At 37.3% G+C, this 66,407-nt stretch overlaps 2 protein-coding genes and 1 long non-coding RNA gene across 7 annotated transcripts in view; all 3 read left to right on the top strand.

The window, feature by feature from the left end:
- Positions 1 to 2,350, top strand: part of LOC103524793 — a 49,554-nt gene extending 47,204 nt beyond the window's left edge. Inside the window, exons 10-14 of the mRNA XM_017449744.2 lie at positions 239 to 346; positions 940 to 1,095; positions 1,282 to 1,375; positions 1,699 to 1,861; positions 2,347 to 2,350. Coding sequence (XP_017305233.2) covers positions 239 to 346; positions 940 to 1,095; positions 1,282 to 1,375; positions 1,699 to 1,861; positions 2,347 to 2,350 — 525 coding nt within the window. The remainder of the gene's footprint in view (positions 1 to 238; positions 347 to 939; positions 1,096 to 1,281; positions 1,376 to 1,698; positions 1,862 to 2,346) is intronic.
- A 1,532-nt stretch (positions 2,351 to 3,882) lies between these two features.
- LOC108254596 lies at positions 3,883 to 6,126 on the top strand. Its single transcript, XR_001809920.2, has 2 exons — positions 3,883 to 4,692; positions 5,809 to 6,126. It is a non-coding gene; the product is annotated as an uncharacterized LOC108254596 (long non-coding RNA).
- A 6,703-nt stretch (positions 6,127 to 12,829) lies between these two features.
- Positions 12,830 to 60,168, top strand: LOC103524790 (PDZ domain-containing protein GIPC3). 5 transcript variants are annotated; one of them, XM_026820084.1, is made up of 8 exons: positions 12,830 to 13,248; positions 13,699 to 13,774; positions 49,931 to 50,027; positions 56,160 to 56,293; positions 56,657 to 56,795; positions 57,427 to 57,536; positions 57,991 to 58,096; positions 59,553 to 60,168. In XM_026820084.1, exons 1-8 carry the CDS (start codon positions 13,076 to 13,078, stop codon positions 59,708 to 59,710), a joined length of 993 nt encoding a protein of 330 aa, XP_026675885.1. In that variant the 5' UTR covers positions 12,830 to 13,075; the 3' UTR covers positions 59,711 to 60,168. The 5 variants fall into 5 exon arrangements, with proteins under 5 accessions (XP_026675885.1, XP_026675884.1, XP_026675886.1 ...); XM_026820083.1 differs by lacking the exon at positions 12,830 to 13,248 and having other exon boundaries at positions 13,419 to 13,774; XM_026820085.1 differs by lacking the exon at positions 12,830 to 13,248 and having other exon boundaries at positions 13,419 to 13,774; positions 57,997 to 58,096.
- Positions 60,169 to 66,407: the final 6,239 nt, after the last annotated feature.

Here is a 66,407-nt window from a genome sequence, read left to right on the forward strand (position 1 = left end):
TTTGAAACTATGATATACTGTTATGTAGATCTGTTTTATTGAATACAATTCACATAAATTTCAACTGTACAAGACGTAGACAATTTAGACATTGTTCTGATAATATTATCGTTGATGACGGTCTTACAACGCTTAAATCGGTACTTCGGCGATTTTTTTGATTTCTAGATACGAAAGAATATTTTCCTAAACCGCCCTCATCATTAATTTCATCCTTTCTTTCTATTTTCTTCCGCAGGAAAAGAGAGGTCTAGTCATGGCAATCTTCAACTGGGGAATCTACGCCGGAATCGGTATTTCCTTCCCAATTGGCAGATACATCACGGAAGCCAACTTCTGGGATCTGGTAAGTCCTCATTCAAATGGATCGTTAATTCCTTTGGTTTTGAACATTCAAATCTGACGTGACACAAACCATTTGGTGTTCTTCTGATATTTATTTCTTATGTTAATCATTGGTACGAGTATTGGTACGGCCTTGTTAATTTTATTCATGCATGTAAATAAAATTATGATTTACTAAAATAAAATTATGACATTCAAACTGCTGTTTTCAACCTTCAAAAACGTTTACTTGATTCACTCCTCTGATTTATCGAACCTTCTCAATGACGGTTTTGAACATTCAAATATGACAAACCATTTGGTGTTCTTCTGATATTTATTTCTTGTGTTAATCATTGGTACGAGTATTGGTACGGCCTTGTTAATTTTATTCATGCATGTAAATAAAATTATGATTTATTAAAATAAAATTATGACATTCAAACTGCTGTTTTCAACCTTCAAAAACGTTTACTTGATTCACTCCTCTGATTTATCGAACCTTCTCAAATTCCGACTAAAAGACACGCTAACGCTATCTTTACACACACAAATGTGTGTGTTTAACAATACTATGAAAACTAACTCGTTGTAAACGGTGTTCCAATTCCTCAGGGATGGAGAGTGGCTTACTACGGCAGCGGTATCTTCGGACTCGTCATTGCTTTGTTCTGTGCCACCACCATCTTTGAACCCAAGAGAACCACCATTGGTGAAGAAGTCGAACAAGAGAAGGAAGCCCAGGTTGAAAAGGAAAAGCAAGTGAGCAACCCTGAACCCGCTGAGGAGAAGAAATCTCCATGGAAAGTGATGCTAGAACCACGTCTGGTTATGCTGTGTATTGCCGCCTCTATCCGTCACACCGGTAAGTAGAGGAGAAGATTTCCGAGATGGTTACGGAAGTTTGCGTGTAAGCCAATTTGTACACAATCCGTAGATTTTACATTAGTGAGCAACTCTGAACCCGCTGAGGAGAAGAAATCTCCATGGAAAGTGATGCTGGAACCACGTCTGGTTATGCTGTGTATTGCCGCCTCTATCCGTCACACCGGTAAGTAGAGGAGAAGATTTCCGAGATGGTTAAGGAAGTTCATTTAAATGGGGGTCTTTTCATTCCAGTATGTAGGACTATTGCACCACTATCCGTAGATTTTAGGGACGGAGTGTTCTCTTTGAGGCTTCTCTCTTACAGCTCTTTTTTGAGCATGTCTCCTTTTTTGTGACAAGAGTGAATACATAAGTATCAGTCACGGAGTTTTTATTTATAACGCTGGGTTATTTTGTAGGTATTTTAATCTAGGTAGGTAAAAGCTATAAACTCGGGTGTTCATAAAGAAAGCTCAAAATTTTCAAACACTCATTTTCCATTTGCAGGTGGATTGTGTTTCGCCTACAACGCCGATCTGTTCTACAGAGAGATCTTCCCAAACATTGATCTTGGATGGGGCCTGTTCTTCGTCACTTTCGTTATTGGATCCCTAGGAGTCGTTGTTGGAGGAATGGTATCAGACAAGATCGTAGCCAAGAAAACACAGAGGTAAGTGAATAATCCTCTGAGAAATCTGTCGGGTAATCCTGGTTAAACGTTAATCCTAGCCATCTTAATATTAAAAGATCTTTGCCAAAATATCAAGGTTTGATCATTCCAATATCCTCTAATATGTACATACGTAGTCTAATAAATACATTAGGTATAGGGAGTATTAGGGACCCTGGAAGGATAAATCGGAAGTTAGGAATATAAAACTGGTAAGTGGATAACCTTTTCCATTGCAAAGGTCATAGGGGGCTTTATTATATCTACTCGCATTTTTCACTGGGATTTCATTAAACTCCTCATTAATTCTGACTAAGCTAGAGACGCTAGAGCGCAGCCCAAACCATCATGACTTTAAAGCCGGAACTTGGCCTGACGCACTACCGCAGAGCTACGCCCCCACATACTCGTCAGTGCTGTCAGTTGTCGTCAGCTTATGGTAATATGTTTTCTAACTTGGTCTTATCCATGTTTTACTTTTCCAGATAATCGAATAAGCAGTCACGTGCATTACCTACTCATAGTAAATTCCATTCTGGTTCGAAGCCAAATTAATCATGTTTATTAAATATCCAATTAATTATGAATAACTACCACTAGGTGGTGGGTAAATTTATAGCTCCAGAATCAAAGCTATTTATACTATAAATTTTATAGTCTAATATTTTCCAAGTTCGTCCTGATAGAAGATAAGTAAGCCGGATTATAGAAGCAATTGATCACCTCTAATGAACAGCAGATTCAAAAGTCGAAAAACTGGGTCTGAAGGCTGGGGTTGGAACCCACGGTGTGGAATGTTGTTCCCAAGATAACCCTATAGGCAGTTGGCAAGTAACTTTTAAACAGTTATGTAGTAAGTACCTAGATCTTGTTTAAATTCAGAAGCTAATAAATGCAAATTGCAATACATATACAAGTTACAGCAACTTAGCCCCAGTCAAAACAGTAACAGCGAATAATACGTGAGAGCTGGATTGTACGGAGGACCGCTAAAAAATCATCCAATCTTCCTAAGAAAATTTTCCAAACACCTCAAGATTTTATCGTTACGAAGTATAGACAGCATTTACGTAACCAGTCACCAAGTAATACATGGAGAATTTTGACATTCCACTAGTTTCAACATGTGAAAATAGTGGAGACGACAAAACTCTCACATATTTCGTTAAACTTTTCCATTGAATTTTCAAACCTGTCTCATTTTGGACATTCAAAAAGCTTGGACTCTATTATGTCATACAAACCTACTTCAATGTTTAGGTAGTTATACCTGGTGGATTTAAAACTTGTTGGCTGTTATACCTTAATTATCGACCTATACTAACAAAGAAGGTGTTATGTAGATTCATTTTGAAATACAGAGTACTATAATCAAAATCTGACGACGAAAATATTATGTATCCTAAATATATACAGCCCCTTGTGTAACTGACTGACTGACTCACTCACTCACTCATACTAATTCTAACCCACTTCTAGATGGGCTGAGCACAGAGGTAAGTGAATAATCCTCTGAGAAATCTGTCGGGTAATCCTGGTTAACTGTTAATCCTAGGCATCTTAATATTAAAAGATCTTTGCCAAAATATCAAGGTTTGATCATTCCAATATCCTCTAATATGTACATACGTAGTCTAATAAATACATTAGGTATAGGGAGTATTACGGACCCTGGACGGATAAATCGGAAGTTGGGAATATAAAACTGGTAAGTGGATAACCTTTTCCATTGCAAAGGTCATAGGGGGCTTTATTATATCTACTCCCATTTTTCACTGGGATTTCATTAAACTCCTCATTAATTCTGACTAGGCTAGAGACGCTAGAGCGCAGCCCAAACCATCATGACTTTAAAGCCGGAACTTGGCCTGACGCACTACCGCATAGCTACGCCCCCACATACTCGTAGCTTGCCATCTTCAGTTTCCTTTGTAATCTACCTAGATCCATCTTATCTACCTGATCCTGAATGGAGATCCGTCTATTCTGTAACTCAAAATATCCCCTCTTGTTTTTCAGCCACACAAATCTGGGAACAGGCCGAGGGCAAAACCAACAGCATGGACTTTGCGGAAGCCATTGACGCGTCAGATCTCGAAGAGTTTGGATTCACTGATGACTTTATCATCGAACTGTGGGGGGTGATAACTGATGCTAGGTCGGGCAGGATTGGCTGAAGACGAAGGAGATACCGTTTGTACAAAGTTTAGACAAGGCGCTGTCGAGGCGTAGGCTGGACTTGGCTCGGCCTTGTGCCTAAATTGAACTTTCGCTAGGAGCAAAGAGGTTTGAGTTTCGCCGAGTAAAGGGGTTTTAACTGAGTTTCGCCTAGAACCCTTTCTGTTGCGAAGAACCCGATAGAAAATGAGTTAATTTCCTTGGCTGTCCAAACAATATAGGAAACTGCAAAAATTTCTAGTTTCTACTTTTCTAGTCTAGTTTAGCTAGAAATAAGTTTTTTGGGGAGCTCAATGGACGTACCAATCTCAATTTAGTAAGAGCTGGATAGTACATTTGAGTTTGTAGATAAATGTTCGAGCTCTTCCTCCACGAAGAGATCAAGAAATAGGTAAATTATACTGAACCGAGAAAGGTAAAAATAAGATAGGTATCTTATATAATATGTAGGTATAGCATTGCCATTGGTCCGAATAAGTACCTATGTACGTACCTACATTTTTAGTAAAGACAATGTTTTCTTGAGAGTCATAATTATTTTTTTATACGTTAACCCATGTTAAATAAATAAAGCAATGACCAGGATCACAACCTGAGATTGCCCTTAAGTTCATACTGATTTCTGATTAGCTGAAAATCCGTTTTCTTAACAGGTTTGATAGGAGCGTAACTGTTGAGGTCTTATCGTCCCGAAAACGAAGAGAGAAGGAAGACAGGTTTGGAAAATTCCAGCCATTCCGAGAACGAAACTTATCTGTTTAGGATAAAATCCGCCCCGGGCGGGAATCGATCCCGCGACCTAGCGCTTACAAGATAGACGTGCTACCCTCCGAGCTACATAACTAAACTGGCTAAAATCCAAAGCTTAAAATCAACCAATCGGATTAATCCAGTGAGTTCAACTTAAGTTAAAACTCAGATTGTAATCTTGGTCATAAATTAATCTTATCTATTTTCATAATATTGATAGAGGTTGCTCATTTCATTGGATAGGTCTTGTCTGGTATCACGTGTCATAATTCAATACTTACATTCTTACATATCGTCACAGAAAAACAAGTATAATTAGGTTTTTATAACGTTCCCTATAAATTGTGCAATTCTTGAGGTTCCTATAACAGCTGTATGTGTATACGGGGATATAATTATTTGGTCTGATATGAACGGTATCACGTGCTTCTAGAGTTTGTATCAAAAAATATCCGAGTTTTGATTACTAACACCTAGCTGATGTAAACGATCATTATGGTAGCTTTATTGCACGCACACACGAACAGTCTAATGGCCATGCTACGAAAGGTATAATGGACATGCTACGAACAGTCTAATGGACATGGTAAGAACCATCTAATGAACATGCTATGAAGCTATGAACTGGATTTATGAACCAACACCCTATACTTATGAACTTTCACTGTAAAATTGATGGAACTACCTAACGTGTCGATGAATTTCTTAGATACCTTCATGGTAGGAACTATACCTTCCTAACCGTGTTTTAGTAGTTGTAAGCGAGTATACCTACCTATAGAGGTACAAGATTCGGATAATGTTTGTAGACTTCTCTGGGTAAGAAGTGGCCGCCAATGGGGTTCTAGGTTTAGAGTTCAGGTGAGTGATGATCACGGTTCCTGGTTAGCCTCTATGTTTAAATGGGTGGTCCTACTATAATACATCCAATTGCATCGTTAGTTGTTAGACAACACCAAGTTAAGTGGTATAATAACTGTAACACGAAAAACAATCATCAAAGTACGAAGAGAATTCAGGTTTGATAGGAGCGTACATAACTAGGTATTGAGGTCTTATCGTCCCGAAAGCGAAGAGAGAAGGAAGACAGGTTTGAAAAATTCCAGCCATTCCGAGAACGAAACTTATCTGTTTAGGATAAAATCCGGCCCGGGCGGGAATCGATCCCGCGACCTAGCGCTTTCAAGGTAGACGTGCTACCCTCCGAGCTACCTAACTAAACTGGCTAAAGTCCAAAGTTTAAAATCAACCAATCGGATTAATCCAGTGAGTTCAACTTAAGTTAAAACTCAGATTGTGATCTTGGTCATAAATTAATCTTATCTATTTTCATAATATTGATAGAGGTTGCTCATTTCATTGGATAGGTCTTGTCTGGTATCACGTGACATAATTCAATACTTACATTCTTACATATCGTCACAGAAAAACAAGTATAATTAGGTTTTTACGTTCCCTATAAATTGTGCAATTCTTGAGGTTCCTATAACAGCTGTATGTAGGTATTGTGTATACGGGGATATAATTATTTGGTCTGATATGAACGTAAAATTAAGTTACTTTCCAGTCTTATCCGGGTTTAAAATTCAACACTCTCGGTATTATTATTTCGGTAAGTAATGTACCTGACGGGACTACTCTACAATGTATTATCTCCTTACACACGAACAGTCTAATGGCCATGCTACGAAAGGTATAATGGACATGCTACGAACAGTCTAATGGACATGGTAAGAACCATCTAATGAACATGCTATGAAGCTATGAACTGGATTTATGAACCAACACCCTATACTTATGAACTTTCACTGTAAAATTGATGGAACTACCTAACGTGTCGATGAATTTCTTAGATACCTTCATGGTAGGAACTACCTTCCTATAACCGTGTTTTAGTTGTAAGCGAGTATACCTACCTATAGAGGTACAAGATTCGGATAATGTTCGTAGACTTCTCTGGGTGAGAAGTGGCCGCCAATGGCAATGGCCGCCACCTTTGCTATCGATTTGGGCCGGATGTCCAATATTAACATGACTGCGGGTGAGTGAACGATAATCCGGAACGACTATTCTATGTAGTAAAGGGAGAGGGGAGACCCTTTTGAAGACTTACAGTGGATTTCACGAATATTTTTTCAGCCCCCAGAAGGCTCTGGATTTATGAACCAACACCCTATACTTATGAACTTTCACTGTAAAATTGATGGAACTACCTAACGTGTCGATGAATTTCTTAGATACCTTCATGGTAGGAACTACCTTCCTATAACCGTGTTTTAGTTGTAAGCGAGTATACCTACCTATAGAGGTACAAGATTCGGATAATGTTCGTAGACTTCTCTGGGTGAGAAGTGGCCGCCAATGGCAATGGCCGCCACCTTTGCTATCGATTTGGGCCGGTTGACCAATATTAACATGACTCCGGGTGAGTGAACGATAATCCGGAACGACTATTCTATGTAGTAAAGGGAGAGGGGAGACCCTTTGAAGACTTACAGTAGATTTCACGAATATTTTTTCAGCCCCCAGAAGGCTTGTTAAGATCCATTCGATTTGTACAGCCTTAACAGGGCTGTTAAGGTAACAGGCGTCTTAGGCTAAGAACACAGTGGAGCGGCGAGCATAGAGCATAGAGCAACGAGCATCAATGAACGAGCAAAGCGATGAAATCAAACACATTCATGTACAAGATATCCATAGCTAAGTCATGTTGAAATTTACAGGGTAGGTAGGTCTTTATTATTTTGAAGGAAAAAAGGAACACGTGCCAAGTATTCAGTTTATTTTACAAAGGTCCAAACAACATTCCAACATTTCCAACTCAAAAATAATAATAATAATAATAATAATAATAATAAATAAAACAATCCCAGAAGGCTTGTTAAGATCCATTCGATTTGTACAGCCTTAACAGGGCTGTTAAGGTAACAGGCTGTTAGGAGATAAAAAGAAGATTGGTGAAACTCACCCTTACTGTCTGAGTCTGAGATATTCCGTTTTACCATTTTCTGAGACGTGCTTGAAGATATAATAGTCTAAGTAGTCTAAGTTGGATCATCAGAAAAACAGAAGGATAAGATGAGAATGTAGACTTGGGGTTTTCTAAGGGGGAAAACTTCGGAAGACGTCAATACAAATTATCTACTATTGAGTTGACAGGACGTGGAAGGTAATCTATATACCTACCATTATACCTATGATGTTCTAAATTTGACCTGGTCACGAGATGGGTAATGGTTTCTGGCTAAATGCATTACTGAAACTGTCAACTAGATAGTTAGATACCTATAGGTAGATAAGTAATATTGAACCTGGATCCAAGGTCTTGGTGTCACCTAGGATATTAAAGATATTTCAAGGTCTTGGAAAGCCTTACGGCAGAAAGCCACCAGGATGGCCAGAAAAGCCTTCCGGCAGAAATTTACCATGAGTCAAGAAGTAAGTGTATATTTCGAAGACGCCAAAATAATTGAGAAGAAAACATCAGACTAATAAGATACGAAGATGAAGAGTCAAGAAGTAAGTGTATATTTCGAAGACGCCAAAATAATTGAGAAGAAAACATCAGACTAATAAGATACGAAGATGAAGTCTAAACTCCTTCAATTAAATAAATATTCAAATATCTTTCGAGACAAAAAAAGTCAAGAAGTAAGTGTATATTTCGAAGACGCCAAAATAATTGAGAAGAAAACATCAGACTAATAAGATACGAAGATGAAGGTGAAGACGAAAATAATGAAGATGAGATGAGAATGGTAATTAGAATAATACAACGAAGGAGGAACATACGAGTAATATTGTTGTTATTGAAGCATAGATTAACAATGCTGAAGAAAGTATGGGGGTAAGACATGGGGGTCGTGACAGATAAATACCACGCTTGCTAGATAATACAGCAGATAACGTAGCCGAAAAGGTTAAGGATGCGCGAGGCCAAATTCAATTTCTAAATCCAAACTTCTTCGATTCCCTAAGCCCACAGATCCTTAATTTCCTAAACCTGCAGATCCTCAATTTTCCACAACTCCTCGATTTCAGACAGGGACCTTCAAATCTTGCAATATGGAATTTTACTATGGAGGAAATTGCCTTCATACATTCCGCACGCATTAATTGCGGATTCGCCCTAGGCTGCAGTATGAAAATAATGGCACGTATCATTATGTCAACCTCCAAGATGTAAGTACCGAAAATAGGTATAAGTACCTAACTACCAACATCTAATACCTACGGCCCTGCAGATTTATTTTTATTTGAACCTATTATTGCTATTCCTAGATACCTCTAATAGGTATTTTCTGTGGTCAGTATCAGTTGATACTTTTCATGTCATCAGCACACAAATAGACATAAATATTTAATAACCTATTAATCTGTATCAAAACAGTAATCGTTTTCACGATGGCATCAGCCAAATCATAGCAAGAGATAATATTTGTTTCACCCTATAATAGGTATTTTCTGTGGTCAGTATCAGTTGATACTTTTCATGTCATCAGCACACAAATAGACATAAACATTTAATAACCTATTAATCTGTATCAAAACAGTAATCGTTTTCACGATGGCATCAGCCAAATCTTAGCAAGAGATAATATTTGTTTCATAGAGAAATGTATGTACCTCTACTACTACTACTACCTAGGTATTGTGGATTAAGACATTTATTTTATCGTTTATCCTCCGATGAAAAGATGCAGTTAGATTTCACGTTGACTATAACTAGGTATTGTGGATTAAGACATTTATTTTATCGTTTATCCTCCGATGAAAAGATGCAGTTAGATTTCACGTTGACTATAAAATCTGGTGTGTGTTAATTTATAAATACCCGTAATATTTGATTTATTGTAAATCTAACTTGGTCACTGTCGATCAGTGGTGAAAAAAGTAAATGTGGGATGGTAATATTGAACTCTTGCCAATGAGGTTTTCAAGTAGAAACTATCAAACAAGATATTCAGCATCAGCCTCTAGGTAAAAATTTAGGTTTGTACCTAGGTATTGGACGTTTATTCCATTTAAAAAGTATTTCTTTGCATGAAATGTCAACCCCATCATCCGCCACTTGAAAGGCATTCTTTAGTGATTTGGTCGAAGTTATCTATAATAACTACTTCAGTAAGTCACTGTACATAGATCAAACAAGATATTAAGCATCAGCCTCTAGGTAAAAATTTAGGTTTGTACCTAGGTATTAGACGTTTATTCCATTTAAAAAGTATTTCTTTGCATGAAATGTCGACCCCATCATCCGCCACTTGAAAGGCATTCTTTAGTGATTTGGTCGAAGTTATCTATAATAACTACTTCAGTAAGTCACTGTACATAGCAGCAACTCTGTCCCAAATCGAACCCAAGATAGTCCTGACGATGACTTACCAATAATAAATTACTTCATGAGTATTTATATATGTATATGTACCTAGAAAATGAAGGCGAAATCACAGGTCACAGGGGAAGGACATTATCAAGTATTTTATAGCATAGAATACAGCATAGAACATAGTACTATTCTACATAGCTAGCTATGTATATGTAGTTACTAGGATGATGGTTCAGGAGTAACTGAGCGTTCTGTGACGTAGACGCAACATATTCGATTGTGCTGACTAACGCCAATGATAAATTTATTAGTAACTAAATAGGGAATCCAAAAACCGGTAAACTGAACCCATCCTTAGTCGCCACAAGTGTATACAATTACCTATGCCTACAGTTTAGACAAGTAATAAGTAACACCTAAATAGGGAAACCAAAAACCGGTAAACTGAACCCATCCTTAGTCGCCACAAGTGTATACAATTACCTATGCCTACAGTTTAGACAAGTAATAAGTAACAATAATGTTTATAAAATAATAGCAGTAGAAGAAGAAGAAGAAGAAGAAGTAGAAGAAGAAGAAGACATAAGGAATTTTTTGAAAGGAGGTCGTGATTTTGACATCTCCACTGATTTTCAGTACGGAACAATGAAGGAGTTTTGAAGAAGAAGTAGTAGAAGAAGAAGAAGACGACATAAGGAATTTTTTGAAAGGAGGTCGTGATTTTGACATCTCCACTGATTTTCAGTACGGAACAATGAAGGAGTTTTGACATCTCCCAAATAATAGCAGTAGAAGAAGAAGAAAGAGAAGAAGACATAAGGAATTTTTTGAAAGGAGGTCGTGATTTTGACATCTCCACTGATTTTCAGTACGGAACAATGAAGGAGTTTTGACATCTCCACTATTTCTGAATGCTAAACAATCTGTCGCAAAAAAGTAGTTCCATGTAGAAATTGTTCCAAATTTTTTGGTTAGTATTTTTAATTTTTAGTGTATTATTACACTTAGGGTTGAAGAAAAACTACAACCCCTGTTTTAATAATAAAAAAAAATATGTGTTTACCTACCCAAAAGTCACAAGGGGTGTTTTTCATGGATGACTGCCTCAGTACAGGAGGACCAATCAGGTTTGGGAGTTCAAAAAGTAGTGGACAAGACACCTAAACAGTTAGCGTCCAACCCAAATTTTGCCGACGAGGATTTGTTAGCAAATGATTAGTATTGTTTTATGTTGGGCCTTTGACAAAGGGGTCATTTCAAATCCTTAGACCAATTTGTTCATCATTTAGTTGATAGGTAGGCTGTACTTTGTACCTATTATCATAGGTACCTACTCGTATATGGTGATATGGTGGACATGTATCGTAAATATTTATAAATTTAGTATCGTATGTAGGTATGTAGCTTTATTGAAGTATGTAGGTAATTTTGAACATGATTATTACTTACAACTTACTCTCGCGTCTTCATAGAAGTAGAAGCACTGGTTTCTCTTCAATTTCTAAACACATACCTACCTAAATACCTAGCTGTCTACTGCCTATGTAACTTTATATAGGTTCAACGAGAGAAATACATACCTAGACATCACAGGTATAAATATAGTATCGTATGTAGGTATGTAGCTTTATTGAAGTATGTAGGTAATTTTGAACATGATTATTACTTACAACTTAATACTCTCGCGTCTTCATAGAAGTAGAAGCACTGGTTTCTCTTCAATTTCTGAACACATACCTACCTAAATACCTAGCTGTCTACTGCCTATGTAACTTTATATAGGTTCAACGAGAGAAATACATACCTAGACATCACAGATTTACTCTAAACTATGTGAGTCGAAACTAGTTTTGGACTCAAGTCCCAATTTTACCTCTGTCATTTCAAGCTTATTGGTACCTAGCTACTTTAAGGTATGTTTAGAAAATACACAAAGAAACGGTAAAACTCAAATACCTAAGCAGGTCGTCAAGTAATTTCTAGTTATAATCACAAAACATCTATTCCTCTATCCACAGTGTATATGGTGGACATGTATCGTAAATATTTATAAATTTAGTATCGTATGTAGGTATGTAGCTCTATTGAAGTATGTAGGTAATTTTGAACATGATTATTACTTACAACTTACACTCGCATCTTCGTAGAAATAGAAGCACTGGTTTCTCTTCAATTTCTAAACACATACCTACCTAAATACCTAGCTGTCTACTACCTATGTAACTTTATATAGGTTCAACGAGAGAAATACATACCTAGACATCACAGATTTACTCTAAACTATGTGAGTCGAAACTAGTTTGGTATGTTGGTAATTTCGTTTGAGGATATTTGCCCTCAGGAAATAGAAAAGGGGCTGGACTGTAATGTTATCTTATGATTTGTATGAACGCCTGTAAACTAAAGTGAGTATGCAATGTGGTAGTCTTATTTCATACGAAGTACCTTCCTCTACTTCGTACTAAATTTTCTATTATTATTTCTTTATTTCGAATTATTTAGGTCTAGTTTTTTTTAGTCTTTAAAATTTCCTATACTTACCTATACCTATTTACTATTAATCTTCTTATTTCATGTCTATTCATACATTAGTTCACCCCTTGTACTATTGAGTACATTTTCTTAGCATAATAGACACATTATTATGAGTTTGAAAAACTCAATTATGTCAGGGTGTTTCATTCATGTTTTGGTATGTTTACATATCAATAATATCAACTTTAAAACACACCGAGTCAGTAGCAAGTAGCAATACATCAAGTCGTTATTTCCATGATAACAACTTTTACTTTGACGTGTGAGCGTGTAACCTTTGTCTACCAAAGTTTTCCCACTACACACGACAGTGACGTTAAGTCTCTAAACACACAGAAAGTCTTTCAACTAGGTGTTTTTAATGTAATTTTCAAACCGGTTCAAATTTAGCCAAAGTGTCGCTTCTAGGAGAACTTTTCACGATGCCTCTGTTCACGCGAAAGCCGAAAAAGGACGATCATTTGCTTGACAACAATAACGTGGGTGAGCACAAGTCGAAAATCTACAACGGTACCAAGAGTCCCGCCCCCGTGACAGAAGACAGCAAACCCAAACTCATCTTCCACTGTCAACTTGCCCATGGGAGCCCTACAGGGTTAATATCAGGATTTTAACACAGAATAGTAGCAATACAGTGACGTTAAGTATCTAAACAAGCCTTTCAACTAGGTGTTTTTAATGTAATTTTCAAACCGGTTCAAATTTAGCCAAAGTGTCGCTTCTAGGAGAACTTTTCACGATGTACACACCGAGTCAGTAGCAATACAGTGACGTTAAGTATCTAAACAAGCCTTTCAACTAGGTGTTTTTAATGTAATTTTCAAACCGTTTCAAATTTAGCCAAAGTGTCGCTTCTAGGAGAAATTTTCACGATGCCTCTGTTCACGCGAAAGCCGAAAAAGGACGATCACTTGCTTGACAACAACAATGTGGGTGAGCACAAGTCGAAAATCTACAATGGAACCAAGAGTCCTGCCCCCGTGACAGAAGACAGCAAACCCAAACTCATCTTCCACTGTCAACTTGCCCATGGGAGCCCTACAGGGTTAATATCAGGATTTTCCAACGTGAGGGAGTTGTACCAGAAGATTGCTGAATGCTATGAGTTCCCCGCTGAAGAGGTGAGTGAGGACTTTCGGTAGCTTTTTGGGAAAATTGATGTGGGCATTGGGAGAGACTGTGTGAGAGGGAGAGAATCTGAGAATGAAGGAGAGAGACCGAAAAGAGAAAGAGGTAAATAAAAGATATAGGTACCTAGGTAAGTTTAGTTAAGGGGTGGATATTAGGACAAGTTAACATTTTTAGTGGATGTGCCAAAATATCCGATACAAGCTGTGAAAAAGCGATGTATTCCGTTGCATCCTAGTTAGGTATTAACCAATCTAGTAGGTATTTACCTACCAATTCTCTAAATCCAATAAATTTGTATGGTTTTTCCCTATTAAGAATCCTAGGTAAGAGCTTAGAAACATCACATGATACTTAAGTCTAACTATTGTAGGTACCTACCTACATCCTATATTATGGGATGGACATTGGATTTAAGATTTAACTCGATGCTCATTTGCTCATGTAGAGATTGAGAAATATTAGCATTATTCATCATAGGTATGACATGAGTTTTTTACCTCTCTATAGTTCTATAGAAGGCGTATAATATGGTATATCCGTTTCAGTACATTATGTTTCTTACAATAAGTAGGGTGTCTAGTCGTACCTTGGCCCCCGTTGTACCTTGGTCCCCTGGACTTTTCTGGTAACTGGCGCCACCTATCGGGTCCGAAAATTGATGTGGGCATTAGGAGAGACTGTGTGAGAGGGAGAGAATCTGAGAATGAAGGAGAGAGACCGAAAAGAGAAAGAGGTAAATAAAAGATATACCTAGGTAGGTTTAGGGGTTGGATATTGGGACAAGTTAACATTTTTAGTGGATGTGCCAAAATATCCGATACAAGCTGTGAAAAAGCGATGTATTCCGTTGCATCCTAGTTAGGTATTATTAACCAATCTAGTATTTACCAATAATTCTTTAAATCCAATAAATTTGTATGGTTTTTCCCTATTAAGAATCCTTGGTAAGAGCTTAGCAACATCACATGATAAGTCTAACTATTTTAGGTACCTACCTACCAACATCCTATATTATGGGATGGACATTGGATTTAGGATTTAACTCGATGCCCATGTAGAGATTGAGAAATATTAGCATTATTCATCATATGACATGAGTTTTTTTACCTCTCTATAGTTCTATAGAAGGCGTATAATATGGTATATCCGTTTCAGTACATTATCTTTCTTACAATAAGTATAGGTCTGTCTATGTTTTGAGTAATAATGCTTCTTTCTACTTACAACAATCTGACACAAAAATGTGTTCCATACTGATACATGCTAGAAATCTATGTCATTCGATTTTCTAACTGACAACATCCTGAATTGATCAGTAGAGGAGTTCAAGATCGATCGGACTAATAATGAGTAATAATGCTTCTTTCTACTTACAACAATCTGACACAGAAATGTGTTCCATACTGACACATGCTAGAAATCTATGTCATTCGATTTTCTAACCGACAACATCCTGAATTGATCAGTAGAGGAGTTCAAGATCGATCGGACTAATAATATTGGAGAATTAAAATGGGTACTTTAATTATTCGGAGCTTTGCTTGAGAACTACACTTAACACTTAACACAAGTATCATAGGTACCTACCTACTTATCATTGGACTCTCAAGGTTAAAAAATTCAAAAGTTCAAAACCCTTGGTGTGACTGAGTGTAGTCAAAACTGTGACTTTGTGTAAAAAAGCTCAAGGATTTTCTAAAAAGTCTAAAAGGTGTTAGTTATCTGTATACGATCTATTTATTTATTTTATTACATATTATAGGTACAATTCGGAGCTTTGCTTGAGAACTACACTTAACACAAGTATCATAGGTACTTATCATTGGACTCTCAAGGTTAAAAAATTCAAAAGTTCAAAACCCTTGGTGTGACTGAGTGTAGTCAAAACTGTGACTTTGTGTAAAAAAGCTCAAGGATTTTCTAAAAAGTCTAAAAGGTGTTAGTTATCTGTATACGATCTATTTATTTATTTTATTACATATAGGTACATTAAGGATTGTTAATAAAATGATCTACAATCTACTTACATAATCATAAAATTGTCCTTCTGTCGAAGATACCCTCGTGCTCTGGTCATATGAAGCTGTTGGACTACATAACACAAATAGATGAAACATTTCGCCTGATATACTTATGTACATAATACATAGCATATGTATCTACTCAAGTACCGAATAGCCTTAATGTCCATGACACATTAGACGCCTGTGAAAAATAAATACAGGGCAATGACCTTCCAGAAGTATAGGTACATTAAGGATTGTTAATAAAATGATCTACATAATGATAAAATTGTCCTTCTGTCGAAGATAGGTACCCTCGTGCTCTGGTCATATGAAACTGTTGGACGACATAAGACATAACACAAATAGATGAAACATTTCGCCTGATATACATATGTACATAATACATAGCATAGGTATCTACTCATGTACCGAATAGCCTTAATGTCCATGACACATTAGACGCCTGTGAAAAATAAATACAGGGCAATGACCTTCCAGAAGACATGGATGAATTCAACACACAGAATGACAAATGATTGGAAAACAGCAACACAGGGATATGGTGGGTAATGAATGGTGCCTGGAGAACCTGGTACGAATGTGTTGTACCAGTTCCTGTAGGTTGGTGGAATTTTCAACTTTTGGCGTATCACTTTTCAAGACAAAAAGATTCTAGCCAATTAGTCTGATTTGTCTACAGTACTTCAAAGCCCTAGAAACTAGAAATATCTAGTTGGAACCCCATTTGGGAAGTATGTACCAAGCTATGGAGTTTTCCTTAGGACTTCTTTTTCCATGCGGTCCTCAGTAGTCGGATTTATGTGTCACATGCAACATAAAGATCTGTCCACACACGGCCGTCGATCTATGGTCGATTGATATCGATCGATTAATTATTGTTGTTCGACGGCCATCGACTATGTGTGTGGACACAGCTTAATATTATGTAGATTCAATACTACCAGAGTGTTTGAACCTCCTGTATATGAGTTTAATAAAGAATCTATTGTTTTCATCAGCTCGGGCAACCCTAATGGGTCAATTCTCAATTGATTTCGCAGGAAATTTTATTAATAACTTTTTCATTACGAATGTTGTTTTCTCAGCAGCTACTCGATTGGGTGTTACCATTACCTCATGGACTCCATCAGTGGAGATTCCAAGAGTTTCTTGAGAAGATTATGTAGATAGGTACCATCACCTTTTTACATGATTAACTATACATTCCTTACTTAGCTACATTCCTTACTTAGCTGACAATAACTACCATTTTGATTTGAAAATTACTGATCAGCATTTTCAGGAAGGACTTAATGACAAGATATATCTATTGAAAATTTACTCTAATATTATTTAGTGGAAGTTGACACCTATAAGTCAGTTGTTCATTCTCCTCTGAGGCTGATGATGACTATGTTCTACTCTTATGGATTATAAATGTAGTGTAGGTACGATAAATTTCCCAGTATAAGTGAGTAGTGACTTTCCTCGAATCCTCGTAAAGATAATCCTAATACAGAGCGGTAAAATATTGTATTGCTGAATGATGAAACTTCATTGGATTGAATAAATTTTATTGCATCTCGGAAGGATTTTTGTCAATTTGTCACTTGGTTTTGTCTATACTTTTTCGTCTACGACTACAACGAAGACTAAGGACAAAGACTCTATGGCAGCAAGGACTAAAAATTCTTATAATGTAAAACACCATCCTTTTCAGGAATTACCTAGTGCAAAATAAGAATGCTGAGGGAGTAATTCTAATTTCTACATGCAACTACTTTTTTTGCGACAGGTTGTTTTTTTTTATGAATTTACCAAAGTCAACAAACAACTCGTCGTGGTTTGGAGGTCTTAACCACTGAGGCGGTACATTTTATTTTGAAGGTGTACATTACCCGGTCTATCATTGTTACTAGTTTGTCAATAGCTACTATTTGGGTACCTTCAACTCTTTGTTGAAACAATATGTTTTTTCTAGCTATTGAAAGGAAGAAGGACAAGGATTTTGGAAGCTCCTGTAAAAATTTATTTCGTCCTACAAGTTCAAAGAAGTTAAAAAAAAGTCACAGATGTCAAGGCACTTTCCAAAGGGAATGTCTAATAATAATAATAATAATAATAATAATCAAACAAAATAATAAAAAGAATAAAACACATGAAAGAAATTGCTAGTGCCAATGATTATAATATCCAGCGGGAACTGGTTTTAATTAATAATTAAAATAGCATCAAGGAATCAGTTAAAGATCTATCCATACTAAAACAGTGCTATCTTTATCACTCCATTGTGATCACTTAATATATGTACATTCACCTACCCATATTGATCAGACTGAAAACGGACACTACTATTGGATTAGAAATCCTATTAAAAATCACATCCTCTTATCAATTATCTATTGTTCCAAATAAGAGATAAAGTTCACAATATTATCACACAATATGAGAACCTATTCAATAGCTACGTATACACCTGTTTATTGCATTATTTATCAGTCAGGATGAAATTAATGATCAACTGATAAGTAATTTGATCTCAATATGAACAATAGAGTTTCCTTCCGCATTGGTTAATCGGTTGCAAATTACTACAAGGTATCACAGATCAGTAGACAAAATCCTTTCAGCAGGGAACGTGCACTGTGCAGTAGCCTTCAAAACCGTACAGAACTGAATATTTGTCTCTACATTCTACAGATTCTACACTATCAATCAATAGTTTAGTAAGTAATATACGGGAGCTGTTTTCAACAAAATGTCATCATGGTGTGGATCAGTCCTCTAGTACGCTTTCACTAGCATCATTTGTTATGGTAAAACAATATTCCACATCCCGCCTTAGCAAGCTCATCAAATATGGTCATAACACTATAGCGTCGTCGGTTAAGGTAGGTATCTGGTTCAAAAGATAGATTGTTTAGTTAGAACGCGTGATGGTGGCATGGTTGAATTTATAATTATAACACTTTCTTCTTCATTCAGCCATGTATTCTCTTGGTAGATCTGGAATGTTCTCATCACCAAACCCTTTATATCTCCACATGAGTTTGGTAAAAAAAAAAGAAAAAGAAAATAAATAGATACCTATTGATGTTGAAAATAATGTCATCCGTAAATTGATTAATGATATTGAGGACATTGTTTTTAAGATCATAGCAGCTTACCATGTTGAGGACCTCCCGTATTAATTATAGCTCTTGGGAATCATAAGAATTATTTATGCATTACGTATTGATTTGTTCACTCTTAAATATTATTGTGACAGCTTTTTGTTGATCTTTGAACTTGCTGTGCATATTTCTCTGAAGACATTAGTGATTAGCTGATTAGCCTCTCAATTCTTTGAATTCTTCAATCTCATGTGGAATTGAAAGTTACTTTTATGAGCATGCTCATCATGCCCTCCTGTCTCCAAAATATGTATCGATGATTGTGTCTGAGGTTTGAGAGTGAAGGTTCTTCATTTCTTGCAAATCTTTGTAGCCTTCATGGAAGCTAGGGAAGGAGATTCTCTTCCTCAGTTTTCCCCTCCCCTACCTTCACCTATTTAAATGTATAAGACCACCAGCATATCGGCATACGGTATATGGGTTTATAGCTTCCACTGAAAATCTCACGACATGTCAGTGGGAGCCCCCATTTCATACACTTACCGAGCAGCTGTTAGGCTTGCCATAGAAATTCTATGCTGGAGCCTACTTAGTCAGTAAGTATACCAAACTTTTTTATAAATACCTACATAGGTAACCATTTAATTTATAAATAGGTACCCAGTACCCATAATCCATATACCTACATACCTACCTACAACGCGGCAACGCCGGTAGGTAAATTATTTTTGTTTTTTAGAGAATGGAGGAGTTGCAATTGGGAAAATATTATTAATAAAAGGTCGATTCCCACGAAAAAAGTTATGAAATTTCCAAATATGAGGTCAAAACTCCGAAAAAGTAGCTTTAAAAGGTCGAAAATTCAATTTTTAATTGCCGTGTTCTAATGAAAAAGTTCAGAGTTGTGACGTCAGATTTCACGTCAAAATGCGCAGAAACGCTTGCGCACAAACAAACGAAGCGGGAGTCATTGATCTCGGATGGGGCCTGTTCTTCGTCACTTTCGTTATTGGATCCCTAGGAGTCGTTGTTGGAGGAATGGTATCAGACAAGATCGTAGCCAAGATGGGAATCAAGTCCAGAGTTGCTGTCCTAGCCATTAGTCAGGTACGTATGTCAGTCAAAATATGTATCGATGATTGTGTCTGAGGTTTGAGAGTAAAGGTTCTTCATTTCTTGCAAATCTTTGTAGCCTTCATGGAAGCTAGGGAAGGAGATTCTCTTCCTCAGTTTTCCCCTCCCCTACCTTGGTATCTAGAAGTCGTAGAAGAAAAAGAAAAATTCCGTTGGTCCTCATTTTTCCTGCTCTATGACTTTGAAACATCACAGCGCGACTGATATAATGTCACTGTATAGCTGCTATGGTCTTTGGCAACGAGGGTTTTACTTTTTTCCGGCTGGGGACAAGCTACCCACCTCCACACAAACCTCACCCAGCCAGAGTTCTAAGATTTCTTAGCGGCTCCGGGAAAAGTCAGTAGCAATTGATGGGCTTGATTACCACATTGCATACATAGTTTAATTTTCAGGCGTTCATAAAAATTCAAATTCCCATTTTTATACGGTACCTATTCTGCGGTAGTGCTTTGCTAGTTGCTACTCGTAACTTACTGTGATCTGACCGTTGTTGAACAAACTGAATGATAATTTTCTCATATTTCTACTCAAAAGTATTCAATCATAAGATCCTATAGTACATACCCACTTCTTCCACAAGTAAAGCTGTGTCCACACATAGTCGACGCCGATGGCCGATCAGCGAGGTGAAGAGGTGAATCTATGTTGCCGAGGTAATGTACGGTTTCAGTCGACGTGGAATCGAGTTCTTACGATCAGCGCGACGTCCCTTTATCCACAGATAGTTAAAAAGTTACTGTGATACTATTCGATATATACAAAATTACTTATGGTAAACTTAGTTACCTTACCTTAGAGTACTTAGCATTATTATATGATTAGCCAATTTTATTAATACAAATTTCGTTCTGAATGAAGTTCCATGTTAAATCCACGATCCACCTAATCATCGCTATTATCATACATACGCGTTATGATATTCATGTTATGTCATGTCCGTTCAGAATCATTTCCGATAGAACTGCGATAGTTACCTTACCTTAGAGTACTTAGCATTATTACATGATTAGCCAATTTTATTAATACAAATTTCGTTCTGAATGAAGTTCCATGTTAAATCCACGACCCACCTAATCATCGCTATTATCATACATACGCGTTATGATATTCATGTTATGTCATGTCCGTTCAGAATCATTTCCGATAGAACTGCGCTTCCCAAGCTATTAATTTTACGAGCCCGATAAGATCTAACACGATACCTATGGTTCGTCCATTTGAATATGGCAGCAAGGAGTCATCGACCCAAAATGAAAGAACCAATCAGAATGCGAGAACTCCTTGCAGTTTTGAATGAGAGTACAGGAATTTTTCACTGATGTGTGGTACGTGAGTACCGAATTGGACAGGTATTTCATTCAGAAGGTCATTGCTGACGATAACTAGTAATTTTTGTGTAATATAGATGTGGCAGCTACGATCGTCTTCCATAGAACAATGACAGTTCAGACAATAATGTAGAACTGACCTATCCTAATTCGCGGACACCTATGAATATTTTCATAGCCATAGGCACTTAGACAACATGGTTCTATGCCTCTACCTAGACTCTGATGATGCTATCTACACATGTCTTTGAGAATATGCCTGTAAATCTAATAATATAATAGACTGATGTTGGTATTATAGGTACTTATCGATAACTATTAGGAAGTTATGGACTCATAGCCTACTGATTCTTCTTCTTCTTCCTTCTCCCTTATATCAATTATGTAGGTAATGTAGGTACCTATTTATTATAGGTATGACTTTAACATGGATTGTCTATCGTTTTAAGTTCCATCCATATTTTTCCATAGAACAATGACAGTTCAGACAATAATGTAGAACTGACCTATCCTAATTCCCGGACACCTATGAATATTTTCATAGCCATAGGCACTTAGACAACATGGTTCTATGCCTCTACCTAGACTCTGACTATTATTACCTATAGTTATTTTGATATTCAGAGTTCAATTAGAATTTGATGATGCTATCTACACATGTCTTTGAGAATATGCCTGAAAATCTAATAATATAATGGACTGATGTTGGTTTTATAACTATTAGGAAGTTATGGACTCATGGCCTACTGATTCTTCTTCTTCTTCCTTCTCCCTTATATCAATTATGTAGGTAATGCAGGTACTTATTTATTATAGGTATGACTTTAACATGGATTGTCTATCGTTTTAAGTTCCATCCATATTCTCCTCTCCTTAAAATCCAAACCCACGCACGCCACTCGAACATAAGTCCTTTGATGATAGAAGCTGCAGCACGCTAGTTTCATATACCGACATAGAGGGCCTACTGATTCTTCTTCTTCTTCCTTCTCCCTTGTATCAATTATGTAGGTAATGTAGGTACCTATTTATTATAGGTATGACTTTAACATGGATTGTCTATCGTTTTAAGTTCCATCCATATTCTCCTCTCGTTAAAATCCAAACCCACGCACGCCACTCGAACATAAGTCCTTTGATGATAGAAGCTGCAGCACGCTAGTTTCATATACCGACATAGAGTTTTGCCTTAGCCTTACTTACCAACATCATCGATCATCATTATCATCATCACTTTTTTCCCCTTCAAAAAGCTCAAGTCAAGTAAGTGACCATCAGTTGAAACGTCCAAATTGGCACCTTGGCACATATTTCTCCATCTTAAAATTACTCAATTAAGTACACCAGCGTTTCCCAAACTTTTTTACACGCGGCCCCTTTTCACTTTCCTTTTTTTAATTGTGAAAGCTCCGCGGTCCCTTTACTGTGTTGTGATCTTCCCGAAGGGTCGTGACGTCTTTCACGGCGAGGGGGCCCGTGGACCTCAGTTTGGGAATCACTGAAGTACACAGAAGCTGTGGGTAATCAATAAAGTAGCAGATGAGGTTGAACCATAAAGTGGACCTAACCCTTACCATAATAAAACCGGTCAATTTTACCTCTATTAGTCATAAAGTGTATCTCCGTCATGATGGGACACTATAGGGTCCTTCATGTCATGTGACAACGGAGATAACGTTTTTACATAAACATAACATACCCGAAATGGTGGGTTTCACCAAACTTCTTTTTAGCCTCTAACAGCCTGTTCGCTTAGCAGTTCTGTTAAGCCTATACAAATCAAATGGAACTTAACATGCATTCACTAAAAGCTAGAAGCTTGTTATAGGCTTCTAGTGAATGAAAGAATATTGCTGAAATCCACCCTAAATAATATTTATGTTAGGGAAATATCGCAAATACCTATTATGTAATAAATAAGGTAGGTAAACTGTCTTATTTTCCGGGAAAATGATTTAAAAGAATGAGAATTGGACGAGTGTGAAGCACAATATAAAAAGTATTCAATCATTACATAAACATAACATACCCAAAATGGTGGGTTTCACCAAACTTCTTTTTAGCCTCTAACAGCCTGTTCGCTTAACAGTTCTGTTAAGCCTATGCAAATCAAATGGAACTTAACATGCATTCACTAAAAGCTAGAAGCTTGTTACAGGCTTCTAGTGAATGAAAAAATATTGCTGAAATCCACCCTAAATAATATTTATGTTAGGGAAATAACCCAAATACCTATTATGTAATAAATAAGGTAAACTGTCTTATTTTCCGGGAAAATGATTTAAAAGAATGAGAATTGGACGAGTGTGAAGCACAATATAAAAAGTACCTATTCAATCATTGAAATTGTGTTTTGTTTTACGTACATAGCTAACCATCTACGCCTTGCAGTGTAATAATAGATTCTTAGATTTTACCTGTAGGTAGATACCTACCTACATACATATTAAATTTGTTGGATAATCGTATTTGGAGAAGAGGCAAAGTAAGGAAATATAATAGCTACCTACTCGCTGATAGCAATTTTGGTGATGCTTCAAACCTGAATCTGTGAAAACACTTGTCTAACACGTCAGTGACGAAATATAATAGCTACCTACTCGCTGATAGCAATTTTGGTGATGCTTCAAACCTGAATCTGTGAAAACACTTGTCTAACACGTCAGTGAGAATAATCATACCTAAATACCTAATCTACCTACCAGCCTTAGCAGGTTTAGGTAAGAAGTTAACTATCAAGTAAGTCAGTCAGACCCTAAAGTTTCAAATTGATCGACTACTGAAAAAAGCTCAATATTGCAATCAATAAATTATGTTCGCTCACTTCAAATCATGTCATCAAAGTTAATCAACATCGAGGACCAAAAAACAAATATTACCTACATAAATCTAATAAAAATCAATTCGATCTCCAATTTGCAAGGTTCTTCACTAAATTATTCGATCATCAAATCATGGCAAAAACTCATGCAGATGACTTACCAATAGTAAATTACTTCATGAGTATATATTTATACATACCTAGAAAATGAAGGCGAAATCACAGGTCACAGGGGAAGGACATTATTAAGTATTTTATAGCATAGAATACAGCATAGAACATAGTACTATTCTACGTAGCTAGCTATATGTAGTTACTAGAATGATGGTTCAGGAGTAACTGAGCGTTCTGTGACGTAGACGCAACATATTCGGTTGTGCTGACTAACGCCAATGATAAATTTATTAGTAACTACCTAAATAGGGAAAGCAAAAACCGGTAAACTGAACCCATCCTTAGTCGCCACAAGTGTATACAATTACCTATGCCTAGAGTTTAGACAAGTAATAAGTAACAATAATGTTTATAAAATAATAGCAGTAGAAGAAGAAGAAGAAGAAGAAGAAGAAGAAGAAGAAGAAGACATAAGGAATCATGGACCTCGCTCTAATCGTTTTAACTCTAAATTGAACACTAGAAAAAATCTAATGGAACCTTCTACTAATGAATGTCCCTATTAGAAGAAAACTAGTTGATTAGGCACACACACCTTGATTAAGCAATCACACCTACCTATAAGCTGTCCGTTCAGTTAAAAATATATCATTTTTTAATAGCCACTTATTTCTCAGATTACCCATAACACACCTAATCAGAACATTAGGTACAAATAGATACATGCCTAGGATATGTAATTTGTTTTAGAGGTGAACGCGTAAATGCTAGTGGCAGGGATTTTTTTCTCAATTTGGAGACAATCTACTCGCCTTCCCAACCAGAATGATTTGGTCTGGGAAAAGGCGGCACGAGACTGGCCTGATGGTCACCCATCCGGGTACTAACCTCGTGCAACACTTTTAATTTGAGTGATCCGTTGGGAGCTGGCAACAATCAACATGCTATCGCGACAAAAAAACATGCCATGCATTGTTAAAGTGTGTCCAAAAATGGTCGACTGGCCGCCGGCCGTCGCGTCGATCGACCAGGTGACCCTATGTTGTCGAGTCTGTGTGGACGGTTCGATCGATGGTAATCGACGGCCGGTCGACTATGTCTGGACGCACACTTGAAGCGCAAAAAGGTAATAATACCTAATAATAAAAAGTTTCTTAAAATTAAACAAATCTACTTCTTCCCGAATGTTTCAGCTGAGATGTGGTTCGGAATTCTGTTCGCCATCTTGGTCGAAATCGTTCCCCTGGCGGTCCGATCCACCACTGTCGGCGTCTTCCTATTCGTCATGAACAATGTTGGTGGCAATCTGCCCATCCTGGTGGAACCCCTGAGAAAAGCTACCTCTTACAAACACTCTCTGGCCGTATTCTATGCTGTGTGGAGGAGATGAGGAAAATCAAAGGAAATGTAGGAAAGAAAATTAATGAAAAGATCAAGGCTGTCCTTGAAAGAAACTGTGACTGGCAGGATGTGAAAAAGATCTCAAACATACATTCTGGACAGCAGCAGGACTTTGACAAGGAAGGATGGACTATTCAAGCTGGCCGTGTTCTATGCTGGAGCCTACTTAGTCAGTAAGTATACCAAACTTTTGTTTTATTTTATAAATTCCTACATAGGTAACCCTCTATTTTATAAATAGGTACCCAGTACCCATATACCTACCTACAACGCGGCAACGCAGGTAGGTAAATTATTTTTGTTTTATAGAGAATGGAGGAGTTGCAATTGGGAAAATAGGTATTATTAATAAAAGGTCGATTCCCACGAAAAAAGTTATGAAATATCCAAATACCTATGAGGTCAAAACAGTACCTAGTAGGTAGGTAGGTACGTCCTATCTAGAGATACGCATATTACAGAAGTGTTTACCATTAGGGTTTCCAAATTTTCATACCTTTATTTTATCCTCAAAGAGCTAGATAAGTACATATTATACGTATTACGTACCTATAGTAAAAGATAGTAGGTACATAGGTACCACAAATTTTCAGTTTAACATTTAGTTACTTGTATCGAGATAATAATATTACTATTATGGATGGCCATATTATACGTACCTATAGTACGAGATAGTAGGTACATAGGTACCACAAATTTTCAGTTTAACATTTAGTTAGTTGTATCGAGATAATAATATTACTATTATGGATGGCTCTTTGACAAAGGGGTCATTTCAAATCCTTAGACCAATTTGTTCATCATTTAGTTGATAGGTAGGCTGTACTTTGTACCTATAGGTACTTGCATTACGTATTGATTTGTTCACTCTTGAATATTATTGTGACAGCTTTTTGTTGATCTTTGAACTTGCTGTGCATATTTCTCTGACGACATTAGTGATTAGATAGAATCTCAATTCTTTGAATTCTTCAATCTCATGTGGAATTGAAAGTTACTTTTATGAGCATGCTCATCATGCCCTCCTGTCTCTTGTAGGACATTACTAAATAGACAACACGACTAATCATGAAAACTCCATTATTGTTTTGAATATTATAGGATAGTATGTTTGGATCATCATGGTCTTCATTTCTTCAATCATTGTCTTCAATGAGTAAGTATACAAATCAACTTGTTGAGGTTTGCGTATCTCTGCTGAGTATCTGGAAGTATTACGAAAGACTACCCACCTCTCAATTCTTTGAATTCTCCAATCTCATGTGGTATTGAAAGTTACTTTTATGAGCATGCTCATCATGCCCTCCTGTCTTGATGATAAATTGATAATGTATGTATGTAGCTGTCATCTGGGGAATTTATGTTCTTTTTCATCACTTGGGAGTCCATTTGTAATATTATGTAGTATACAAATCAACTTGTTGAGGTTTGCGTATCTCTGCTGAGTGTCTGGAAGTATTACGAAAGACTACCCATCCATGAAATATTATGCTTTGTATGATTTGTGATTTCGTAATAAAATAATGTAGTTTTTGTCTTGGTTAAGTAATGCTAATATTCAGTGCCACATGATTCTTGATTAAATCTTTGATAGACTAGTTAGCACTGTTTATTACAGCAGTATATCTTGTAGGACATTACTAAATAGACAACACGACTAATCATGAAAACTCCATTATTGTTTTGAATATTATAGGATAGTATGTTTGGATCATCATGGTCTTCATTTCTTCAATCATTGTTATCATTGTCTTCAATGAGTATACAAATCAACTTGTTGAGGTTTGCGTATCTCTGCTGAGTATCTGGAAGTATTACGAAAGACTACCCATCCATGAAATATTATGCTTTGTATGATTTGTGATTTCGTAATAAAATAATGTAGTTTTTGTTCGTAAATATTTATTAATTTAGTATCGTATGTAGGTATGTAGCTTTATTGAAATATGTAGGTAATTTTGAACATGATTATTACTTACAACTTACTCTCGCATCTTCATAGAAGTAGAAGCACTGGTTTCTCTTCAATTTCTAAACACATACCTACCTAAATACCTAGCTATCTACTGCCTATGTAACTTTATATAGGTTCAACGAGAGAAATACATACCTAGACATCACAGATTTACTCTAAACTATGTGAGTCGAAACTAGTTTTGGACTTGCGTCCCAATTTTACCTCTGTCATTTGAAGCTTATTGGTACCTAGCTACTTAAGGTATGTTTAGAAAATAAACAAAGAAACGGTAAAACTCAAATACCTAAGCAGGTCGTCAAGTAATTTCTAGTTATAATCACAAAACATCTATTCCTCTATCCACAGTGGTGTTTTAGAAGTAAGTTGGTGTTTCATTTTGTTAACTACCTAAAGAAGTTGAATCTGACCTGTCAAAGAAGCTGATTCTTCAAATGGACTAATTTGATTTGTTGCTTATTCTTATTTTTACGCGTCACTCATCTATCGAGAAGGTACCAGTACTCAGAACGATACTAAAGTCAAAATGGAATCAGATGAGTGAGCTTTTATGGTCAAACCATTTCAAAAACACATGTCTACCTATGAGAAAGGGTTCTCACACTTGAATACGGTAGATATTGAAAGAGATAATGAGGATCCAATATAGATATACCTATGTTTATTACGAGGAAACGTATTATTTGTTATATCATTTCTGCCACCAGGCAATAACAAATTGATGTTATGAGTTTTACTGTCAAAATCAATAAAGTCAGAAGGTGTAACTCTATTCCGTCAGGAACATCAAGTTTAAAGAGAAAGTCTCCGCTGTGTGGCGTTTTGTACAAGAACTAGAGAAGTCTGGATTCTGGATTGAGGCTATATAAAGATAATGATGTTGATTTAAGGTACCTATGCCGGTGTTAGAGATACAGGTGATTACGCAATGAGAAGGCAGTAACATCTCATGCAAACACGCGTATTAGGCATAATATACAAGAAATTAGAAACCCATCGTGTCAAGATAAAGCGGAAACAAATTTTACAAAATTGAATTCATAATTTTTTTAACCTCTGCACAGAGTGCATAGTTGAACTCCATTGGTAACCCGTCTTGAATTCAGCAAATAATAAATTAATGATTTTATTGGGCTCTTATAAATCAGAATAGGGAGAACCAATATCTCTTCCAAACAGAATCGTAGATACGAGTATGTAGGTACATTATATAATTTTATTAGATTTAGCCCTTAAATACAGGTGCCTATCAGTCATATTCATAATTTTCAGCTGTCATACTCATGGTATGTTGGGAATCGTGTAGTGAACAATCATCATATTTCACAACTCATGGTCAGTATTTAGTTGAGCATCCCTCTAATAAGGATTTTTACAAAACTCCAACAATCTGAAGTTTTTATCAAATGGAGATTGAATCCCCATTTGAGTTCTAAAATTTGGGACTTGGGCAAAATATGGACCGTTCCTAGAACGCGAAAGCACTAGTTTCATCATACGGTAGGTAAGCATGTGCCTTCATAAGCAGCAGAATTCTAAAAGAGGTGCGAGGCAGGTATTTTGATCAGATTCAAATCAATTCATAATAATAATAATCTGATGAATACAGAGATAAGGCAATATTACAATCAGCTAATCAATACAGTCAAGTAACATTCTGGTGAAGCCTTCAATAATTTAACCCCTTTATGTACATAGGTGCTGTATGAAGTCACATACCTAGTTCTCGTTCATCTGATATTGAAAATGGTAAATCACTTTTCAACACAAAAAGATTCTAGCCAAGTAGTCTGATTTGTCTACAGACTCTACAGTACTTCAAAGCCCTAGAAACTAGAAATATCTAGTTGGAACCCGATTAGGGAAGTAGGTACCTACCAAGCTATGGAGTTTTCCTTAGGACTTTTTTTTCCATGCGGTCCTCAGTAGTCGGATTTATGTGTCACATGCAACATAAAGATCTGTCCACACACGGCCGTCGATCTATGGTCGATTGATATCGATCGATTAATTATTATTGTTCGACGGCCATCGACTATGTGTATGGACACAGCTTAATATTATGTAGATTCAATACTACCAGAGTGTTTGAACCTCCTGTATACGAGTTTAATAAAGAAAACATTGTTTTCATCAGCTCGGGCAACCCTAATGGGTCAATAATTCTCAATTGATTTCGCAGGAAATTTTATTAATAACTTTTTCATTACGAATGTTGTTTTCTCAGCAGCTACTCGATTGGGTGTTACCATTACCTCATGGACTCCATCAGTGGAGATTCCAAGAGTTTCTTGAGGAGATGATTTGGTAGATACAATCACCTTTTTACACGATTCCCTACATTCCTTACTTAGCTAATATCTACCCATCGTTCTAATTTGGAAATTACGGATCAGCACTTTTGAGTGCATAATGATAAGATATTTATATCTATTGAAAATTTACTCATACTTAGTAAAAGGTGACACCTATAAGTCAGTTGTTGATTCTCCTCTGAGGCTGATGATGACTATGTTCTACTCTTATGGATTATAAATGTAGTGTACGATGAATTTCCCAGTATAAGTGAGTAGTGAGTTTCCTCGAATTCTCGTAAGAATAATCCTAATACAGAGCGGTAAAATATTTTATTTGCTGAATGATGAAACTTCATTGGATTGAATAAATTTTATTGCATCTCGGAAGGATTTTTGTCAATTTGTCAGTTGGTATTGTCTATACTTTTTCGTCTACGACTACAACGAAGACTAAGGACAAAGACTCTATGGCAGCAAGGACTAAAAATTCTTATAATGTAAAACACCATCCTTTTCAGGAATTACCTAGTGCAAAATAAGAATGCTGAGGGAGTAATTCTAATTTCTACATGCAACTACTTTTTTTGCGACAGGTTGTTTAGTATTGGGAAATAGTGGATATTTCAAAACCCCTTCACTGTTCCGTACTGAAAATAGGTACGATAAATTTCCCAGTATAAGTGAGTAGTGACTTTCCTCGAATCCTCGTAAAGATAATCCTAATACAGAGCGGTAAAATATTGTATTGCTGAATGATGAAACTTCATTGGATTGAATAAATTTTATTGCATCTCGGAAGGATTTTTGTCAATTTGTCACTTGGTTTTGTCTATACTTTTTCGTCTACGACTACAACGAAGACTAAGGACAAAGACTCTATGGCAGCAAGGACTAAAAATTCTTATAATGTAAAACACCATCCTTTTCAGGAATTACCTAGTGCAAAATAAGAATGCTGAGGGAGTAATTCTAATTTCTACATGCAACTACTTTTTTTGCGACAGGTTGTTTAGTATTGGGAAATAGTGGATATTTCAAAACCCCTTCACTGTTCCGTACTGAAAATAATTTTATTTTAAAACCATACATCGAATGCACATGACCTTCCTACCTAGACATGGTCTAAAATTGCTGCGGAACCTAAGCCCGTACAACTTCGTACAAGTTGTGATTTTTATTTTCACTTCACTCACCATCAACATTCGAAACGAACAGACAGAATCAAGTTTGCCGGGAGGCGCTTGATTTGAGTTGAAAAATCATTTCTTCTGCCATTTCTCTTCAATTTTAAGCAAATACAAAGATCACACTAAGAAACACAAAAAGAAGTCAGTTTCCAGCTGCAAGTCTAAATAGGATAAATACCTTCATGATATTAAAGGAGTATCCTACATACAGCTAGATTAGTTAGATACTAACAGCTAGATTAGTTAGATACTAACAGCTAGATTAGTTTGATAGCTTGATGCCGGGGGATGCGGAAAATTCAAAATCAAGTTACTGCTACAACACGTTAGATTCCTAGCTGCAACAAATTAGTACCTACTAGCTATTTGCAGACCAAAAACTCTTCTCTTCTGAGACTTCTGCTTATCTCCTTTCTCTCAGAGGAAGTCTTCTCAATCTTCTCATCATAGGTAGCCACTAGAAAAGTTCCAACACATGCTAGATTTCTAGCTACAACAAATTAGTACCTACTAGCTATTTGCAGACCAAAAACTCTTCTCTCCTGAGACTTCTGCTTATCTCCTTTCTCTCAGAGGAAGTCTTCTCAATCTTCTCATCATAGGTAGCCACTAGAAAAGTTCCAACACATGCACCAGCTCTTATCTTGGGTGTCAATTCTGTATAGGCGTCCAATATATTGGTACTAAATGTCTAATTGTCTATTTAGACACTATTAAAATGTCTATGTACCTACTACATGAGCAATAAATTAGGTATATTATAAATAGTTATATAACTATAACTACATTATGTACCTAATAATAAAATTATCTAGGTATTTCACTAGTCTTGGCACTGCAAAATGAAGAAACCTCATTGTTCTTAGTGTTCTTACATAAGAAACGAAACGCCAATTGTGATTTGCCGTACATTGCTACACTTTACAAGTTTATACCTACAAAACGTACGGAAACCTTCAAGCTTATTGTAAGGTTTCTTGAGATATTTTCACTGAAGTTAGGTCATACCTATACGATATTGTGAACGTAATATCTAGGAGTGTCCATATGACGTCATCATGAAAATCAATGCTTGGTACCTACCGACTGTATGCTAAATTGCTTCATTCATATACTCATAGTGCTATTACTTTAGTAGAATTTTCCTATTGCCAAACTACAGGCACGTGGGAGAGAACCAGTGATGCTAAAAATAAAGGTGTGTGCTTGTGATCAGAATCTTTTGTACAAGACTAAATCATATGACATAATATGTTACCCTACTGATCCCTGAATTGCACAACATTCTTATTGTTTTTCACTCTTCTCCTTCAAACATTGCTGTCTCTTTTATGAATTTTCCCAATCTCCTGGAACGGGTGTCAACGCATAATTCATCGGTATCCATAAAAATAGGTAGAATCGGATTCCATTTCGTCTATAGTTCTATCTACCTATCTAGAAATATTATTCCACTATTTCCGCGGATCATTGTTCCCTGAATTTCTTCTTAAATGTTTTAACCTCGAGACTTGGAGCAAACCATTACAAATCACACAATTGGACTGTACGTACTCTCTTACGCCAGCGGATGCACCAATAATTCCTTCTTTTCAAATAAAGAACATCTTTTCGCACTGAAATGTTCAATGCTCCACTTTGTACTGAAACATTCACCTTGTGATAACCTTCACTTAGGGTGTTGGATAACAGCTGACTACTCATTGAGTGCTCTTCAGTTCAGCATCTCAAGTCTTCACACTAGAGATCATTATTAGTATCATCCACTGGAACCTGTGTTAAATTCTGATCCTTCTGTGTCTGTATTAGGTATTTGGTGAATTCCTAATCATTTTCGTAAAATGCTGAGGTAGTTATTTCTAATTTCTACATTCTAAAACTTGTTAAGGTTAAGGTTGAGAAATAGTGGAGATTCCAAAACTCCTTCGTTGTTCTTCACTGAAAATCAGTGGAGATGTCAAAACCACCTCTTCTTTCCAACACATGCACCAGTCTCTGTTAGCCCGCGGGCGAGGCGTCTCCACTACTTCCTTATCATCGTGTCCCAATGTCCATTGTAATGGTCGCGGAATCTAGTTCAGTGTTACGTGAGGTGGAGAGATTTGCACAGTGGACTTGGCTTAGAGCTTATCCCAGCAGAGAAATGAGACCACGCTTTGAGAAACCGGAAGATCAAGGCTTGGAATGGGAAGTATAGGGTGTGCTTCAGATCGTGAGTGTGTGATTCAAGAATATTATTGTACCTGGGAACCTGGGTCAATCATACCCGAATATTATAATAAGTACCGAGAGACTAAAAAATGACATGTAGATTTACAGAAGCGGCTATATTTTAGGCATTAGTCTTCTACATCGTAGGTACATACAAATTAGAAGTTTCGAAAATACAGAAAAGTGAAAAATGACAAAAAGATTAAAGACAAAGGTGTAAGAAAGAAGAAGAAGAAAAAGAAGAAGAAGAAGAAGGAGAGAGAATAGAGATTAGCAGATTAGTGGGATGGAAGTGACTCAAACCCAGGCAGTTAACAGTCCAACAGTTCAAACAGTTATAAAGTAGGTACAAACATCAAAAGAAATCAGTTCGATATGTGATTGAAAAGTAGAATCAATCAGAAATCAACTGAGTTGTAAATGGTACTGTGGAATGTAATTAGTGTTATTTACTGAGTATGGGTACATGTCTAGATTTATAGCTGGAACTCAATTCCACTAGTAGCCAAACATCAGGCCAAAGATGATAAAAGTAAATGTGTGCTTGTGATCAGAATCTTTCGTACAAGACTAAATCATATGACATAATATGTTACCCTACTCATCCCTGAATTGCACACCATTCTTATTGTTTTTCACTCTTCTCCTTCAAACATTGCTGTCTCTTTTATGAATTTTCCCAATCTCCTGGAACGGGTGTCAACGCATCGGTGTTTAAGAAGTAAGTTGGTGTTTCATTTTGTTAACTATACCTAAAGAGGTTGAATCTGACCTGTCAAAGAAGCTGATTCTTCAAATGGACTAATTTGATTTGTTGCTTATTCTCATTTTGACGCGTCATTCATCTATCGATAGCAGTATAGTGTTTATAGTATTCAGCGGTGTTTAAGAAGTAAGTTGGTGTTTCATTTTGTTAACTACCTAAAGAGGTTAAATCTGACCTGTCAAAGAAGCTGATTCTTCAAATGGACTAATTTGATTTGTTGCTTATTCTCATTTTGACGCGTCATTCATCTATCGAGAAGGTACCATCACTCAGAACGATACTAAAGTCAAAATGGAATCAGATGAGTGAGCTTTTATGGTCAAACCGTTTCAAAAACATATGCCTACCTATGAGAAAGGGTTCTCACACTTGAATAGGTACGGTAGATATTGAAAGAGATAAAGAGGATCCAATATACCTATGTTTATTACGAGGAAACGTATTATTTGTTATATCATTTCTGCCACCAGGCAATAACAAATTGATGTTATGAGTTTTACATTATGCCTACCTATGAGAAAGGGTTCTCACACTTGAATAGGTACGGTAGATATTGAAAGAGATAAAGAGGATCCAATATAGGTATACCTATGTTTATTACGAGGAAACGTATTATTTGTTATATCATTTCTGCCACCAGGCAATAACAAATTGATGTTATGAGTTTTACTTCGTACAGTAAGGTAAATAGGTATCTACTTAGTGTACTTACTCAGCAGAATTTACAACTAAATTAGCCTCGGACGACTCGGTTGGTATAAATACCTACCTACTTGCTATGAAACTCATGATAAATGTCATAGGTACTTGTCATAAACACTATTACGAAGATTCATAACTACCTTGCAATCTATCACACTGATGATGAGAAAGTCTCCGCTGTGTAGCGTTTTGTACAAGAACTACAGAAGTCTGGATTCTGGATTGAGGCTATATAAAGATAATGATGTTGATATAAGGTATGCCGGTGTTAGAGATACAGGTGATTACGCAATGAGAAGGCAGTAACATCTCATGCAAACACGCGTATTAGGCATAATATACAAGAAATTAGAAACCCATCGTGTCAAGATAAAGCGGAAACAAATTTTAAAAAATTGAATTCATAATTTTTTTAACCTCTGCACAGAGTGCATAGTTGAACTCCATTGGTAACCCGTCTTGAATTCAGCAAATAATAACAAACCCATCGTGTCAAGATAAAGCGGAAACAAATTTTACAAAATTGAATTCATAATTTTTTTAACCTCTGCACAGAGTGCATAGTTGAACTCCATTGGTAACCCGTCTTGAATTCAGCAAATAATAAATTAATGATTTTATTGGGCTCTTATAAATCAGAATAGGGAGAACCAATATCTCTTCCAAACAGAATCGTAGATACGAGTATGTAGGTACATTATATAATTTTATTAGATTTAGCCCTTAAATACAGGTGCCTATCAGTCATATTCATAATTTTCAGCTGTCATACTCATGGTATGTTGGGAATCAACCAATATCTCTTCCAAATAGAATCGTAGATACGAGTATGTAGGTACATTATTTAATTTTATTAGATTTAGCCCTTAAATACAGGTGCCTATCAGTCATATTCATAATTTTCAGCTGTCATACTCACGGTATGTTGGGAATGTTGTTGTAGCGGTAACTGCGGATGACTCCTCTCCAAACTCTGGTCCCAGATTTAGGTCCAGGAACTCAGCCGTAAGTGTGGTAGGGTTGTTTGGTCTTTTCTTTCTTTTTCTACCTATTAGTTTCGAATGGTAGAGACCATCCTTGTTACTTTTTGACGGATGACGTGAGATATGTACGAAGCACATAAGGTGAAAATTATACAACTCATGGTCAGTATTTAGTTGAGCATCCCTCTAATAAGGATTTTTACAAAACTCCAACAATCTGAAGTTTTTATCAAATGGAGATCCAACTCATGGTCAGTATTTAGTTGAGCATCCCTCTAATAAGGATTTTTACAAAACTCCAACAATCTGAAGTTTTTATCAAATGGAGATTGAATCCCCATTTGAGTTCTAAAATTTCGGACTTGGGCAAAATATGGACCGTTGCTAGAACGCGAAAGCACTAGTTTCATCACGGTAGGTAAGCATGTGCCTTCATAAACAGCAGAATTCTAAAAGAGGTGCGAGGCAGGTATTTTGATCAGATTCAAATCAATTCATAATAATAATAATCTGATGAATACAGAGATGACTTGGGCAAAATATGGACCGTTCCTAGAACGCGAAAGCACTAGTTTCATCATACGGTAGGTAAGCATGTGCCTTCATAAGCAGCAGAATTCTAAAAGAGGTGCGAGGCAGGTATTTTGATCAGATTCAAATCAATTCATAATAATAATAATCTGATGAATACAGAGATAAGGCAATATTACAATCAGCTAATCAATACAGTCAAGTAACATTCTGGTGAAGCCTTCAATAATTTAACCCCTTTATGTACATAGGTGCTGTATGAAATCACATACCTAGTTCTCGTTCATCTGATATTGAAAATGGTAGATCACTTTTCAAGACAAAAAGATTCTAGCCAATTAGTCTGATTTGTCTATACAGTACTTCAAAGCCCTAGAAACTAGAAATATCTAGTTGGAACCCGATTAGGGAAGTAGGTACCTACCAAGCTATGGAGTTTTCCTTAGGACTTTTTTTTCCATGCGGTCCTCAGTAGTCGGATTTATGTGTCACATGCAACATAAAGATCTGTCCACACACGGCCGTCGATCTACCTAGGTAAGTATAGTTAAGGGGTGGATTGTGGATATTGGGACAAGTTAACATTTTTAGTGGATGTGCCAAAATATCCGATACAAGCTGTGAAAAAGCGATGTATTCCGCTGCATCCTAGTTAGGTATTAACCAATCTAGTAGGTATTTACCTACCAATTCTTTAAATCCAATAAATTTGTATGGTTTTTCCTTATTAAGAATCCTAGGTAAGAGCTTAGAAACATCACATGATACTTAAGTCTAACTATTTTAGGTACCTACCTACATCCTATATTATGGGATGGACATTGGATTTAAGATTTAACTCGATGCTCATGTAGAGATTGAGAAATATTAGCATTATTCATCATATGACATGTGTTATAGGAGAAAGCCAGCCGTTCCGAGAACGAATATTATCCCATCAGAATAAAATCCGCCCCGGGCGGGAATCGAACCCGCAATCTATCACACTGATGATCGACTGATGTAATAGGTCCTACCTAGTACCTACTGAGGAATATGATAACTTGATTAACTGATAACATGATGACATTTTCTTCTTTCTTGTGGTTGTTGTAGCGGTAACTGCGGATGACTCCTCTCCAAACTCTTGTCCCAGGTTTAGGTCCAGGAACTCAGCCGTAAGTGTGGTAGGGTTGTTTGGTCTTTTCTTTCTTTTTCTGCCTATTAGTTTCGAATGGTAGAGACCATCCTTGTTACTTTTTGACGGATGACGTGAGATATGTACGAAGCACATAAGGTGAAAATTATAATATGTATTACATAACATGTGCCTATACTATTCGATCCTAGTTTTGTACTTTTGTAAAAACAGCTGATTTGAATACCAGGGGCACTTTTGGCACACGCCCTGCATTGCTCGCTCCATTCCACACATATCATTTTCCCCATAAAACCCTAAACAAGGCCTCCTCTAGACGACAGGTCGCAGATAAATGTTAGAATTCCAATCTTTTACCTGCGAGCATTACAGTTTGACCATAAGATCTGTCACATGTCTCGACCAACCACAGAATTGCACATAATAACAGTCTAGATTGAAAACCCGTGGTTTGGACTTTACAGCTGGAATTTCGCAAAACACCTTCGCAGATTGCTAACAAATTCGCAGCCACGAGTCAGATCTAGATTTGACATTAGACGAACTACACGACGGACTACATAAGTAACGAAAATTAAATAGAGACAATAACGACCAGGATTCAAGCAGATGTCAATAGAGCTATCAAAAGTACCATGTGGATCGTGTAGATTTCAGCTGTAATGTCATGTTTATCGCAAATTTAGCCTCCACAGGGTCTTTCCACTTTCAACATTTAGGTGTTTTTTTTTTCCATATCAGCATAGCTATTCTTCAATAAATTTGTCTTCTAACGCTAGTTCAGAAGACATCCTCTCTGTAGCCAATATATTGGTGTTTTTATGACCACAGAATTGCACATAATAACAGTCTAGATGGAAAACCCGTGGTTTGGACATTACAGCTGGAATTTCGCAAAACTCCTTCGCGGATTGCTAACAAATTCGCAGCCACGAGTCAGATCTAGATTTGACATTAGACGAACTACACGACGGACAACATAAGTAACGAAAATTAAAAGGTCGTTCAGAGATAATAACGACCAGGATTCAAGCAGATGTCAATAGAGCTATCAAAAGTACCATGTGGATCGTGTGGATTTCAGCTGTAATGTCATGTTCATCGCAAATTTAGCCTCCACAGGGTCTTTCCACTTTCAACATTTAGGTGTTTTTTTCCAGATCAGCATAGCTATTCTTCAATAAATTTGTCTTCTAACGCTAGTTCAGAAGACATCCTCTCTGTAGCCAATATATTGCAAACTCATAATGTAAATGGTAGGTACCTACTAAATTAATTAACATGAATGAGTAGTTGAGTACCTAGCCTACAAACATAATACCGTATGAGTATTAAGTTGATAATTAGTAAACTACACTACCTGGGAAAAATGCTTAAAATCATGGCTAATATTGTCTCGCGCTCATATTGTCTTCAACAAGTTAGCATAAAATTATTCTAACCAAACAGCCAACACTAACATTATTGTCAAACACATTCTACTCAACATACTCGTACAGTAAGGTAAATAGGTATCTACTTAGTGTACTTACTCAGCAGAATTTACAACTAAATTAGCCTCGGACGACTCGGTTGGTATAAATACCTACCTACTTGCTATGAAACTCATGATAAATGTCATAGGTACTTGTCATAAACACTATTACGAAGATTCATAACTACCTTGCAATCTATCACACTGATGATCGACTGATGTAATAGGTCCTACCTAGTACCTACTGAGGAATATGATAACTTGATTAACTGATAACATGATGACATCTTCTTTCTTGTGATGTTGTAGCGGTAACTGCGGATGACTCCTCTCCAAACTCTGGTCCCAGGTTTAGGTCCAGGAACTCAGCCGTAAGTGTGGTAGGGTTGTTTGGTCTTTTCTTTCTTTTTCTGCCTATTAGTTTCGAATGGTAGAGACCATCCTTGTTACTTTTTGACGGATGACGTGAGATATGTACGAAGCACATAAGGTGAAAATTATAATATGTATTACATAACATGTGCCTATACTATTCGATCCTAGTTTTGTACTTTTGTAAAAACAGCTGATTTGAATACCAGGGGCACTTTTGGCACACGCCCTGCATTGCTCGCTCCATTCCACACATATCATTTTCCCCATAAAACCCTAAACAAGGCCTCCTCTAGACGACAGGTCGCAGATAAATGTTAGAATTCCAATCTTTTACCTGCGAACATTACAGTTTGACCACAAGATCTGTCACATGTCTCGACCAACCACAGAATTGCACATAATAACAGTCTCGATGGAAAACCCGTGGTTTGGACTGTACAGCTGGAATTTCGCAAAACTCCTTCGCGGATTGCTAACAAATTCGCAGCCGCGAGTCAGATCTAGATTTGACATTAGACGAACTACACGACGGACTACATAAGTAACGCAAATTAAAAGGTCGTTCAGAGACAATAACGACCAGGATTCAAGCAGATGTCAATAGAGCTATCAAAAGTACCACATGTGGATCGTGTGGATTTCAGCTGTAATGTCATGTTCATCGCAAATTTAGCTTCCACAGGGTCTTTCCACTTTCAACATTTAGGTGTTTTTTTTTCCAGATCAGCATAGCTATTCTTCAATAAATTTGTCTTCTAACGCTAGTTCAGAAGACATCCTCTCTGTAGCCAATATATTCGTGTTTTAATGTTGCTAGATTCTTTGTGTAACGTTTCTTGGGGTGCGGCACCTGTTGTTGATCTTTCCCAGAGACCCTGTATATTACCAATCTGAAACCGTCCCGACCCGGTATGTCACATATCTGAACTGTCGCTCTCATTTAGATCTGAACTCACAGCATATTTTTCCTCAGCTTCCTGTTTCCGACCAATGAAATCACTCACCGTGTCTCCCTCCTATAGAATGGTCAACTGCCAGCCAGGGATCTGCATTCCTAGATTAAGGACCATAGGGATCTACTAAGGCCAGCCACTCACTACCAGGTAGACCTGACAGGCACACGCAGCATATTTTTCCTCAGCTTCCTGTTTCCGACCAATGAAATCACTCACCGTGTCTCCCTCCTATAGAATGGTCAGCCACCAGCCAGGGATCTGCATTCCTAGATTAAGGACCATAGGGATCTACTAAGGCCAGCCACTCACTACCAGGTAGACCTGACAGGCACACCTGATAGTGTGTGTGCACATTAAGTATCAGGTAAATCAGACAAACGGATCTTTCCAGCCGTACCTGTCAGGTCTACGTCTACCTGATAGTGTGTGTGCTCATCAGGTATCAGGTAGGCCTGACAGGAGGACCTGATCAGGTGCAAATGTCAGGTCTACCTGGTAGTGAATGGCTGGCCTGATATACCTACATGTACATTCCTACATTAAGGACAATATTATAATAATAATAAATTATTATTCATTTTATGTATAGCAGAATAGGAGACCTTGTAGGTCCCATAGGTACCTACATAATTATGTTGTTGACTTAAGCTTTATGGTTACTATGGATACGCACATGTTCTGGCTAGTCAGAAACCCTCAAATACAGTCATGCATTATGTATTGTATTTATATCCAGTTATGCACTATACCTAGAATATTAAACCATTTACATAGGTACCCTTCAATGAGAACATTACCTAGAAGTCTCAGAATTCTTTCCTCAGTACTAGCATCATGAATTTCATCATGGAAACATGGAAATCACCATCAACTAGGTAGGTACATAATTATGTTGTTGACTTGAGCTTTATGGTTACTATGGATACGCACATGTTCTGGCCAGTCAGAAACCCTCAAATACAGTCATGCATTATGTATTGTATTTATATCCAGTTATGCACTATACCTTATAGAATATTAAACCATTTACATAGGTACCCTTCGATGAGAACATTACCTAGAAGTCTCAGAATTCTTTCCTCAGTACTAGCATCATGAATTTCATCATGGAAACATGGAAATCACCATCAACATTCGAAACGAACAGACAGAATCAAGTTTGCCGGGAGGCGCTTGATTTGAGTTGAAAAATCATTTCTTCTGCCATTTCTCTTCAATTTTAAGCAAATACAAAGATCACACTAAGAAACACAAAAAGAAGTCAGTTTCCAGCTGCAAGTCTAAATAGGATAAATACCTTCATGATATTAAAGGAGTATCCTACATACAGCTAGATTAGTTAGATACTAACAGCTAGATTAGTTTGATAGCTTGATGCCGGGGGATGCGGAAAATTCAAAATCAAGTTACTGCTACAACACGCTAGATTCCTAGCTGCAACAAATTAGTACCTACTAGCTATTTGCAGACCAAAAACTCTTCTCTCCTGAGACTTCTGCTTATCTCCTTTCTCTCAGAGGAAGTCTTCTCAATCTTCTCATCATAGGTAGCCACTAGAAAAGTTCCAACACATGCACCAGTCTCTGTTAGCCCGCGGGCGAGGCGTCTCCACTACTTCCTTATCATCGTGTCCCAATGTCCATTGTAATGGTCGCGGAATCTAGTTCAGTGTTACGTGAGGTGGAGAGATTTGCACAGTGGACTTGGCTTAGAGCTTATCCCAGCAGAGAAATGAGACCACGCTTTGAGAAACCGGAAGATCAAGGCTTGGAATGGGAAGTATAGGGTGTGCTTCAGATCTTGAGTGTGTGATTCAAGAATATTATTGTACCTGGGAACCTGGGTCAATCATACCCGAATATTATAATAAGTACCGAGAGACTAAAAAAGCTATCAAAAGTACCATGTGGATTTCAGCTGTACGTAATGTCATGTTCATCGCAAATTTAGCCTCCACAGGGTCTTTCCGCTTTCAACATTTATGTAGGTAGGTGTTTTTTTTCCAGATCAGCAAAGCTATAGGTACTTCATAAATTTGTTTCCTAACGCTAGTTCAGAAGACATCCTCTCTGTAGCCAATATATTCGTGTTTTAATGTTGCTAGATTCTTTGTGCAACGTTTCTTGGGGTGCGGCACCTGTTGTTGATCTATTACTTTTATTAGTATCCCTGCTGTTGTGTTTATAATGGCTATAGTAACTATTATGTTGCTAGGTTCTTTGTGTAACGTTTCTTGGGGTGCGGCACCTGTTGTTGATCTATTACTTTTATTAGTATCCCTGCTGTTGTGTTTATAATGGCTATACCTAGTAACTATTTTGTTTATAACGGAGTCACCCCATATTAACCAACTGACATGAAATGTTTTCCCAGAGACCCTGTTATACAATCTGAAACCGTCCCGACCCGGTATGTCACATATCTGAACTACCAACTATTAACCAACTGACATGAAATGTTTTCCCAGAGACCCTGTTATACAATCTGAAACCGTCCCGACCCGGTATGTCACATATCTGAACTCCTATCCATAAAAATAGGTAGAATCGGATTGCATTTCGTCTATAGTTCTATCTACCTACCTAGATCTAGAAATATTATTCCACTATTTCCGCGGATCATTGTTCCCTGAATTTCTTCTTAAATGTTTTAACCTCGAGACTTGGAGCAAACCATTACAAATCACACAATGGAATGGTACCTACGTACTCTCTTACGCCAGCGGATGCACCAATAATTCCTTCTTTTCAAATAAAGAACATCTTTTCGCACTGAAATGTTCAATGCTTCCTAGTTAGTGATACACAGGTAAATCTCTAACCTAACAGTAGTAACACAGATGACAATTAAAGTAATCCGGTCTCTGAACTCTATATACTTCCACGATAATTCCACATTTTATTGTGTATGTGTATAATTTCATTATTTATAGTTAAAATACATTTCAGATCAGAGAAAAACTCTCGTAAGCAGTTTTTGTCTTCATAAGTTTAGAAAATTTACCTGCCTCGGTGGCGTAATGGTCAAGACGCCCGCCTGGTAATCAGGAGGGCGTGGGTTCGATCCCAGCCGAGGTATGGAATTTTATCCTGATTTATTTGATAATTTGACCACATAATAAGGGTCAGGTGGTAGAGAACGCCTAAGGCGTTAACCTCGCCTAGTGGTTGCCCTCCACTCAAGAGTCTATTATTATTATAATTTTCTCATAGGTAATAGGTGTATTTTCCAGGAATTAGTCTCCTGAAAGGAGAATACAACTTACGTCTTCATTCATAAAATGATTGCCTCTGTCTGTAGAATGATGTGACTATGAAACATGCATTTCCATATTATTTTTCTTTTCCTTAGCCTTTCCTGTGTTCAGATTAGGTCGGCATTTTTCGTCAGCCTCTTAATCAGCCCTGGCGCAATTGCTTTGGACCACTACTGCCAACAGAAACCTGATCTACCTATCATTTAACAAAATCGGTCGGGTAGATCATTAACCACCATAATCTAAATAGCCACCATGATCAATTCACATCAAACGCCGTACATTCTACTGATTTTGGTCTTGAGTTCTCTAACGCAGGTAACTTTTAAACAGTTATGTAGTAAGTACCTAAATACTTGTTTAAATTCAGAAGCTAATGCAAATTGCAATACGAAGACAAGTTACAGCAACTTAGCCCCAGTCAAAACAGTAACAGCGAATAATACGTGAGGGCTGGATTGTACGGAGGACCGCTAGAAATCATCCAATCTTCCTAAGAAAATGTTCCAAACACCTCGAGATTTTATCGTTACGAAGTACGAGTATAGACAGCATTTACATAACCAGTCACCAAGTAATACATGGAGAATTTTGACATTCCACTAATTTCAACATGTCAAAATAGTGGAGACGGCAAAACTCTCACATGTTTCGTGAAACTTTTCCATTGGATTTTCAAACCTGTCTCATTTTGGACATTCAAAAAGCTTGGACTCTATTATGTCATACAAACCTACTTCAATGTTTAGGTATAGTTATACCTGGTGGATTTAAAACTGGTTCGCTGTTATATCTTAATTATCGACCTATACTAACAAAGAAGGTGTTATGTAGATTCATTTTGAAATACAGAGTACTATAATTAAAATACGACGACGAAAATATTATGTATTATATGTAGGTAAAGTTAATAAAATTTGTACCTAATTAAAAAGTATTAGAACCGCGATATTGATAAAACAGGTTAGGTACAAAGCTGATAAAATTTGTCGTCCTTCATCTTGACAACAGGTGTAGTGCACATGGCAGTTACTCTACTGTCTAGATAACTATGTATGTTATGCTCGTATATATGTATCCATTTAGGTGATTTATGTTATAGCTACCTATGTACCCGCCTAGGTAACTTATGTTATATCTATGCACGAGTTTCGTTGTCGCATACAGTTGCGACTCCAAACAGTATGGAATAATGATGTGGAATAATTGAAAATTGAAACCCATTATTGTGACCAAACTAGGGGCCTGGTTCCAAAGTAGAAGCGTTCGATGCATTTCGTGAATTAATTTGTAATTAAAAAGTATTAGAACCGCGATATTGATAAATCAGGTTAGGTACAAAGTTGATAAAATTTGTCGTCCTTCATCTTGACAACAGGTGTAGTGCACATGGCAGTTACTCTACTGTCTAGATATAACTATGGTATATCTATGTATCCATTTAGGTAACTTATGTTATATCTATGCACGGGTGTTATTGTCGCATACAGTTGCGACTCCAAACAGTATGGAATTATAATGTGGAATAATTGAAAATTGAAACCCATTATTGTGACCAAACTAGGGGCCTGGTTCCAAAGTAGAAGCGTTCGATGCATTTCGTGAAGTGGGTTTTGGCGATCTGTATAACAACTTGATCCTCTTGCATGTCTAAAAGTCCTCAAGTCACACTGCACAGTCCGAAATCCTTCGAAATCCTTTACAATTGAAGTCCCAGATAATGTCTTGGGTAAATTATAACGTTTATAAAACTATTAAGTGAAATGGTGGAGATGCCAAAATACACTTTATAAAATCTACTTGGACAGAATTTATTTAGTTCAAAAATCGTTTTACTACTTCTAATTTTATTCAAGTAGGAATGTGAGGATGAATATAATTATGTAGATAAATAAGGACCCTTCTAGAGTCCCAAGGGAATCAATAGAAGATGATAATGGCCAATTTTCCCAACTTAATTTTATTACTATGAGACACACAAAAGGCCAGATAAAGTGTCTGCCCGCAAGGGAACAGGTCCCTAAACACGCGCTGCGCGGGTCAGTAAACTATGACATAACTATGCAACAAACTAGGTAGTAACACATGTGAAGATTAAAACCACCTATAACTTCGCGGCTTGTGAATCTAACTTGGAACCGGTTAAGAAAAGTAATCTCAGTCAGTCGTTACTCGAACTCGCATGTGATCGCATAGAAAGTGCTAAGGGAATTATCAATTTTCATTTTTTACACTTTTAGTTTTAAGTTCATCATAAATTTTCTTATTTTTAAAGCAAAACTAATTTATTTTCAGAATTCCTTTTAGGAAACTGTGCAAAATTGTTTAATCTTTTCAAAATGCTTGGTTTAAATGAGCTGAAATAATTTAATTTAATAATTCCTTAACAAATAAAATATAATCAATATTAAATCACAGTGCTAAATTTTCAATTTTAATTATCAGCTTTATAGTGATACTAATAATTTTACACTCATTGATCTAACTCAAATTAGCCTGTATGATCGAAATCCTTTACAATTGAAGTCCCAGATAATGTCTTGGGTAAATTATAACGTTTATAAAACTATTAAGTGAAATGGTGGAGATGCCAAAATACACTTTATAAAATCTACTTGGACAGAATTTATTTAGTTCAAAAATCGTTTTACTACTTCTAATTTTATTCAAGTAGGAATGTGAGGATGAATATAATTATGTAGATAAATAAGGACCCTTCTAGAGTCCCAAGGGAATCAATAGAAGATGATAATGGCCAATTTTCCCAACTTAATTTTACCTGTATGATTTTAAGAAATTACCTCACTACTGCAAATAACATACTAAGAGTCCAGATAAATCGAAATATAATCGAAATATACTAATTGACACATTTTGTAGGGCTTTTTGCTTCAAATTTGCCTTTTACTTATCTACAATCTTATCGGACTTTTGCTTCAACTTCGGCTTTCACTAAACTAAAATCACAAGGGACTTTTTGCTTCAACTTCGGCTTTCACTTGAATAAAATCTTATGAAATTTTTTTGCTTCAAATTCGACTTTTACTTATCTACAATCTTATAGGACTTTTGGTTCAATCTCGGCTTTTACTTAAAAATTACAATCCAAAAATGCTTTTTGCTTCGATATCTGCAGTCTTATGTGGCTTTTTGCTTCAAATTGAACCTCAATATATTTTTCGAAATAACTTATTATCGGATTTAACATACGTATTAGATTAAAAGCTTAAAGCTATAAATTCACACTACCTAATACATCCTGATTATTCTTCATTATTTACTCATAATGTAAAATTGTAAATGCAGTTTCTTTGTGTTATTATATCACAGCTTTGGTTCTCACTGCAGCATTGTAGGATTCTTCCCAATATCTCAATAATCCTAACATCCAACGTTTACCTACCATGCTGGCACCGGTCGCTATGCGCATTTATATCTCATAGCTACTCTTTACTTATTATCGGATTTAACATACGTATTAGATTAAAAGCTTAAAGCTATAAATTAACACTAATACATCCTGATGATCATTATTTACTCATAATGTAAATGCAGTTTCTTTGTGTTATAATATCACAACTTTGGTGCTCACTGCAGCATTGTAGGATTCTTCCCATTCTTCCCAATATCTCAATAATCCTAACATCCAATGTTTACCTACTACCATGCTGGCACCGGTGGCTATGCGCATTTATATCTCATAGCTACTCATTTTCCTCACGAGGCTGAGTGGGCCCAGCAACATCCAGTCATGGAGTCAATCATTTGCTTGATACAAATTTCTTGACCCCGCCGGGAATCGAACCCGGGTCTCCCGCGTGCAAGGCGAGTACAGGTGACCCGTCTACGTCATGGGAGCTGACTTATTTGCTCATAAGAAATTGACTATAAATTACCCATGAATATAAACGGTCTTTCATAAAATTGATAAACATGAAATTTAAAATGATAAAATTATGTTCCATATGATCTCTCTCTCTCTCCCTTTCTCTCTCTCTCTCTCTCTCTCTCTCTCTCTCTCCTCTTCGAAAGGGCGTATGGTCATGGTTAGGCTTATAAGATCTGACAGTAAATTTGATTTGTCCTTGATATAATTTCTCCATAATTATTCGGTCTATGATACATACTTACCTATTATCATGTCATTAAAGGTCATCTCAAAAATACGGTCATATTATAATACGGAAAATATGTCTAGACACCGAGACAGCCTTTGATTTGTCCTTGATATAATTTCTCCATAATTATTCGGTCTATTACACATACTTACCTATTATCATGTCATTTAAGGTCATCTCAAAAATACGGTCATATTATAATACGGAAAATATGTCTAGACACCGACACAATTTCGTGAAGTGGGTTTTGGCGATCTGTATAACAACTTGATCCTCTTGCATGTCTAAAAGTCCTCAAGTCACACTGCACAGTCCGAAATCCTTTACAATTGAAGTCCCAGATAATGTCTTGGGTAAATTATAACGTTTATAAAACAACCTAAGTGAAATGGTGGAGATGCCAAAATACACTTTATAAAATCTACTTGGACAGAACTTATTTAGTTCAAAAATCGTTTTACTACTTCTAATTTTATTCAAGTAGGAATGTGAGGATGAATAATTATGTAGATAAATAAGGACCCTTCTAGAGTCCCAAGGGAATCAATAGAAGATGATAATGGCCAATTTTTCCAAATTAATTTTATTACTATGAGACATACAAAAACAAAAGGCAAGATAAAGTGTCTGCTCGCAAGGGAACAGGTCCCTAAACACGCGCTGCGCGGGTCAGTAAACTATGACATAACTATGCAACAAACTAGGTAGTAACACATGTGAAGATTAAAACCACCTATAACTTCGCGGCTTGTGAATCTAACTTGGAACCGGTTAAGAAAAGTAATCTCAGTCAGATGATGAACTTAAAACTAAAAGTGTAAAAAATGAAAATTGATAATTCCCTTAGCACTTTCTATGCGATCACATGCGAGTTCGAGTAACGACTGACTGAGATTACTTTTCTTAACCGGTTCCAAGTTAGATTCACAAGCCGCGAAGTTATAGGTGGTTTTAATCTTCACATGTGTTACTAGTTTGTTACATAGTTATGTCATAGTTTACTGACCCGCGCAGCGCGTGTTTAGGGACCTGTTCCCTTGCGGGCAGACACTTTATCTGGCCTTTTGTGTGTCTCATAGTAATAAAATTAAGTTGGGAAAATTGGCCATTATCATCTTCTATTGATTCCCTTGGGACTCTAGAAGGGTCCTTATTTATCTACATAATTATATTCATCCTCAAGTTAGATTCACAAGCCGCGAAGTTATAGGTGGTTTTAATCTTCACATGTGTTACTAGTTTGTTAGATAGTTATGTCATAATGATAGTTTACTGACCCGCGCAGCGCGTGTTTAGGGACCTGTTCCCTTGCGGGCAGACACTTTATCTGGCCTTTTGTGTGTCTCATAGTACATTGAAGTAGATCTGATAACGGTCTCCTTACTTACCTTCTAAGAGATCTGTAGACACCCCGCATCGTCACCACTAAGGAAAAGTATCATACACGAAAAGGCCACTCAGAAGCTTAGGTGTAGGAGCAGACAGCCCTAACGGATGTGTTAAGGTTCTACGAAAGGAAAGTATGTACCTATCCGTAAAGCAGCCCACAGCGGTAGGTAGGTAGGTACGTCCCGATTCATGAATACGTTCCTCCTCCTTCAGATTCAGACTCGAGTCGGCAAAATGCCCAATATACATGCTTATAATTATGAAACAATTCCTTTGAGATGGAACGTATTCGGGACGTATAAGGGTGAGCACTGCTAATACGCCACTGTAACCGGATGTTTCTGTTGCTAATCCGCGTTAGGGTAAAATACCTAAGGTAGTGTTAGGTCACTTCCTCAACTTTGTTTCGACTAGAGTCCCATAGTTAGGTAAATAATATGTGACACCTGTACAGAACATTGTGATAATGTGTATTTCATGTGGTCAAGTGCAATTAGTATGAAGTACCTACATTTATTTGTTCTATTTTATTTCTACTTTCGAAGGTAGGCCAGAAAGATGGAGCGTACCTACTTATACTTACCTATGCACTTTTAACCTATTGACGGAGGGTAGATGACCCAAATTATAGGCCGATATTTGTAGATTATTACTACATTTGAGGACCCCTAACTACACCTGTTGGGCCCCTGAACCCAAGGGTGAGATATACTCTAGTGTCCGGTCTCTTTGTCACTGGCAATATACAAATAATATACATGACATTCCGCAGGAAATGTCCTCACATTACTCACTAAACTTAATGTTCTTACTCTTCACTTTGTAAAGTGCATGTAATAATACAATCCTCTTCTGTTTGTGCTTCCAGATCCTGTTCTGCACCCTCAATACTCACAAAATAGACATGACAAAACTTCTAGGCGGTCAAATAGGACTAGACGATTTCATATTTGTCCATAGGAAAGGTAAGAAAAGATCACGGGATCGGTCTTCGGTACGCCGGATGAGGCGGTTTTGATCCTTGGTGACGATTGTAGTACCCAAAGGTAAGGTGAACCCTACATAGATCATACGTTGCAGTAATTAAAACCCTTTACAATGAATTACATTAGATGTAATCTCTCTGAACATGAGTATTAACATAATATTAGTCGCAATACACAAAGTAGACCTTGAAGACTTCCTTCTGTTTACATATTTGTGAGGACGACACAAGTAGATTGATGCTATTGATTCTTATTAATCCTTCAAGTTGTACTCTGACCTAGTGTCAAATCAAAACAATTCTAGCAGCTGTCTTATCTGATAACAGTCCAGATATTTTCCCCCTAATCATGATGGTTTTTGTATAAGACAGAGAGAGAGATTATTTTTAGTGGATGTGCCAAACATACCAAAAATCTCTAAAAAAAAGAAATGAAAATTAAAACAACTTCTTTGTTCCTCCACCAATTTTAGATATGTTACCGACGATCCGATCATCTGCAAATTTCCACTAAAACCTCGCCAACCTCAGAGACCCTGGGTTGACATCCTTAGTGATAGTTGAAACTTGATTAGAACCCGTCGTAACAATACCGTAGCCTACATGACATGTTTTAAGGAGAAGGCAAAAAATGCCTTAAAAATACTCCTCATAATTTGTGCCATTGTGCTGGCCGTTGTAGAACGAATCATCAAAGATCTCTTCCAAGTGATACCTGTGTATAGGACCAAGCCCCGAGCTCACTATGAGAACTTCAGGAACATTAGATACGGATATCAGAGATCCCCAGGCGAGTAGGCTGGTCGGAAACACAGAGGTAAGTGAATAATCCTCTGAGAAATCTGTCGGGTAATCCTGGTTAAACGTTAATCCTAGACATCTTAATATTAATAGATCTTTGCCAAAATATCAAGGTTTGATCATTCCAATATCCTCTAATATGTACATACGTAGTCTAATAAATACATTAGGTATAGGGAGTATTAGGGACCCTGGAAGGATAAATCGGAAGTTAGGAATATAAAACTGGTAAGTGGATAACCTTTTCCATTGCAAAGGTCATAGGGGGCTTTATTATATCTACTCCCATTTTTCACTGGGATTTCATTAAACTCCTCATTAATTCTGACTAGGCTAGAGACGCTAGAGCGCAGCCCAAACCATCATGACTTTAAAGCCGGAACTTGGCCTGACGCACTACCGCAGAGCTACGCCCCCACATACTCGTCAGTGCTGTCAGTTGTCGTCAGCTTATGGTAATATGTTTTCTAACTTGGTCTTATCCATGTTTTACTTTGACATCGTTTCTGTTTCTTTAATTTTGCCAGTTATGGCAAGTCGATTATTTTCATTAGCATTATTCCGTGTTCTATGGACTGTAGACGAATAGACCACATACTCGTCAGTGCTGTCAGTTGTCGTCAGCTTATGGTAATATGTTTTCTAACTTGGTCTTATCCATGTTTTACAGAGATACTTGTCAGTGCTGTCAGTTGTCGTCAGCTTATGGTAATATGTTTTCTAACTTGGTCTTATCCATGTTTTACATTGACATTGTTTCTGTTTCTTTAATTTTGCCAGTTATGGCAAGTCGATTATTTTCATTAGCATTATTCCGTGTTCTATGGACTGTAGATGAATAGATGAATTTGAAAAATCTAGATCTTTTTTTCTTTTTTTTTTTTTGGGGGGGCAATCAATCAACTTTTGTTAAACAACAAAATGTTGAACAACAAAAGCTAATTTGAACCCCCAAAGTTGAGTGGTGATATTTTCCTCATATGAAATAAAGTTGTTTAGGAGGTAGCTTCAACGGTTATATAATCAATCCATAGACAAGCTTTGGTTTCAACAAAAGAAATCGACGAAGGAGGAAAAATCAATTTTATTTCACAAAGAAAAAAGTGAGATCCCCCCAGCATTGCATCAGTAAGAACCCTCTTTATTAGAGCAGCGAGCAACAAGATGCACGAAATAGAAGAAGTCGAACAAGTTTGGTTACTTTTATTTCCGAATGGATATTTGAGGAAAAGGCGACAAAAAAATCGTTTCACAAAGAAAAAAGTGAGATCTCCCCAGTATTGCATCAGTAAGAACCAGAACCCTCTTTATTAGAGCAGCGAGTAACAAGATGCACGAAATAGAAGAAGTCGAACAAGTTTGGTTACTTTTATTTCCGAATGGATATTTGAGGAAAAGGCGACAAAAAAATCCTGAGAAGAAAGAGCTTGAAGAAAAGAACTCCCAAACAAAGATTGACCATGAAAACATTCATGATTCATGATATACGAGTAACCCTGAAGCTGAAAGTTATGTAACGTAGGTACCACACTGCGAACCAAACATCAACTTAATAATTCATACTGAGTTGGTCGTTTGGTACAAAAATGTTTCATCTTTTAACTTCATAAATTGCCCATTAGATAATACCTATAACTTTTCATGTTTGCCTACATAAATTCCATCAGTAAGAACCCTCTATATTAGAGCAGCGAGCAACAAGATGCACGAAATAGAAGAAGTCGAACAAGTTTGGTTACTTTTATTTCTGAATGGATATTTGAGGAAAAGGCGACAAAAAAATCCTGAGAAGAAAGAGCTTGAAGAAAAGAACTCCGAAACAAAGATTGACCATGAAAACATTCATGATTCATGATATAACCCTGAAGCTGAAAGTTATGCAACGTACCACACTGCGAACCGAACATCAACTTAATAATTCATACTGAGTTGGTAGTTTTGTGCAAAAATGTTTCATCTTTTAACTTCATAAATTGCCCATTAGATAATACCTATAACTTTTCATGTTTGCCTACATAAATTCATGTTTGCTGATATAACCCTGAAGCTGAAAGTTATGTAACGTACCACACTGCGAACCGAACATCAACTTAATAATTCATACTGAGTTGGTAGTTTGGTACAAAAATGTTTCATCTTTTAACTTCATAAATTGCCCATTAGATAATACCTATAACTTTTCATGTTTGCCTACATAAATTCATGTTTACAGTCTGGTCATCCAGTGTCGACCAACCTACCAAGATGTTCTTCGACTATGCTAGAGCGTACGTATGAGTGAGCGTATGACTGAGAACGTATGACACCATTCAGAATCAGAAGAATTTACTTTTATTAGTCAAAAATGCTAATGAATACAACTAGGAAATCTTGTATCATGTCCTAATAGTAGTCGACAGAATTTATTTAGTTCAAAAATCGTTTTACATAAACTTCTAATATGGAAGAACAACTATCGCAAACCAAGTGCCAAAATTGCTTAATGAAATTCCAATGAATTTAAGAGAATTAGAAAACGAAAAGAAAAGGTGGACATATTGCTGGGGAATTTGAAAACTGTTTCAATAGAGCGAAACGAAAATCGATAGGTCAACGGGACGCTTTATTAGAGCGAAAAACTCAGGCAAGCGATCATAATTAAAATACATTTTAGACGAACTAGGCATTGAAGTAGATCTGATAACGGTCTCCTTACTTACCTTGCAAGAGATCTGTAGACACCACGCATCGTCACCACTAAGGAAAAGTATCTTACACGAAAAGCCCACTCACAGGCTTAGGTGTAGGAACAGACAGCCCTAACGGATGGGTTAAGGTTCTACGAAAGGAAAAGTATGTACCTATCGGTAAAGCAGCCCGCAGCGGTAGGTAGGTAGGTAGGAACGTCCCGATTCATGAATACGTTCCTCCTCCGTCAGAGTCGAGAAAATGCCCAATATGCATGCTTGTATGAAACAATTCCTTTGAGAGGGAACGTATTCGGGACGTATAACGTATTCGGGTGAGCACTGCTTATACGCCACTGTAACCGGATGTTTCTGTTGCTAATCCGCGTTAGGGTAAAATACCTAAGGTAGTGTTAGTTCACTTCAACTTTGTTTCGACTACAGTCCTATGATAAACCATTGTTAAGTAAATATTCGTAGGTAACACCTGTACAGAACGTTGTAATAATCTATTTTATGTGGTCAAGTGCCATTAGTATTATTATAATTATTTCTACTTTCGAAAGTAGGCCAGGTGTAGAAAGATAAAGCGTACCTACTTATACTTACCTAAGTACTGCTTAAATACCCTATTGACGGAGGGTGGGTGATCCAAATTATAGTCATAATTATGTTTCTAGTAAATTACTACATTTGGAGCCCCCTATGCACTCAGGGGCTGCGGAGGTGGGATATACTCCAGTGTCCGGTCTCTTTGTCACTAGCATGACATGCCACGAAAAAATGTCCTCAGAGTCCTCAGTTCCTCACTGTTCTTACTAGTTAGGTACTATTCACTTTGTAAAACGCATGTAATAATACAATTCTCTTCTGTTTGTGCTTCCAGATCCTGTTCTGCACCCTCAATACTCACAAAATAGACATGACAAAACTTCTAGGCGGTCAAATAGGACATGGTAGAACACACTAGGCCGTACCTCTTATAATGGTGACCACTTGCGGCAGATTTTGCTGAATGTGTGTGGCAGGAAAACCTGTGAACTTTCAGGAAAAGTTCTGTCAACTTTCAGGAAAAGTCCTGTGAACTTTCCTGCCACACGCGTTCAGTTTTGTCTGACAGAGAGTGGCCCAGAGGTCCCAGACCAAGAATCGTGCTCGGTGTCAAATTATCACCGATTCCTTACCATGCGGCTCGAAGTGTTTCATTGGAGCTGTGTCAAGTCTGCCTGTTTCCTATGGACTCCGACGCAACAGCTGATGATAACCTCAATAAAATCACGTCCATTCAGCATAACACTATCGTTCAAGTACAGCCTTCAAGAAAATATCGTGTATGCAATGTGCTTTGTAGTTTGTACGAGTTGATAGCACGTTGCAAACTTGAATATAAAGGTGGATAGGCATAGGATACGGATTTATCGTTGGCCTTCATATTTTGCCATTATGCAATTACATTACTGTTTTGCTATGATTTCCTAGTTATTTTATTCAAATGTAGCTTGCCATTTTCAGTTTCCTTTGTAATCTACCTACATTATCTATCTTATCTAACTGATCCTGAATGGAGATTCGTCTATCTGTATTCTGTAACTCAAAATATCCCCTCTTGTTTTTCAGCCACACAAATCTGGGAACAGGCAAGGTGGATAGGATACGGATTTATCGTTGGCCTTCATATTTTGCCATTATGCAATTACATTACCTACTGTTTTGCTATGATTTCCTAGTTATTTTATTCAAATGTAGCTTGCCATTTTCAGTTTCCTTTGTAATCTACCTAGATTATCTATCTTATCTACCTGATCCTGAATGGAGATTCGTCTATCTGTATTCTGTAACTCAAAATATCCCCTCTTGTTTTTCAGCCACACAAATCTGGGAACAGGCCGAGGGCAAAACCAACAGCATGGACTTTGCGGAAGCCATTGACGCGTCAGATCTCGAAGAGTTTGGATTCACTGATGACTTTATCATCGAACTGTGGGGGGTGATAACTGATGCTAGGTCGGGCAGGATTGGCTGAAGACGAAGGAGATACCGTTTGTACAAAATAGATCATACGATTCATACGTTGAAGTAATTAAAACCCTTTATAATGAATTACATTAGATGTAATCTCTCTGAACATGAGTATTAACATAATATTAGTCGCAATACACAAAGTAGACCTTGAAGACTTCCTTCACTTTATAGTAATAATGGAAACTATAATCACTTACGTTAAGTATCGACTCAAGTACTTCTAATACATAATTATACATGCCGGCTTTTAACAGTTCATTAGCTAACACTACTGTGAGAATTATCGAGTAATGAAGTCCATTATATTTTTTATTCGAAAACATTTACCTGTAGGCTATAGGTCCTGTATGTGTGCCACTTTGAAAGCATTTATCCTCACGAAAGAGTTAAAGTATGTCACCTCTTTTTAGAGAATTCGATAGAGGGAACTGTAACTACTGAGGAACTATCGCCCCGAAGAGAGGAGAACGACAAAGTCCGCCCGGGCGGGAATCGTCCGGAATCAAGCCCACGACGCGACGCGCGACGTAGCGCTTACTAGATAGGCGCTCTACCTTCCAAGCTGGCAGGTAAAAGCTTAATAAACAACAGTAAAACCAATGAGTCTGATTCTGCAATTTCAGGTCAACCAAAGGAGATAGAGATTTCAAAGACTGAAGATGCCTTAGGACTTACCATTACCGACAACGGGAATGGTTACGCCTTCATCAAACGAATCCGGGAGGGCAGTATAATTGACAGCATCGACTACATACAGGTAAATATTAACCCAGAAGAGATTTCAATTTCGTACTTTCATGAAAGCCAGAACTACCGATCTCTCCAGAAAAATCTCGTCAGGATACCTCCCCCAATGAAACAACTCCTGCATTAGACTCTTTTGACATGTGTCGTAGCATGCCCATCCCTTAGTATGTCCCCCATCAGATGGGCTAGAAGAGACACAATACTTCCCATTTAGGGGCTGGGATTAGACTCTATGTGTCGTAGCCGTAGCATGCCCATCCCTTAGTATGTCCCCCATCAGATGGGCTAGAAGAGACACAATACTTCCCATTTAGGGGCTGGGTCAACACGAGAACACCAGAACGTAACCCGTTTATAAATTTATTTTCCTCAGGTCGGAGATCACATAGAGAAAATCAACGAAGAGAGCCTCATTGGCCGACGACACTTCGAAGTTGCCAAACTGTTAAAAGATATTCCTAAAGGTACAACGTTCACCATGAGACTAGTCGAACCCATCCGAGCCGGATTCTGTAAGTATTGTCAGAAAGGAAACCATTTTCTGAACGAATTTCAAATTGAAATTTTGGTGAATGTGATTTAACGTCATTGTATAACTGCTAAGGTTTTGAGTGACGGGGGTTTCACCCTTCATTCGGCGACATGCTATCCGCCTACTCGCATTAAATCCAGGCAGCTACGAATTTCAAATTTAAATTTTGGTTAATGTGATTTAAGGTCACTGGCAATGGGTTAACGTCACTGTATAACTGCTAAGGTTTTGAGTGACGGGGGTTTCACCCTTCATTCGGCGACATGCTATCCGCCTACTCGCATTAAATCCAGGCAGCCTAAGTGGAGCCTTTAAAAGCCATCATCAGTAGCAAGCGATTACCCAGTTGGTCGCATTGGTCACCAATCCGTATACCAACCACACTCAACTTTTCTTAACTTTAGTGACCCTTTGGGAACTGGTGAAGTGATCCTTTGTGAACTGGTGAAGTGACCCTTTGGGAACTGGTGGAGTGACCCTTTGGGAACTGGTGGAGTGACCCTTTGGGAACTGGTGAAGTGATCGTTTGGGAACTATTGGTAGAAGCTACCTAATTGATAGGTAGTTGGATAGCTGTTATTGATTTTGTGTTTTCCCCGTGTCTTTTTCAGCAAATATTGAAGCAAGGGGTAATCCGAAGAAAGGAAAGAAATCTAGTTACGGAAGCGGCAAGGAGACGTTACGGTTCAAAGCCGATGGAAATGCCCAGATACAAAATGAAGTAAGTGATTGATGAGAAACCTGGTCAAAATTAGTAGGTGGTCGTCCTGAAGGATATAAAAAAAGGGGATTGAATTATTGGGAGAGTAAGAAATGTGGTTAATGGAATCCCTTGATTTGACTAGACTTTGTCCGGTCCAAATGAATCTTCTGATAAAAGAAGGGTAATATTCTTGTAATGAAGGAACTGAGATTCATAAGAAAGATTTATAACTATACCTAAATAGAAACAGGAGAAAGCGAATAACTGTGAAGTTTGGAAATGGTAGATCCCAGACTAAATGGTCCTACTGGGAAAGGCTACGGTTCCGTTGGATGTGTCTTTCTAGTCTTCCAACACACCCGACGTTAGGCAAAGTCTCTTAAAAGTTGAGATGTGTAAAAGTGGTTGTATGACTTTTGAAATTTTCATCGTATTCAATGATTACGCACGTTTTATTTCTTGATTTTCACAGAACCAGTGTGATAATTTGTTTCAGCCCGACTCAGTCATGCAGGTTGGAATCGACAGCATAAACCAACTTCTAGAAAACTTCATGGGAATCAATGATACTGAACTTGGTGAGTGTTCAAAAATCACTAGACCTAAGGCTAATAACAGGTACTTAGGGCCAGATACTGGTAGGAGCTATGTGGCGTAGCGCATGGTAGAACACACTAGGCCGTACCTCTTATAAGGCCCGGCGCACATTGAGACGCAGCTACGCAGCACAGTCACGCAGCACAGCAAAGCAGTTTTTGTAAACCATTGGATTCAATAGGGGATTGAATTATCGGGAGAGTAAGAAATGTGGTTCTTGGAAGCCCTTGATTTGACTAGACTTTGTCCGGTCCAAATGAATCTTCTGATAAAAGAAGGGTAATATGTAATGAAGGAACTGAGATTCATAAGAAAGATTTATAACTATACCTAAATAGAAACAGGAGAAAGCGAGTAACTGTGAAGTTTGAAAATGGTAGATCCCAGACTAAATAGTCCTACTGGGAAAGGCTACGGTTCCGTTGGATGTGTCTTTCTAGTCTTCCAACACACCCGACGTCAGGCAAAGTCTCTTAAAAGTTGAGATGTGTGAAAGTGGTTGCATGACTTTTGAAATTTTCATCGTATTCAATGATTACGCACGTTTTATTTCTTGATTTTCACAGCACCAGTGTGATAATTTGTTTCAGCCCGACTCAGTCATGCAGGTTGGAATCGACAGCATAAACCAACTTCTAGAAAACTTCATGGGAATCAATGATACTGAACTTGGTGAGTGCTCAAAAACCACTAGACCTAATGCTAATAACAGGTACTTAGGGCCAGATACTGGTAGGAGCTATGTTTACAGTTGTAAACACGGCATCCAGGGTCAGTTAATATAATTAAATAAGGTGCGGCGTGGCGTAGCGCATGGTAGAACACACTAGGCCGTACCTCTTATAATGGTGACCACTTACGGCAAGTTTTGCTGAATGTGTGTGGCAGGAAAACTTCTGTAAACTTTCAGGAAAAGTTCTGTGAACTTTCCTGCCACACGCGTTCAGTTTTGTCTGACAGAGAGTGGCCCGGACCAAGAATCGTGCTCGGTGTCAAATTATCACCGATTCCTTACCATGCGGCTCGAAGTGTTTCATTGGAGCTGTGTCAAGTCTGCCTGTTTACTATGGACTCCGACGCAACAGCTGATGATAACCTCAATAAAATCACGTCCATTCAGCATAACACTATCGTTCAAGTACAGCCTTCAAGAAAATATCGTGTATGCAATGTGCTTTGTACGAGTTGAATAGCACGTTGCACACTTGAATTATAAAGGTGGATAGGATACGGATTTATCGTTGGCCTTCATATTTTGCCATTATGCAATTACATTACTGTTTTGCTATGATTTTCTAGTTATTTTATTCAAATGTAGCTTGCCATTTTCAGTTTCCTTTGTAATCTACCTAGATTATCTATCTTATCTACCTGATCCTGAATGGAGATTCGTCTATCTGTATTCTGTAACTCAAAATATCCCCTCTTGTTTTTCAGCCACACAAATCTGGGAACAGGCCGAGGGCAAAACCAACAGCATGGACTTTGCGGAAGCCATTGACGCGTCAGATCTCGAAGAGTTTGGATTCACTGATGACTTTATCATCGAACTGTGGGGGGTGATAACTGATGCTAGGTCGGGCAGGATTGGCTGAAGTCGAAAGAGATACCGTTTGTACAAAAATTAGACAAAGCGCTGTCGAGGCGTAGGCTGGACTTGGCCCGGCCTTGTGCCTATATTGAACTTTCGCTGGGAGTAAAGAGGTTTTATCTGAGTTTCATGGAGAACCAAATCTTTTGCTAGGAGTAAAGAGGTTTTACCTGAGTTTCATGGAGATTTGGAGAACCTTATCTGTTGCCAAGAGCCCGATGGAAAATGAGATAATTTTCTTGGTTGTCCAACATGTAGGAAACTGCAAAACTTTCTAGTCTAGCTTAGCTAGAAATGATGGTCTTCCGGGAGCTCAATTGACGTAACAATCTCAGTTTAGTAAGAGCTGGACAGTACCTGGATTTGCGTTTGTAGATAAATGTTCGAGCTATTCGTTCACAAAGAGATCAATTATTAATAGGTACCTAGGTAAATTATATTAACCAGGAATACCGAGAAAGGTAAAATAAGATCTGGTAGGTATCTAATTATCTATGTAGGTATAGCATTGCCACTGGATTGTACCTGGATTTGCGTTTGTAGATAAATGTTCGAGCTATTCGTTCACAAAGAGATCAATTAATAGGTAGGTAAATTATATTAACCAGGAATATTAAGAAAGGTAAAATAAGATCTGGTAGGTATCTAATTATCTATGTAGGTATAGCATTGCCATTGGTCCGAATAAGTACCTATGTACGTAGAGTAGGTATATTACGTCCTGATGTCCTACCTAAGCTTGATTAAGACATTAGTAGATACCTAAATAATACCTACGGAGGTATTTATAGACAAGATTATGAGGTAGGTAACAATATTTTTACGTTCATAGTACATACCTACCTACTACCTACATTATTTACTAAAAATATTGTGCTCCTAGGAGTTTCAGTTTTATGAAAAAGAAAGATCAATTTGGGTAGGTAAATTCTTTTAAATTTTACATTACATTGAAATGGGGGACTTTTCTAACGAAATTCCTGTGTGCGGAGTCTAGAATGTATGACTATTGTCCCCAAATTCTAACTTGAACTCCACCTACCTATTAAATTATCTGATAATACCAATACGAAGATTGACACAACACATGCCCCATTGACAACTGAAAAGTGAGAGCCTATTACCTACCTAGGTAAATCAAAAGAAAATTTCACCTCATCCTTGAAGTTCAAAACGACATGACATCTAATGAACGCCATACATTAGGTATACAACCTAGGTATGTACATCATAATTCTCAAGGGGACTTTCGGTTACACCTAATTATTTCAAGTTAGCGAAAGATTGTCTGTATCAAGTCCTCTCTTTGCCAACGACATTTTGGATTCTGGGAATAGGGTTTACAAACTTCCCTACCTATAAGAAAGATTGTATTTATGTTGTATTGGTATTTTTCGGGTGATTTCTCAGAGAGAATGAGAGTGAGAGCCTTAAGAAAATAATAAATTTAAAATCGAGCATATTGTCACCTCACAATGCAGTGTCGCCATTACCTGGTCAAGTTTGTAAATGTCTAGCTCTAGTCATTCGGTGTAACTTTAGATGTCTACATACAATCGTTGGAACTTGGATTGAAAATTCTTCTACCGAGTACTTTACAGACTTTGCTTCAAGTTCCTCACAGACTATGCATTGCTGTGTTCATATAGGTGTCCTTTTATCAGTATTTCTTCGTACAGCTAACAACATGGGCAGGAATTCTACATAGGTGTTCAGACGCCTAGATGACAATAGGCAAAGAAGATGGGTTCCACGTATTTTTCGGGTGATTTCTCAGAGAGAATGAGAGTGAGAGCCTTAGGAAAATAATAAATTTAAAATCGAGCATATTGTCACCTCACAATGCAGTGTCGCCATTACCTGGTCAAGTTTGTAAATGTCTAGCTCTAGTCATTCGGTGTAACTTTAGATGTCTACATACAATCGTTGGAACTTGGATTGAAAATTCTTCTACCAAGTACTTTACAGACTTTGCTTCAAGTTCCTCACAGACTATGCATTGCTGTGTTCAAAAATAGGTGTCCTTTTATCAGCATTTCTTCGTACAGCTAACAACATGGGCAGGAATTCTACATAGGTGTTCAGACGCCTAGATGACAATAGGCAAAGAAGATGGGTTCCAGATGGTTATTTATTGGTTTACTTGTGTCGCGTTGAAGATGGTCAGATTGCTGGGTATGTGTCTGGATTACAAAACTGCTACAAAATGTTCTCGGATTACATTACCGTGTCTATTGTCTTTGAATCTTTGCATCTGACCTATCGAGAGGTCAGTATTGATATTTAGCAACAATAGCACATATATGTACACGACCTGTTTGAGTGATTCAAATGTGTTCATAGTTCATAAAGTGTCTGCTGAATACATATCATCGTTATGGTTCTAAAAAATAAGGAACAAGGAAAATAACCTAAAATTTCAAGCTGCTACTTCCATAATATACTGAACAATTTATACATTATTACCATCACTCACTACTGAACCATTAGTTACCAGATTACCAGAAAGAAAGTAAAAGTTACTCACGTGGAAAATCTTACTTCTGCGCTGCGCCCAATGTGGTAAATGTAGGTAAACATGAACAAGTTATGATAAATGAAGTTGTATTATTGCTGTTATTAATTAGATGAAGTTAGAAGAATACCGTCCTCTTTGGAGTGTTTGGTCAAACTGGGGACTGGGTAGAAAATTTCAGTGAAAATTGACAGATGAAAGAAGACTTGGGCCTTGGTTGAATTTCTTTTCCAACGCGACTTCTCTCGTAATCCTCAAAAGTCTCCAAAATTCAAATTCATTTGCTCCAGGAGAAGGAGAGAAAGATTTCAGTAATGATCTCATCTGAAGAGGTTTAGATAATGACATAGGAATTGATAATGTTCCTACAAACTGAATCGTTCAGCGGAACATGAATATGTTGATCCTATCCCTCGTAATCAACTGAAATTCAGCTATTCTCATAATCCAAAGCTTGCAATCCAAAGTAATATTCCTTGTTTAGACCATCGAAGGCATCATTTAGTTTAGGTATTGTTGAAATCGAAAAGTTATTTTAACTTTATTGGACGAACTTGTGCACTTTTGAAAGTTGTGAGTTCCTATTTAAATTTGAGCCTTGGATTGTATTTTCTCATTTTTGGAGCGACACGGTTCCAAATACAGACCGTGTTTTAGTTGTAAGCGAGTATACCTACCTATAGAGGTACAAGATTCGGATAATGTTTGTAGACTTCTCTGGGTAAGAAGTGGCCGCCAATGGCATCCGGCCTAAAAATGTTCCTCTACCTTTGCTATCGATTTGGGCCGGTTGACCAATATTAACATGACTGCGGGTGAGTGAACGATAATCCGGAACGCCTATTCTATGTAGTAAAGGGAGAGGGGAGACCCTTTTGAAGACTTACAATGGATTTCACGAATATTTTTTCAGCCCCCAGAAGGCTTGTTAAGATCCATTCGATTTGTACAGCCTTAACAGGGCTGTTAAGGTAACAGGCTGTTAGGAGATAAAAAGAAGATTGGTGAAACTCACCCTTACTGTCTGAGTCTGAGATATTCCGTTTTACTATTTTCTTTTTCACGAGATAGGTAATGGTTTCTGGCTAAATGCATTACTGAAACTGTCAAACTAGATAGTTAGATACCTATAGGTAGATAGGTAATATTGAACCCGGATCCAAGGTCTTGGTGTCACCTAGGAAATTAAAGATATTTCAAGGTCTTCGAAAGCCTTACGGCAGAAAGCCACCAGGATGGCCAGAAAAGCCTTCCGGCAGAAATTTACCATGATTCTATTATCTTATTTAGTTCTTTTTATATAGGTACATCGTTATATGTAGGTAAATCGTCCTCACGTCCCGTCCTGTCATTATTTTAGGATATTAGGTATAAGAAATTAGTGGAGATGTCACTAACACTCAAATTTCCCAGTACGAAAGTCGTACGAATTTATATTTTTTCTCTCTCTCTCTCTCTCTCTCTCTCTCTCTCTCTCTCTCTCTCCCTCTCTCTGAATTTATATTTTCTCTCTCTCTCTCTCTCTCTCGTTATGCAACTGGAGCAGCCTACATCTGAAGAGGATGGTAATCTTCTTCTATATGTACCAATTAATTTTCCATCTACATTATTCTATTTTATATTTCTTGGATTTCGTCAAATATAAATTCTAAATTTTCATAAGAAAGGCAAGTAAGTACCCAAGTATCTAACTTGGAGACGAGATGGTAAGTACGTGAGATAGCATGGTATGAGGTTCACCAAACCGTGAAGAGGTATCTCGAATAAGCTCCACTTGAAATGGAAAGTGGTACTTGAATTCTAGCACTTCGCAATTCATTCAATGGGTAAATAAATCAGATGCACATCTTGCCCAAGTATCTAACTTGGAGACGAGATGGTAAGTACGTGAGATAGCATGGTATGAGTTTCACCAAACCGTGAAGAGGAATCACCCATAAGCTCCACTTGAAATGGAAAGTGGTACTCGAATTCTAGCACTTCGCAATTCATTCAATGGGTAAATAAATCAGATGCACATCTTGGGTACCTCGGATCTAACACGATCTTTGCTGTTGAGCATGGTGAACACTAACCTATCCTATAACCCTGACATTTCGTGTTATCTCTCTCGTTATGTATAACTGGAGCAGCCTACATCTGAAGAGGATGGTAATCTTCTTCTATATCTATATGTACCAATTTATTTTCCCATCTACATTATTCTATTTTAAATATATTTCTTGGATTTCGTCAAATATAAATTCTAAATTTTCATAAGAAAGGCCCAAGTATCTAACTTGGAGACGAGATGGTAAGTACGTGAGATAGCATGGTATGAGGTTCACCAAACTGTGAAGAGGAATCACCCATAAGCTCCACTTGAAATGGAAAGTGGTACTTGAATTCTAGCACTTCGCAATTCATTCAATGGGTAAATAAATCAGATGCACATCTTGGGTACCTCGGATCTAACACGATCTTTGCTGTTGAGCATGGTGAACACTAACCTATCCTATAACCCTGACATTTCGTGTTAACTATACTAGCATTAGAGGATGAGCAAGAGACATTCCTACGACTTGTGTGTATGGGGGTATCTAGTACTGATTCCTATAGTACCAATAGGTGCTCGCATTAGAGGATGAGCAAGAGACATTCCTACGACTTGTGTGTATGGGGGTATCTAGTACTGATTCCTGTAGTACCAATAGGTGCTCTAGGATTGTTAAGACAAGGTGGATACGAAATATCAAATATCCAGGATCAAATACCTCGATAAGGGTTTTTACTTTCCTTATCCTATACCTACGACTTGTGTGTATGGGGGTATCTAGTACTGATTCCTGTAGCACCAATAGGTGCTATAGGATTGCTAAGACAAGGTAGATACGAAATATCAAATATCCAGGATCAAATACCTCGATAAGGGTTTTTACTTTCCTTATCCTATAGGAAGGAAAGTAATGTAATCGGGTCACATTGCGTGCTGTGCGCTGTACAGTGCGCAGAGAAATGACCGAATTACTTACCTACCTACACCTAAAATGCCTATTATACAATAATAAAATCAGGTTCATAAATAGGTAAGTGTATTTATCTATTTATAAGTACAATAAAAAGGTACCTATTTATATCTATTATTTGTAGATCTATATATATTTTTTATTTTATTTTATTTCTTTCAAACGTAAACCTATGGATCTATGTACAATGATCAATAATAACATTGTGTATCTACTGATATAAATAAACCCTTTTTTTCTGGGTGACTAGGTAATTATGCATTGCACCCAAAACTATTCTATCAATGCGGTTATACGCCATATCTACACTAGACAATACGGTACCCAATATACTATTACATAAGAAGTTAGTACAGTCCAAGTCTTACTATCAAATATACTGTAGGTATGGGTATTACTCGAGTTGTTTTGATAGTAGATATCAACTTAGGTATCCGTTATGCTTAATAGTGAGGGGGAAGTAATAAAGGTAACAATTATGTAGGTACTTATTGGTATCCTAGAGTTGGGTCCACCAGAGCCATATTGCACCAAATAGTATCTCAATGATCAGGGCCAGTTGTTAGATGTGCTGAGAAGATCTAGGAGAGAAATGAGGAAAAATCAATAAAGACTGATTAGTCCTAAACCCACACTTCCTCAATTTCTTCACATTTCTGAATCCAAACTTCTTCGATTCCCTAAGCCACAGATCCTTAATTTCCTAAGCCTGCAGATCTTCAATTTTCCACAACTCCTCGATTTCAGACAGGGACCTTCAAATCTTGCAATATGGAATTTTACTATGGAGGAAATTGCCTTCATACAGACAATACGGTACCCAATACTATTGCATAAGAAGTTAGTACAGTCCAAGTCTTACTATCAAATATACTGTAATAGGTATGGGTATTTCTTGAGTTGTTTTGATAGTAGATATCAACTTATCCGTTATGCTTAATAGTGAGGGGGAAGTAATAAATGTAACAATTATGTAGGTACTTACCGGTATCCTAGAGTTGGGTCCACCAGAGCCATATTGCACCGAATAGTATCTCAATGATCAGGGCCAGTTGTTAGATGTGCTGAGAAGATCTAGGAGAGAAATGAGGAAAAATCAATAAAGACTGATTAGTCCTAAACCCACACTTCCTCAATTTCTTCAAAATTCTAAATCCAGACTTCTTCGATTCCCTAAGCCC

This window comes from Diaphorina citri, unplaced genomic scaffold (genome assembly GCF_000475195.1).
Source record: "Diaphorina citri unplaced genomic scaffold, Diaci psyllid genome assembly version 1.1 scaffold120, whole genome shotgun sequence".
Classification (NCBI taxonomy): domain Eukaryota; kingdom Metazoa; phylum Arthropoda; class Insecta; order Hemiptera; family Psyllidae; genus Diaphorina; species Diaphorina citri.

What these genes read in the sequence shown, in the direction of transcription:
- LOC103524790 (XM_026820084.1), top strand. Translation starts at nt 13,076, where the DNA reads ATGCCTCTGTTCACGCGAAAGCCGAAAAAGGACGATCATTTGCTTGAC. An exon ending in ATGAGTTCCCCGCTGAAGAG is followed by an intron (nt 13,775 to 49,930) that starts GTGAGTGAGGAC and finishes TTGTGCTTCCAG; the next exon opens with ATCCTGTTCTGCACCCTCAA. An exon ending in ATGCCCAGATACAAAATGAA is followed by an intron (nt 57,537 to 57,990) that starts GTAAGTGATTGA and finishes TGATTTTCACAG; the next exon opens with AACCAGTGTGATAATTTGTT.